This window comes from Oratosquilla oratoria, chromosome 9 (assembly GCF_046742065.1).
Source record: "Oratosquilla oratoria isolate Oo_2021 chromosome 9, ASM4674206v1, whole genome shotgun sequence".
NCBI lineage: Eukaryota > Metazoa > Arthropoda > Malacostraca > Stomatopoda > Squillidae > Oratosquilla > Oratosquilla oratoria.
In genome coordinates, this window is record NC_134785.1 from 61,727,148 (window position 1) to 61,777,801 (window position 50,654).

A 50,654-nucleotide genomic window follows, 5' to 3' on the forward strand; every position below is an offset into this window, starting at 1 on the left:
TGGTCAGGGGCGACGATAACAACAATTTTTAATACTTCCGACTCAGCAATGTGGTACTACCTCGTCACTAGGCACGAGGGCACCCACCTACATCCTGGTAGAAGAGCGGAATCTATACTCCACTGGATCCGCCTTGGATACCATTGTGGATGGCAAGTATTAAACTCGGGGAGAGACAATCACGTGTGCTGCAAACTTTGTGGGGACAGCGATGCAACAGCCGCTACACCGCTACATGCCAGAGTGCAGAGCCACTGTCATTCTCCCGTCATTCACTTCGGCAGGAGTGGTGTGGTACTTTACTATCTCCCCTTCCGAGGCAACTCTCAGCTTCCCGAAGGCACGACCTACCCCTTGGCGCCACCTAAGGTCGAGGGGTACCCTCCCTTCCTGATGTCCTCTGGACACCATGATTCCTAACAGAGTTTCATAAGGTGGACACCACCCTCTGATTTCATGAAGGAACTGTTCCGGACCGCCACTAATATTACCAATTAATATACGTATCTGTGGTTACAACCTCAATTTAGGGGATTGTTAGCTGTAGGATTAGGATTAAGACTGAGATACAACAGTTAAGCATTTCCATGCTGTATGAAATCAGTATTCTAGGGTATTTAGTTAAGTGACTGAAAAAATCTAAAACCTGTCGAGGGTAATAATCTTCTCGATATAACGAATTGTAAAATTTAACTTTTTTTTATTTAGATAGGACCAGTCATTTTTGTTCATGTATACGAAAACATGATATAAAGCATTACATAAGGTAATGGACTCGACGCCCAAGGACAAAGTATAGTTGACTACCCTCTTGAAAGTATGGTTGAGTCCCCTCTTCAGAAATGTTGAATTGCAGATATATAATTTTCATTATTGATATTTTAATTTTGACACCTGGTGACTTCTCCGTCTTGAGTTTGGTGTACTGTCCATCTCTAATTTCTATCTTCGCAAGTGATCTATCAATCTCCCAGTATTCACAAGAGTTAGGTTCGAAGATCCTACGGAAATAGCGAAAAATCGCAGATAGTGGACGTGCCCCTTAAAAACGACTTAGAATATCTTTTCTAATAGAACAAACCTTGTTTTAACGCTTTTGAATCGTTTTATGATGCCCATAAATGTTGATACTCCATTTGTAAACAGTTACTTTGTAAATATGATAATACGTATTTTAATACAATTATAGTAAAATAGCCTTCTTTATTGACTGAATCGTGCTTTCATTAACGCCAAAATTGCATCCGACAGAAACATTACATCGTCCTTCTTTCAGTGTGTTCAGGGCCTTGACTTTCCCCTATAGTGTCATCACATTCTTCGCCAGCTTAGGCGTGATTGTAGAAGTGCTAGAAGATACAGGGCATCGTAGGGCGTCCGTAAAGAATCACAAACTTCACACACGTATACAAAGTAAACACTCATGGTAGAGACACGCGGGTAAGCGGCTTGGATGAGAGGACAGTGCAGTAGCCAAATCAGCACAAATGTTAAATGAATCTTGCGCCCTGATTGAGTATGCTCATCTTGCTAGCCAATAGTATGGCCAGAAACACTGATGCTGCAGATCCTGGCATCCTACGCTACTTTTTTATTGTTAATATTTAAATCTATATTGATTTATATACCGCATGTTGGAAATTGCTCGTTTTTTGATTAATACATATATCTATAAATTAGATCATTATTATTTTTAAGGCTTAAAAAATAAAGGTGTGTAGGCCTCGCGGGTAAGGAAACACAAATTGCCCTATGGTCCTCTCTCTTAGGTCCTAGCAATGGCCATCGGTAACTTCCTCTTCGCCCTGGCCAAGGGCACAGGGAGAGGACCCTGTAAGGATCGGGTTGAAGAAAATGAGGCCTGTCTTTGGGAAGACGGTTTCTGCAATGTCTGCGAAGTCCCCGCCGAACCCTACAGGATGCGGCACTCTGCCAGGTGCCGCGTCTATGTGGGGCACTTTGACCACCACTTCTGTGTACTTGCAGTGTGTCTAGGGGTTACAGTTACCCACACATCATGGATATGTCTTTTACAAGTTCGGCCCTCCACGGCCTCACCCGTCGGTGCCTCCATCATGCACATGGCCGTAAGAGTAAGATGGGGTGAACGGGGTATTTGGTTGTCGAACAACGTGTTCGACAACCAAATACCCCGTTCACACATCACTTTAAACACGTGTCTGTCGAACTGCGTTCGACGAACCGTTAGACCGTATAAAACCCCTCTAAGCGTCGCCCTCAGACCAATCATCTGGTGACAAGCGCTCCTCCTCCTCTCCGTCACACAAGGACTTATTTTCCGACACTCAACCACCTCACCCGTGTGATTTACTTCTGCATGTAAACCAAAAAAACCCTGATAGGGCCGATGGAACAGGAAGGTCCTCACTTTTCGGTTCCCCGACCTCTGCAATATTCTCCTCCAGAGGGAACTAGAAGACACTGAAGTAGTGCGCCAAACACAAGAGGCTGAACGTTGGAGCTTCAGGACAGAGGAGGAGTTTGAAATTGCATCAGGGGGAAGGCAAAACTGGGGAACCGGCCTACACCGGTTCAAGCAAGGACCTGTCGCATCCCAAGGAGTGCCAAACAAGTCCAGAGAGTGCTATCGAAGAGGAGGTTTGATACCCTAGTGGAAGTCCTGGGTGTGGGTGGGGTTTTGGGGTATTCCTCTAAAGTGTCAGCCGAATCATCGAGTTTATTGCATTTGATCATTGCCAATTGGCAGCTGTGTTCAGTTTCATTGTTTCAGCTCACCCATTCTAGGACGATACTTTTACAAGCTTTGATGGTATATGTAATTTGATTTGAAAATATAACTGACTCATAGTGTATTAAAGTTACTTTAAATATAGTTTATGTCTCCCATTAAATTGTTAGCTAGCTACCTCAGTTGGTAGAGCGTTACAATTCTCACATGCAACTCTCGATTAGGTGCAGTTTCGATCCCTGTGCGAGCTACAAACTTTTTCATACGAGCACCACCTCTCCATGTCAGAGTTTTCCTTTTTACGGGGCCGCTCACCTCAGGAGAAGGACGAGAACATAACAGTAACGTCGTTCTTTCCCACCTATTGATTTCACTACAAATCATCGATATCGTCTCTTTAGCTACACCGTCACAAAACAAATATTGATTAAAAGTCTTGGCCTACCGTACATTCCTAACGCCTGGCTTATCGCTTCTTCCCTGTATATTGGAATGTCCGTCACCAGTCATGGCTAAAGATTCACTAAATGAACTGAGGTCATAACCACATATGATCATATTGATTACTAATAATAGCTTGAGTACTCTAAACATGCCACAACATTGTTCTCTGGAATTCCAGTAAGGCTGAAGATCCATTGAAACCTTGCAGAGCTCTCTTGCCGGTGCAAGAAGTTCAGCAAGTGTTGGACTGACGTCCTTAAGTAGACGTTATCCGTTGTCTTTCCCGATTGGATGATCTTAATAACACTCCTTGTGCTTGTGTGAATCAGGACTATGCCGTGCCAAGCAGAAAAAGCGTAACATAGGGCCTTGGGTATGGCAACAAACTTCACCTGTAGAGTGGAGTTGCCGTCACTCATTTTCCATGGCGCAGTCACCCCATCTCCGATTACAAATGCCGCGCCACATCTTCGTGTGATGGGGTCCACTGAGCCGTCAGTATAGTACGATAAGCTCGCTATAGGTGGGTGAGGGGTGGTGATGGGCCGTATGGCCTCAAGGACCATAATAGTGCTACGTCGCAGTGAGCTTTCCTCCTGGTGAGGTGGAAGAGTTGGAAGTTGGGACAGGGAGATTGCCACAGGTGAAGAGGGTATAGTCTGGATGAGGTTTGTCCAGAGGTCGACTACGAACCAGTTTCCAGAGTTCGAAGGCGCTGAACACACTCAAAACATGGGCCTTCCACGAGTGATCAGTGGGGTCGCCCTCGACGTCTAGGGAACTAAGAAGGGAGACCATGACTTCACTCTCCCTTGGGCCGGTAAGAAATCGCACGAGAAGATACAAGATGGACGGGAGTTATTCCCGACAGTTTTCTCCACATGAAAAACGCACATATGAACGCACGCATTGATTCACTGTTTCGACATGCCAGGCTCACAAAGGGTGACATAGATACGGAGGGGCTTGCGGGGTGGTTGAAATGGTAAAGATCGTACGAAAGAGATGAGGAAGGCAAATGCTATACAGTATACTATTTTAGATATAAAATAGCATTGTAATTGTTTACATGCTGTGATTTTTATTCAGAATAAATTTCATAGGAAAGACTAGATGTCGAGAACGATAAAAAGTGTAAGTACATACACACTAGGAAAAATTACACGTTATACCTCGCAAATGAAGGTGTGTTCGTGTGTATGTATGCGTGCACGTGTGTTTTGTATTAGCATGTATTCACATAGGTATACTATACACCCATGTTAAATTGTTAACTGTAAGTATGACGCTACATTTATATTGCTCGTTAGCTCAGTCGGTAGAGCGTTGTGTCTTTAATTGCCCTTGGCAATTCCGCAAAGGTCGCAGGTTCGAGTCCTGCACGAGCTAATTTTATTTTTCTTGAGATGGCTATCCCGTCTTTCCTTTATTTTTGGAGTGGAACTTCTTAACAAGGAGGACCCTGTTGTAAGGTCAGGGATTTGAATGGGTATTATTTTCCATTTTTTTTTTAAAGGTGTACGAGACTTATAACGCATAGTAATGAGGAGCTCACATCTCACACTCCACTCCTCCATTACGTCATGAGGTCATGTTCGTATGTATGAACCGATTAGGAACCTTAAATTTAGGTGGAGAAAATTTCCCAAACTCCAGTTCAGGATTCTAGTAGAGGAACATCTTTAGGATTTTAGAACAAATGTTTGTTCCAGCACAAAACCACCTTAACTTCAATTTGGAAGTGGTAGGCGGGATCTTCGTCAAGGGATGCAAACACAATCATGGGCACCCGGTGGATTTAACGTGAGGGGTAGTCATTCTAAGGTAGACCCATTTGGCAAGTAGGTATAAGTGTCTTGGCGAAAGAAAGTGTAAATCATGGAGATGTTGCATATTGTAGCTTGCCAATTTATGTATAGTGATTCTAAGGCAGACCCATTTGACAGGGACAAAAATGGGACAGGGAATTTCTAACATAAATGCAATTACACTATCAACAATATATAGCAGTTTTCCAACGTACGCGCATGTGTACACGTATAAAATCTCTGATTCGTGGAATATGGAAGAAGAAAATTAAAGTCCAAGAGGAAAAAAGAAATGAAGGCTTTAAGTACCGTCGAGGTGCATAGGCCTTGCGGGTAAGGAAGCACAAAGTGCCCTTGGGTATTCTTTTTCGTGGCTCATGTCCTGGCACTGACCATCGGTAACTTCCTCCTTGTCCTTGCCAAGGACATGGGGAGAGGACCCTGGAAGTATTGGGCTGACGAAGAGGCCTAGATTCAGAAAGATGGTGTTTGCAGTGTCTGCGAAGTCCCAGCCGATCCCTACAGGACACCAGCACTGTACTAGGTGCTGCATCTGTATGGGGCATTTTGACCGCCACTTGCGCGTATTCACATTGTGTCTAGGGGTTACAGCTACCCACACATTATGGGTATATCCTTTTCAAGCTCGGCTCTCCATGGCCTCACCGTCGGGGTCTCCATCATCCACAAGGCTGTAAGAGTAAGCGTCGCCCTCGGATCAATCATCAGGCGACAAGCGCTCCTCCTTCTCTCCGTCACTCAAGGACTTCTTTTGTTGTTTCCAACACTCAACCACCTCACCCGCCTGCAAACTAAAGAACCCTGTTAGGACCGATAGCGCAAGAGGGTCCTCACTTTTCGGTCCCCCGACCTCTACAATATTCTTCTGCAGAGGGAACTAGAAGACACTGAAGTAGTGCGCCAAGTACAAGAGGCTGAACGTTGGAGTTTCAGTTACAATTCACAAATGCAACTTTCGTAAAGGTCGCAGGTTCGAGCCCTGTGCGAGCTACAACCTTTTTCATACGAGCTCCATCTCTCCATGTCAGAGTTTTTCTTTTTACGAGGCCGCTCACCTCAGGAGAAGGACGATAACATAACAGTAACGTCGTTCTTTCCCACCTATTGAATTCACTACAAATCATCGATATCGTCTCTTCAGCTATAACCGTCACAAAACAAATATTGATTAAAAGTCTTTGCCTACGGTACATTCCTAACGCCTGGTTTCTCGCTTCCTCCCTGTATATTGGAATGTCCGTCAGCGGTCATGGCTAAAGATTCACTAAATGAACTGAGGTCATAACCACATATGCACATATTGATTACTAATAAGAGCTTGAGTACTCTAAACACGACACAACATTGTTCTCTGGAATCCCAATATGGCTGAAGATCCGATGAAACCATGCAGAACTCTCTTGCCGGTGCAAGAAGTTCAGCAAGTGTTGGACTGACGTCCTTAAGTAGACGTTATCCGTTGTCTTTCCCGATTGGATGATCTTAATAACACTCCTTGTGCTTGTGTGAATCATGACTATCCCGTGCCAAGCAGAAAAAGCGTAACATAGGGCCCTGGGTATGGCAACAAGCTTCACCTGTAGAGTGGAGTTGCCGTCACTCATTTTCCATGGCGCAGTCACCCCATCTCCGATTACAAAAGCCGCGCCACATCTTCGTGTGATGGGGTCCACTGAGCCGTCAGTATACTACCATAAGCTCGCTATAGGTAGGTGGGGGGTGGTGATGGGCCGTATGGCCTCAAGGATCATGGGCCACAATAGTGCTACGTCGCAGTGAGCTTTCCTCCTGGTGAGGTGGAAGAGTTGGAAGTTGGGACAGGGAGATTGCCACAGGTGAAGAGGGTATAGTCTGGATGAGGTTTGTCCAGAGGTCGACTACGAACCAGTTTCCAGAGTTTCAAGGCGCTGAATACACTCAACACATGGGCCTTCCACGAGTGATCAGTGGGGTCACCCTCGACGTCTAGGGAACTAAGAAGGGAGGCCATGACTTCACTCTCCCTTGGGCCGGTAAGAAATCGCACGAGAAGATACAAGATGGACGGGAGTTATTCCCGACAGTTTTCTCCACATGAAGAACGCACATATGAACGCACGCATTGATTCACTGTTTCGACATGCCAGGCTCACAAAGGGTGATATAATACGGAGGGGCTCGCGGGGTGGTTGAAGTGGTAAAGATCGTATGAAAGAGATGAGGAAGGCAAATGCTATACAGTATACTATTTTAGATATGAAATAGCATTGTAATTGTTTATATGCTGTGATTTTTATTCAGAATAAATTCCATAGGAAAGACTAGATGTCGAGAACGATAAAAGAAGTGTAAGTACATACACACTAGGAAAAATTACACGTTATACCTCGCAAATGAAGGTGTGTTCGTGTGTACGTATGCGTGTGCGTGTGTATGCGTGTGCGTGTGTTTTGTATTAGCATGTATTCACATAGGTATACTATACACCCATGTTAAATTCTTAAGTGTAAGAATGACGCCACATCAATATAGCTCGTTAGCTCAGTCGGTAGAGCGTTGTGTCTTTAATTGCCCTTGGCAATTCCGCAAAGGTCGCAGGTTCGAGTCCTGCACGAGCTAATTTTATTTTTCTTGATATGGCTATTCCGTCTTTCCTTTATTTTTGGAGTGGAATTTCTTCTTAACAAGGAGGACCCTGTTGCAAGGTCAGGGATTTGAATGGGTATTATTTTCCATTTTTTTTTTAAAGGTGTACGAAACTTATAACGCATAGTAATGAGGAGCTTACATCTCACACTCCACTCCTCCATTACGTCATGAGGTCATGTTCGTATGTGTGAACCGATTAGGAACCTTAAATTTAGGTGGAGAAAATTTCCCAAACTACAGTTCAGGATTCTAGTAGAGGAACATCTTTAGGATTTTAGAACAAATGTTTGTTCCAGCACAAAACCACCTTAACTTCAATTTGGAAGTGGTAGGCGGGATCACTGTACTAGGTGCCGCGTCTGTGTGGGGCACTTTGACCGCCACTTGTGCGTATTCACATTGTGTCTAGGGGTTACAGCTACCCACACATCATGGGTATATCCTTTTCAAGCTCGGCTCTCCATGGCCTCACCGTCGGTGTCTCCATCATCCACAAGGCTGTAAGAGTAAACGTAGCCCTCGGATCAATCATCAGGCGACAAGCGCTCCTCCTTCTCTTCTCCGTCACCCGAGGACTTCTTTTGTTGTTTCCGGCACTCAACTACCTCACCTGCCTGTAAACCAAAGAACCCTGTTAGGACCGATAGCGCAGGAAGGTCCTCACTTTTCGGTCCCCCGACCTCTACAATATTCTTTTGCAGAGGGAACTAGAAGACACTGAAGTAGTGCGCCAAACACAAGAGGCTGAAAGTTGGAGCTTCAGCATAGAGGAGGGGTTTGAAATTGGGAAGGCAAGACTGAGGAACCGGCCTCCACCAGTTCAAGAAGGTCCTGTCGCATCCCAAAGAATACCAAACGAGTCCAAACATTGCTATCGAAGAGGAAGTTTGATACCCTAGTGGAAGTCCTGGGTATGGGTGGGGTTATGGAGTATTCGCCTATAGTGTCAGCCGAATCATCGAGTTTAGTACATTTGTTCGTTGACAACAGGCAGCTGTGTTCGGTTTCATTGTTTCCGATCACCCATTCTAGGATGATACTTTTACAAGCATTACCTTTGATGGTATATGTCATCAATCTAATTTGAAAATATAAGTCACCCATAGTGTATTGAAGTTACTTTAAATTTAGCTTCTTTTTCTCACTACGTTGTGAGCTCGTTAGCTCAGTTGGTAGAGCGTTACAATTCACACACGCAACTTTCGTAAAGGTCGCAGGTTCGATCCCTGTGCGAGCTACAACCTTTTTTAATACGAGCCCCACCTTTCCATGTCATTTTTTCTTTTTACGAGGCCGCCCATTTCAGGAGGAGAACACGACATTAACCTCGTTCTTACCCACCTATTGATTTCACTACAAATCATCGATATCGTCTCTTCAGCTACAACAGTCACAAAACAAATATTGATTAAAAGTCTCTGCCTATGGTACATTCCTAACGTCTGGATTATCGCTTCCTCCCTATATATTGGAATGTCCATCACCAGTCATGGCTAAAAATTCACAAAATGAACTGAGGTCGCAACCACATATACACATATAATAGCGTGAGTACTCTAAACACGCCACAACATTGTTCTCTGCAATCCTAGTGTGGCTGAGGATACGTTAAAACCATGCAGAACTCTCTTGCCGGTGCAAGAAGTTCAGCGAGTGTTGGACTGACGTCCTTAAGTAGATGTTATCCGTTGTCTTTCCCGATTGGATGATCTTAGTAACACTCCTTGTGCCTGTGTGAATCATGACTACCCCGTGCCAAGGAGAAAAACGTAATATAGGGCCCTGGGTATGGCAACATGCTTCGTCTGTAGAGTGAAGTTGCCGTCACTTATTCTCCATGGCTCGGTCACCCCATCGGCGGTTATAAAAACCGCGACACATCCTCGTGTGATGTGGTCCACTGAGCCGTCAGTATAGTACGACAAGGTCGTTAGAGGCGGGTGTGGGGTGGTGATGGGCTGTATGGCTGATAGCGCAGGAAGGTTTTCACTTTTCGGTCCCCGACCTCTACAATATTCTCCTCCAAAGGGAACTAGAAGACATTGAAGTAGCGCGCCAAGCACAAGAGTTTAAACATTGGGTATCAGAGGGAAGACAAGGTAAGGACCGCCTCCACCGGTTCAAGCAAGGACCTGTCGCATCCCATAGAGTGCCACGCCAGAGTGCCACCGAAGAGGAAGTTTGATACCCTAGGGGAAGTTTGGGGGGTGTGGGTCATGGGGGATTCCCCTAAACTGTCAGCCTTATCATCGAGTTTATTACATTTGTTCGTTGACAATAGGCTGCTGTGTTCCGTTTTATTGTTTCAGATCATCATTTCTGGAACGATACTTTTAGTCATTAGATTTTAATATCAGTCTAATTTAAAAGATATAACTCATCCATAGTGTAGTTAAGTAACAGTCAATATAATTGATTTTTTTTCAATTATGTATTTGCTCGCTAGCTCAGTCGTAGAGCGTTAGGTATCCCATAAGCAAGTTTTGTCAAAAGTTGTAGGTTCGAGTCCTGTGTGGGGAAATGTTCCTTTTTCATACAAGTCCCATCTCCCCATGTCAGGTGTCCTCTTTATGAGGCCGCCCTCCTCAGGGTAGGGAAGAGGACGTGGCAGCAACGTTCTTCTTTTCCACCATTTACACCTCAAACTATTAACATCGTCTCTTTAACTACAACCTTCACAGAATAAATAGTGTTCAAAAGTCTTTGCCTACATTCCTAACGCCTGATTCATCGCTTCCTACCTAGGTGTTGCAATACCCGTCACCAATCATCACAAAAGAAAATGGAAGTGAACATTGCATATGAAAGAAAACGAGGTTGGAAGTGGATGACTATATGACGATGAAAACACTCAGGAGAAGCCTAGGATTTTAATATTAGAAATATTGACAAAATGTTTAATGTAAAAAATCAAGTTCACCCTGTGAAGCCAAGCGTCTCACTCATCAAGACTTTGACATCAATGTCAATAACACTCGCTGAGTCTGTATCACAACTGCCTTTTGCCCAGCAAAGAGGGCGTGATCCAAGGCCTAGGAGATGCCATCAGGCTCCGTCTGTTAAGTGGATCTGCCATCACTCACTCTCCATATCGAAGTTACTCTATCGGCAGTCACAAAAGCCGCTCAACACCCTCCTGTGAGAGGATCCACAGAGTCGTTAGTGTAGTACGACGATCTGACTGGAGGGGTGGTGGACCTTACGGCCTGGAGGACTATGGGTCGTAATCGTGCAGGGAAAGAAGTGTCGCTTTGTGGATTAAGAAAACTAACGCTCTGTAACCGGTGGTAGAGAATGTAAAGCCTTTTCGTGATTTCTTGGTTTGTTGTACTGAAGAGATATTTACAGTATGAGGACAAAGTCGCTCATATATATATGTGAATATGCCTGTCTTTGCATATTTGGTGTAGGTTAACAGTTAGATCACAGGTTTGGGATTTATACAGTATTATCTATGTGCTCGTACCTTCCAATTGATGTATTTAGTATTAGTGAATGCATCATGAAATGGTGTATGGTTTGCAGTTATAATTATGTAGTTTGGTATGTATAAGGAAATGGTTCTCTAAATGTCTTTCTAGGATACTTGGTAATGAGTTGTTACGGCTTGTAATGCTAAAATAATGCTGATGAACAGTTATGGTGCATTGATCCCTTCATAGCATGATGTTTGTTTGACCAGTTGTCATAACATGCACATTTCCACAAAGATGATCTTCTTTATCTTATCGGTGGAGACTTGACTAGACATGGTTCTGACACTGTGATATTGACAGGGTCCTCCTTATAAAGAATAAAATCCACAAAATAAATAGATGAATAAATAAATATATAAACAAATAAAATAAAATAAAGGAAAGACGGGAGAGCCATGCCAGGAAAAATAAATCTAGCTCGCACAGGACTCGAACCTGCGACCTTTGCGATATTGCCAATGGCAATGAGAATGCACAACGCTCTGCCGACTGAGCTAACGAGCTATGAGACTTTTCCGCAATACTTACGGTTATAAATAAGTAAAATTTAAAATAGGTGTATAGAATACGTGAATACATATACGCGAACACACATTCTTTTGCGAAGCATAAAGTGTAATTTTTCCTAGTGTGTATGTACTTTCACTTATTTTATTGTTCCTGAGACCTATTTTTTCTTATGAAATGTACTCTGGATAAAAATCACAGCAGACAAATAATAACAACAACGCTATTTTATATCTAAACGAATATACTGTGCAGCTTTTGCATTCTTCTCTTTCGTACATTCTTTACCACTTCAACCACCCCGCGAGCCCCTCCGTATCTATGTTATCCCGTGTGAGCCTGACATATCAAAAGTGAATCAGTGCGTGCGTTCGTATGTGCGTTCTTTATGTGGAACGAACTGTGACGGGAATAACTTCCGACCACCTTATCTCTTCTCGTCCGATTTGTGACCGGCCCAAGAGAGAATGAATTCCAGGCCTCCTTTCTGAGTGCCCTGGACGTCGAAGACGACCCCACCGGTCACCCCTGCAAGACCCATGCGTTGGGAACTGGTTTGTAGTCGACCTTTGGACAGACCTCATCCAGACTGAACCCCCTTCCCCTTGTGGCAGTCTCCCTGTCCCAACTTACAACTCTTCCACCTCACCAGGAGGAAAGGTGACTGCGACGTAGCATCGTTATGGATCATGGTCCTTGAGGCTATAACGTCCATCACCCCCCAAGTCTTCTAGCGAGCTTATCGTATTATACTGACGGCTCAGCGGACCCCATCACACGAGGATGTGGCGCGGCATTTGTAACCGCAGATGAGGTGACTGCGCCATGGAAAATGAGTGACGGCAACTCCGCTTTACAGACGAAGCATGTTGCCATCTCCAGGGCTCTGTAATACGCTATCTCAGCTGGGCAGGTCGTAGTCGTGATTTATACAGGCACAAGGAGTGTTATTAAGATCATCCAATCGAGGAAGACAACGGATAACGTCTACTCAAGAACGTCAGTCCAACACTCGCTGAACCTCATGCACAGGGTAGAGAGTTCTACAAAGTTCCTCTGGATCTCCAGTCATATTGGGATTCCAGAGAATACTGTTGTGGTGTGCCTAGAGTAGTCAAGCTATTATTACCAATTGATATATGTATATATTGTTACGACCTCAGTTAATTTATTAACTTTTTTAAGCTCAGAATTGAGAACTAAGATTGCGACGCAACAAAAACCTATTCAGTACGAGTCAAATTCTCACGCACAGCATCGGCTGCCACATGTACGATGCATCACACTGATCGCATTATAAAATATACAGTCACTGTTATATTACTCGTTCTCTTTTACTCTGAGTAATAATAAACACAGAGAACGTGATCAAACCAGTTTTCAGTATCCGGGGGTAACTCATGCGCATCTACAAAAATATATATATAATCAAAACGCTGACACTGGCATCTTCATGTATCCACTCGCTTCATGTCGCCTACATAGTCGTCATCGAACCAAAGTGATGGCGTATACAAGCTGTATGATGTCAGTATTCTAGAGTGTCTAGTATACGCAAGCAAACTAAGAGATATTGAAAACATTTCTAAAACCTTGCCGAGGGAACAATCTGCTCGATAAAATGAATCATGAAAATTTACTTTTTCCGTTTAGGAGTGGCATATCCTTTTGTTTATATATACAAACATATGATGTAATGCATTAAGGAAGGTAACTGACTCGGCGTCATAGAACCTAGCATGGTTGACTTCACTCTAGAGGAGTGTTGAGTTTCCGATATATAATCTTCATTATTAATCTTTTAATTTTGACACCCGTGTTGATTGTTAATTCTGTTGCATTGCCCATCTCTGATTCCCGTCCATGTGGATAATTTATTATATATACATACATATACATACATATATATATATATATATATATATATATATATATATATACATATATATACATATATATATATATATATATATATATGTATATATATAATATATGTAAATGTGTGTGTATGTGCATTTGTATGTGTCTGTGTGTGTGTGTGTGTATGTGTATGTGTGTGTGTGTGTGTGTGTAAGGCGACATGGGGAGAGGACCCTAGAAGTATCGGGTTGACGAAGAGGCCTAGCTTCAGAAAGATGGTGTTTGCAGTGTCTGCCAAGTCCCGGCCGAACCCTACAGGACACCGGCGCTATGCCAGGTGCCGCGTCTGTGTGGGGCACTTTGACCGCCACATGTGCGTATTCACTCATATTGTGTCTAGGGGTTACAGCTACCCACTCATCATGTTTGGGTCTCCACGGCCTCACTTTCGGTGTCTCCATCATCCACAAGGCTGTAAGAGTAAGCGTCGCCCTCGGATCAATCATCAGGCGACAAGCGCTCCTTCTCTCCGTCACCCAAGGACTTCTTTTGTTGTTTCCAACAATCAACCACCTCACCAGCCTGTAAACCAGAGAACCCTGTTATGACCGCTAGCGCGTGAGGGTTCTCACTTTTCGGTCCCCCCTCTACAATATTCTTCTGCAGAGGGAACTAGAAGACACTGAAGTAGTGCGCGAAACACAAGATGCTGAACGTTGGAGCTTGAGCACAGAGGAGGAGTTTGAAATTGTATCAGAGGGAAGGCAAGACTGGGGAACCGGCCTCCACCGGTTCAAGAAGGTCCTGTCGCATCCCAACGAGTCCAAACATTGCTATCGAAGAGGAAGTTTGATACCCTAGTGGAAGTCCTGGGTGTGGGTGGGGTTATGGGGTATTCGCCTAAAGTGTCAGCCGAATCATCGAGTTTAGTACATTTGTTCGTTGCCAATGGGACCTTTCGCAGTCAGGCTCGTAGATTCCTATTAACGCTAGAATTTTCAATTGTCTCGGATTTCACGAGGCAAAGGGGTGACTTAGTTAATTTGGAAACCGATATTAAAAAAAAAAAAAAAAACGCCATAAATTGCTGCATAAATGTATTTAAGATTAAAAACATGACTCACAATGTTATAATTTTTACTTACTGGTGTGTGATAAGGCTTTGTTAATTTGATTATAAGGTAAAACTAAAAATAACTAATTATTTATACTGAAGTAACTATGAGCAGTAAAAATAAGAGAATATTGATTTCGGTTTGTGCATTTTATCTGAGAGTGTTGAAAAATAATGGATATCACTGTCACGTCCTGTATATGAAGATAATCAGTGAGATAAAAAATAACAACAGTGGTGGCGGACGTACGAAGTTAACGACATTTTTGTAAAGAATAGCCTCTTAGATCTGCTGGGAGCTATTTTCAAACAAATATGACTAATTTTACGTGTGCCGCGGCAAACTGCACGTCAGACTAAAACAATAGATAACTTAAGACAAAGTTTATCGTACCGAAAAAAATTAAGTCTTCGATGCAAAATTATATTTTCGATACATTACATAGTTTTGCCTATTGCTTGGTGCATTCAAATGAAAGTATATATCAGTGTACGTCCATTGAAGTCAGTAGAAAATGACAAATTGCTTGGCTTGATACAATTATTGGCTGTTTTACGAATATCATCTGTGATTATAAATAGTGGCTCAAACAATGCTATATGCCGTTTGCAATCATGAAATTGACTTAAATTTCAGACACAATAATGTACAACGATACACCTCTGTAAGCTTATATAACTTGCCCAAAAAAGTATTTATTTTCCGGCAAGAATTACAAAATCTGGCGGTGTCTGGTATCAATTTGCTCACTGCGAAAGGTCCCATTGGCAGCTGTGTTCGGTTTTATTGTTTCAGATCACCCATTCTAGGACGATACTTTTACAAGCATTACCTTTGTTGGTATATGTCATCAATCTAATTTGAAAATATAAGTCACCCATAGTGTATTGAAGTTACTTTAAATATAGTTTATTTCTCCCCCTAAACTGTTAGGTCGCTAGCTCAGTTGGTAGAGCGTTACAATTCACACATGCAACTTTCATAAAGGTCACAGGTTCGAGCCCTGTGCGAGCTACAACCTTTTTCATACGAGCTCCACCTCTCCATGTCAGAGTTTTCCTTTCTACGAGGCCGCTCACCTCAGGAGAAGGACGAGAACATAACAGTAACGTCGTTCTTTCCCACCTATTGATTTCACTACAAATCATCGATATCGTCTCTTCAGCTACAACCGTCACAAAACAAATATTGATTAAAAGTCTGTGCCTATGGTACATTCCTAACGTCTGGCTTATCGCTTCCTCCCCATATATTGGAATGTCGGTCACCAGTCATGGCTAAAGATTCATTAAATGAACTGAGGTTGTAACCACATTTACGCATATTAATTAGTAATAATAGCTTGACTACTCTAAACAAGCCATAACATTGTTCTTTGGAATCCTAAAGTGACTGGAGATCCAGAGTAAGTTTACAGAACTCTGTTGCCGATGCAAGAGGTTCAACGAATGTTGGAGTGACGTCCTTAAGTAGATGTTATCCGTATCCATTGTCTTCCCCAATTGGATGACCTCAATAACACTCCTTGTGCTTGTGTGAATCATGACTACCCCGTGCCAAGTAGAGAAAGGGTAATATAAGGCCGTGGGGATGGCAACAATCCTCGTCTGTAGAGTAGAGTAGCTGTTACCCATTTTCCATGGAGCTGTCAACCCACCTGCGGTTATTAAAACCTCGCCACATCTTCGTTTAATGGGGTCCACTGAGCCGTCAGTATAGTCCGACAAGCTGGCTATAGGTGGCTGGGGGGTGGTAATGGGCCGTATGGCCTCAAGGACCATCGGTCACAATGGTGCCACGTCGCAGGCAGCGTTCCTCCTGGTGAGGTGGAAGAGTTGGAAGTTGGGACAGGGGGATTGACAGGGGGGGAAAGGGTATAGTCTGCATGAGGTTTGTCCAGAGGTCGACTACGAACCAGTTTCCAGTGTTTGAAGGCGCTGATCACAGTCAACACATGGGCCTTCCACGAGTGACCGGTAGGATCGCCCTCGACGTCCAGGGAACTAAGAAGGGAGGCCATGACTTCACTCTCCCTTGGGTCGGTAAGAAATCGGACGAGAAGACACAAGATGAACGGGAGCTATTCCTGACATAGCTTTCTGTACATGAAGAACGCACATATGAACGCACGCATTGATTCACTGTTCCGACATGCCAGGCTCACAAGAGTTGACATAGATACGGAGGGGCTCGCGGGGTGGTTGAGGTGGTAAAGATCGTACAAAAGAGACGGGGAAGGCAAATGCTATACAGTATATTCTCTGAGAAATAAAATAGCGTTGTTATTGTTTATCTGCTGTGACTTTTATTCAGAATAGATTTCATAGGAAATACTAGGTGTCAAAAACGATAAAAGAAGTGTAAATACATACACACTAAGAAAAAGTACACGTTATGCCTCGGAAAGGAATGTGTGTTCGTGTGTGTGTATGTGTGCGCGTGTGTTTTGTAATTGTGTGTGTTCACATGGGTATACTATATATCTATAATATATTTTATTTATAAATGTAAGTATGACCAATACAATCAAGAGCTCGTTAGCTCAGTCGGTAGAGCGTTGTATATTTCTATTTGCCATTGGCAAATTCAAATTCGCATAGGACACAGGTTCGATTCCTGTACGAGCTAGATTTATTTTCCTTGACATGGCTATTCCGTCTTTTTTTTTGTGTGTGGAAGTTCTTCTTAACAAGGAGGACCCTGTTGTAAGGACAGGGATTTGATTGGGTATTATTTTCTATTTTTTTAAGGTGTACGAGACTTATAACGCGTAGTAGTGAGGAGCTTACATTTAACATTCCACTCCTCCATTACGTCATGAGGTCATGTTCGTATGTATGAACAGATGAGGAACCTTAAATTTAGGTGAAGGAGAAAATCTCTCAAACTCCAGTTCAGGATTCTAGTAGAGGAACATCTTTAGGATTTTAGAACAAATGTATGTTCCACCACAAAACGAGGTAGCGAAACCTTAACTTAAATTTGGAAGTGGTAGGCGGGACCTTCGTCAAGGGATGCTAACACAATCATGGGCACCCGGTGGATTTAACGTGAGGGGTAGTCATTCTAAGGCAGACCCATTTGGCAAGTAGGTATAAGTGTCTTGGCGAAAGAAAGTGTAAATCATGGACATGTTGCATACTGTATTGTAGCTTGCCAATTTACGTATAGCGATTCTAAGGCAGACACATTTGGCAGGGACAAAAATGGGATAGGAAATTTCTAACATACATACAATTACACTATCAACAATATAAAACTGTTTTCCAACGTACGTGCATGTGTACATATATACAATCTCTGATTCGTGGAACACGGAAGAAGAAAATTAAAGTCCAAGAAGAAAAAAGAATGAAGGTTTTAAGTACCGTCGAGGTGCATAGGCCTTGCGGGTAAGGAAGCACAAAGTGCCCTAGGGTCCTCTTTCTCGTGGCTCATGTCCTGGTGCTGACCATCGGTAACTTCCTCCTTGTTCTTGCCAAGGACATGGGGAGAGGACCCTGGGCGTATCGAGTTGACGAAGAGGCCTAGCTTCATAAAGATGGAGTTTGCAGTGTCTGCGAAGTCCCGGCCGAACCCTACAGGACACTGGCACTGTGCCAGGTGCCGCGTCTATGTGTGGCACTTTGACCGCCACTTGTGCGTATTCACTCACATTGTGTGTAGGGGTTACAGCTACTCACACATCGTGTTCGCGTCTCCACGGCCTCACTGTCGGTGTCTCCATCATCCACAAGGCTGTAAGAGTAAGCGTAGCCCTCGGATCAATCATCAGGCGACAAGCGCTCCTCCTTCTCTCCGTCACCCAAGGACTTCTTTTTGTGTTTCCGGCACTCAAACACCTCACCCGCTTGCAAACCAAAGAACCCTGTTACGACCGATAGCGCAGGAAGGTCGTCACTTTTCGGTCCCCCGACCTCTACAATATTCTCCTCTAGAGGGAACTAGAAGACACTGAAGTAGTGCGCCAAGTACAAGAGACTGAACGTTGGAGCTTGAGCACAGAGGAGGAGTTTGAAATTGTATCAGAGGGAAGGCAAGACTGGGGAACCGGCCTCCACCAGTTCAAGAAGGTCCTGTCGCATCACAAAGAGTGCCAAACGAGTCTAAAGAGTGCTATCGAAGAGGAAGTTTGATACCCTAGTGGAAGTTCTGGGTATGGGTGGGGTTATGGAGTATTCGCCTAAAGTGTTAGCCGAATCATCGAGTTTATTAAGTTTGTTCGTTGCCAATTAGCAGCTGTGTTCGGTTTCATTGTTTCAGATCACCCATTCTAGGACAATACTTTTACAAGCATTACCTTTATTGGTATATGTAATCAATCTAATTTGAAAATATAACTTACCCATAGTGTATTTAAGTTTCTCTAAATATTGTTTATTTCTCCCCCTTATGTATCAGCTCGCTAGCTCAGTTGGTAGAGCGTTACAATTCACACATGCATCTTTCGTAAAGGTCGCACGTGCGAGCTACAAACTTTTTAATACGAGCTCCACCTCTCCATGTCAGAGTTTTCCTTTTTACGAGTCCCCTCACCTCAGGAGAAGGACAAGAACACAACAGTAACGTCGTTCTTTCCCTCCTATTGATTTCACTTCAAATCATCGATATCGTCTCTCTAGCTACAACCGTCACAAAACAAATATTGATTAAAAGTCTCTGCCTACGGTGCATTCCTAACGCCTGGCTTATCGCTTCATCCCTATAGGAATGTCTGTCACCAGTCATGGCTAAAGATTCACTAAATGAACTGAGGTCATAACCACATATGCGCATATTGATTACTAACAATAGCTTGAGTACTCTAAAGACGCCACAACATTGTTCCCTGGAATCTCAGTATGGCTGAAGATCCGTTGAAACCATGCAGAACTCTCTTGTCGGTGCAAGAAGTTCAGCAAGTGTTGGACTGGCGTCCTTAAGTAGACGTTATCCGTTGTCTTCCCCGATTGGATAATCTATAACACTCCTTGTGCTTGTGTGAATCATGACTACCCCGTGCCAAGCAGAAAAAGCGTAATATAGGGTCTTGGGTATGGCAACAAGCTTCGCCTGTAGAGTGGAGTTGCCGTCACTCATTTTCCATGGCGCAGTCACCCCATCTCCGATTACAAAAGCCGCGTCACATCTTCGTGTGATGGGGTCCACTGAGCCGTCAGTATAGTACGATAAGCTCGCTATAGGTGGGTGGGGGGTGGTGATGGGCCGTATGACATCAAGGACCATGGGCCACAATAGTGCCACGTCGCAGTGAGCTTTCCTCCTGGTGAGGTGGAAGAGTTGGAAGTTGGGACAGGGAGATTGCCACGGGGGAAGAGGGTATAGTCTGGATGAGGTTTGTCCAGAGGTCGACTACGAACCAGTTTCCAGAGTTCGAAGGCGCTGAACACACTCAAAACATGGGCCTTCCACGAGTGATCAGTGGGGTCGCCCTCGACGTCTAGGGAACTAAGAAGGGAGGCCATGACTTCACTCTCCCTTGGGCCGGTAAGAAATCTCACGAGAAGATACAAGATGGACGGGAGTTATTCCCGACAGATTTCTCCACATGAAGAACGCACATATGAACGCACGCAGTGATTCACTGTTTCGACATGCCAGGCTCACAAAGGGTAACATAGATACGGAGGGGCTTGCGGGGTGGTTGAAGTGGTAAAGATTGTACGAAAGAGATGAGGAAGGCAAATGCTATACAGTATATTATCTGAGAAATAAAATAGCATTGTAATTGTTTATCTGCTGTGATTTTTATTCAGAATAAATTTCATAGGAAAGACTAGATGTCGAGAACGATAAAAGAAGTGTAAGTACATACACACTAGGAAAAATTACACGTTATACCTCGCAAATGAAGGTATGTTCGTGTGTATGTATGCGTGCGCGTGTGTTTTGTATTAGCATGTATTCACATAGGTATACTATACACCCATGTTAAATTCTTAAGTGTAAGTATGACGCTACATCTATATTGCTCGTTAGCTCAGTCGGTAGAGCGTTGTGTCTTTAATTGCCCTTGGCAATTCTGCAAAGGTCGCAGGTTCGAGTCCTGCACGAGCTAATTTTATTTTTCTTAAGATAGCTATCCCGTCTTTCCTTTATTTTTGGAGTGGAATTTCTTGTTAACAAGGAGGACTCTGTTGTAAGGTCAGGGATTTGAATGGGTATTATTTTCCTTTTTTTTTTAAAGGTGTACGAGACTTATAACGCATAGTAATGAGGAGCTTACATCTCACACTCCACTCCTCCATTACGTCATGAGGTCATGTTCGTATGTATGAACCGATTAGGATCCTTAAATTTAGGTGAAGGAGAAAATTTCCCAAACTCCAGTTCAGGATTCTAGTAGAGGAACATCTTTAGGATTTTAGAACAAATGTTTGTTCCACCACAAAACCACCTTAACTTCAATTTGGAAGTGGTAGGCGGGATCTTCGTCAAGGGATGCAAACACAATCATGGGCACCCGGTGGATTTAACGTGAGGGGTAGTCATTCTAAGGCAGACCCATTTGGCAAGTAGGTATAAGTGTCTTGGCGAAAGAAAGTGTAAATCATGGACATGTTGCATATTGTAGCTTGCCAATTTATGTATAGTGATTCTAAGGCAGACCCATTTGACAGGGACAAAAATGGGACAGGGAATTTCTAACATACATACAATTACACTATCAACAATATAAAGCAGTTTTCCAACGTACGCGCATGTGTACACGTATACAATCTCTGATTCGTGGAATATAGAAGAAGAAAATTAAAGTCCAAGAAGAAAAAAGAATGAAGGTTTTAAGTACCGTCGAGGTGCATAGGCCTCGTAGATAAGGAAGCACAAAGTGCCCTAGGGTCCTCTTTCTCGTGGCTCATGTCCTGGCGCTGACCATCGGTAACTTCCTCCTTGTCCTTGCCAAGGACATGGGTAGAGGACCCTGGAAGTATCGGGCTGACGAAGAGGCCTAGCTTCAGAAAGATGGTGTTTGCAGTGTCTGCGAAGTCCCGGCCGAACCCTACAGGACACCGGCACTGTACCAGGTGCCGCGTCTGTGTGGGGCACTTTGACCGCCACTTGTGCGTATTCACATTGTGTCTAGGGGTTACAGCTACCCACACATTATGGGTATATCCTTTTCAAGGTCGGCTCTCCATGGCCTCACTGTCGGTGTCTCCATCATCCACAAGGCTGTAAGAGTAAGCGTAGCCCTCGGATCAATCATCAGGCGACAAGCGCTCCTCCTTCTCTTCTCCGTCACCCGAGGACTTCTTTTGTTGTTTCCGGCACTCAACCACCTCACCCGCCTGCAAACTAAAGAACCCTGTTACGACCGATAGCGCAGGAATGTCCTCACTTTTCGGTCCCGCGACCTCTACAATATTCTCCTCCAAAGGGAACTAGAAGACATTGAAGTAGCGCGCCAAGCACAAGGGGCTGAACGTTGGGGCTCCAACACGAAGGAGTTTGAAATCGTATCAGAGGGAAGACAAGGTAAGAACCGGCCTCCACCGGTTCAAGCAAGGACCTGTGGCATCCCATAGAGTGCCACGCCAGAGTACCACCGAAGAGGAAGTTTGATAGCCTAGGGGAAGTCCTGGGTGTGGGTGGGGTCATGGGGGATCCCCTAAAGTGTCAGCCTTATCATCGAGTCTATTACATTTGTTCGTTGTCAATAGGCTGCTGTGTTCCGTTTTATTGTTTCAGATCATCATTTCTGGGACGATACTTTTAGTCATTAGATTTTAATTACATCTGTTATCAATCTAATTTAAAAAATATAACTCATCCATAGTGTAGTTAAGTAACACTGAATATAATCAATTTTTCGTTAAAATATATTTGGTCGCTAGCTCAGTCGTAGAGCGTTAGGTATCCCAAAAGCAAGTTTCGTTAAAAGTTGCAGGTTCGAGTCCTGTGTGGGGAAATGTTCCTTTTTTATACAAGTCCCACCTCCCCATGTCAGGTGTCCTCTTTACGAGGCCGCCCTCCTCAGGGGAGGAAAGAGGACGTGACAGCAACGGTCTTCTTTCCCACCATTTACTCTTCAAACTATTGACATCGTCTCTTTAACTATAACCGTCACAGAGTAAATAGTATTCAAAAGTCTTTGCCTACATTCCTAACGCCTGATTCATCGCTTCCTCCCTAGGTGTTGCAATATCCGTCACCAATCATCACAAAAGAAAATGGAAAAGAACATTGCTTATGAAAGAAAACGAGGTTGGAAGTGGATGACTATATGACGATGAAAACACTCAGGAGATGCCTAGGATTTTAATATCAGAAATATTGACAAAATGCTTAATGTAAAAAATCAAGTTCACCCTATGAATCCAAGCGTCTCACTTATCAAGACTTTGACATCAATGTCAATAACACTCACTGAGACTGTATCACGACTGCCCTTTGCCCAGCAAAGAGGGCGTGATCCAAGGCCTAGAAAATGCCATCAGGCTCCGTCTGTTAAGTGGATCTGCCATCACTCACTCTCCATATCGAAGTTACTCTATCGGCAGTCACAAAAGCCGCTCAACACCCTCCTGTGAGAGGGTCCACAGAGTCGTCAGTGTAGTACGACGATCTGACTGGAGGGGTGGTGGACCTTACGGCCTGGAGGACTATGGGTCGTAATCGTGCAGGGAAAGAAGTGTCGCTTTGTGGAATAAGAAAACTAACGCTCTGTAACCGGTGGTAGAGAATGTAAAGCCTTTTCGTGATTTCTTGGTTTGTTGTGCTGAAGAGATATTTACAGCATGAGGATGCAATCCCCTTCGAGGAGAGTTCCCAGATACTCCCTCTACGGGAGAGTTCTCTTTCTGTGGCTACAAAGTCGCTCATATATATATGTGAATATGCCTGTCCTTGCATATTTGGTGTACGTTAACAGTTAGGTCATAGGTTTGGGATTTATACAGTATTATTTGTGTGCTCGTTACCTTCCAATTGATGTATTTAGTATTAGTGAATGTATCATGAAATGGTGTATGGTTTGCAGTTATAATTATGTAGTTTGGTATGTATAAGGAAATGGTTCTCCAAATGTCTTTCAAGAATACTTGGTAACGAGTTGTTACGGCTTGTAATGCTAAAATAGTGGTGATGAACACCTATGGCGCATTGATCCCTTCATAGCATGATGTTTGTTTGGCCAGTTGTCATAACATGCACATTTCCACAAAGATGATCTTCTTTATCTTATCGGTGGAGACTTGACTAGACATGGTTCTGACACTGTGATATTGACAGGGTCCTCCTTATAAAGAATAAATTCCAGAAAATAAATAAATAGATGAATAAATAAATATATAAATAAATAAAATAAAATAAAGGAAAGACGGGAGAGCCATGTCAGGAAAAATAAATCTAGCTCGTACAGGACTCGAACCTGCGACCTTTGCGATATTGCCAATGGCAATGAGAATGCACAACGCTCTACCGACTGAGCTAACAAGCTATGTAACAATATGTCAATACTTACGGTTATATATAAGTAAAATTTAAAATAGGTGTATAGAATACGTGTATACATACACACGAACACACATTCTTTTGCGAAGCATAAGGTGTAATTTTTCCTAGTGTGTATGTACTTTCACGTATTTTATTGTTCTCGAGACCCATTTTTTCCTATGAAATCTACTCTGGATAGAAATCACAGCAGACAAATAATAACAACAACGCTATTTTATATCTAAACGAATATACTGTGCAGTTTTTGCATTCTTCTCTTTCGCACGTTCTTTACCACTTCAACCACCCCGCGAGCCCCTCCGTATCCAAGTCATCCCGTGTGAGCCTGACATATCAACAGTGAATCAGTGCGTGCGTTAGTATGTGCGTTCTTTATGCTGAACGAACTGTGACGGGAATAACTTCCGACCACCTCTCTTCTCGTCTGATTTCTGACCGGCCCAAGAGAGAATGAATTCAAGGCCTCCTTTCTGAGTGCCCTGGACGTCGAGGACTACCCCACCGGTCACCCCTGCAAGACCCATGCGTTGGGAACTGGTTTGTAGTCGACCTTTGGACAGACCTCATCCAGACTGAACCCCCTTCCCCCTGTGGCAATCTCCGTGTCCCAACTTACAACTCTTCCACCTCACCAGGAGGAAAGGTGACTGCGACGTAGCACCGTTATGGATCATGGTCCTTGAGGCTATAACGTCCATCAGCCCCCAAGTCTTCTAGCGAGCTTATCGTATTATACTGACGGCTCAGCGGACCCCATCACACGAGGATGTGGCGCGGCATTTGTAACCGCAGATGAGGTGACCGCGCCATGGAAAATGAGTGACGGCAACTCCGCTTTACAGACGAAGCATGTTGCCATCTCCAGGGCTCTGTAATACGCTATCTCAGCTGGGCAGGTCGTAGTCGTGATTTATACAGGAACAAGGAGTGTTATTAAGATCATCCAATAGAGGAAGACAACGGATAACGTCTACTTAAGAACGTCAGTCCAACACTCGCTGAACCTCTTGCACAGAGAAGAGAGTTCTACAAAGTTCCTCTGGATCTCCAGTCATATTGGGATTCCAGAGAATACTGTTGTGGTGTGCCTAGATTAGTCAAGCTATTATTACCAATTGATATATGTATATATTGTTACGACCTCAGTTAATTTATTAACTTTTTTAAGCTCAGAATTGAGAACTAAGATTGCGACGCAACAATAACCTATTCAGTACGAGTCAAATTCTCACGCACAGCATCGGCTGCCACATGTACGATGCATCACACTGATCGCATTATAAAATATAAAGTCACTGTTATATTACTCGTTCTCTTTTACTCTGAGTAATAATAAACACAGAGAACGTGATCAAACCAGTTTTCAGTATCCGGGGGTAACTCATGCGCATCTACAAAAATATATATATAATCAAAACGCTGACACTGGCATCTTCATGTATCCACTCGCTTCATGTCGCCTACATAGTCGTCATCGAACCAAAGTGATGGCGTATACAAGCTGTATGAAGTCAGTATTCTAGAGTGTCTAGTATACGCAAGCAAACTAAGAGATATTGAAAACATTTCTAAAACCTTGCCTAGGGAACAATCTGCTCGATAAAATGAATCATGAAAATTTACTTTTTCCGTTTAGGAGTGGCATATCCTTTTGTTTATATATACAAACATATGATGTAATGCATTAAGGAAGGTAACTGACTCGGCGTCATAGAACCTAGCATGGTTGACTTCACTCTAGAGGAGTGTTGAGTTTCCGATATATAATCTTCATTATTAATCTTTTAATTTTGACACCCGTGTTGATTGTTAATTCTGTTGCATTGCCTATCTCTGATTACCGTCCATGTGGATGATTTATTATATATACATACATATACATACATATATATATATATATATATATATATATATATATATATACATATATATATATATATGTATATATATAATATATGTAAATGTGTGTGTATGTGCATTTGTATGTGTGTGTGTGTATGTGTATGTGTGTGTGTGTGTGTGTGTGTGTGTGTGTGTAAGGCGACATGGGGAGAGGACCCTGGAAGTATCGGGTTGACGAAGAGGCCTAGCTTCAGAAAGATGGTGTTTGCAGTGTCTGCGAAGTCCCGGCCGATCCCTACAGGACACCGGCGCTATGCCAGGTGCCGCGTCTGTGTGGGGCACTTTGACCGCCACATGTGCGTATTCACTCATATTGTGTCTAGGGGTTACAGCTACCCACTCATCATGTTTGGGTCTCCACGGCCTCACTGTCGGTGTCTCCATCATCCACAAGGCTGTAAGAGTAAGCGTCGCCCTCGGATCAACCATCAGGCGACAAGCGCTCCTTCTCTCCGTCACCCAAGGACTTCTTTTGGTGTTTCCAACACTCAACCACCTCACCAGCCTGTAAACCAAAGAACCCTGTTATGACCGATAGCGCGTGAGGGTCCTCACTTTTCGGTCCCCCCTCTACAATATTCTTCTGCAGAGGGAACTAGAAGACACTGAAGTAGTGCGCGAAACACAAGATGCTGAACGTTGGAGCTTGAGCACAGAGGAGGAGTTTGAAATTGTATCAGAGGGAAGGCAAGACTGGGGAACCGGCCTCCACCGGTTCAAGAAGGTCCTGTCGCATCCCAACGAGTCCAAACATTGCTATCGAAGAGGAAGTTTGATACCCTAGTGGAAGTCCTGGGTGTGGGTGGGGTTATGGGGTATTCGCCTAAAGTGTCAGCCGAATCATCGAGTTTAGTACATTTGTTCGATGCCAATGGGACCTTTCGCAGTCAGGCTCGTAGATTCCTATTAACGCTAGAATTGTCAATTGTCTCGGATTTCACGAGGCAAAGGGGTGACTTAGTTAATTTGGAAACCGATATTAAAAAAACAAAAAAAAAAAAGCCATAAATTGCTGCATAAATGTATTTAAGATTAAAAACATGACTCACAATGTGTGAAAAGGCTTTGTTAATTTGATTATAAGGTAAAACTAAAAATAACTAATTATTTATACTGAAGTAACTATGAGCAGTAAAAATAAGAGAATATTGATTTCGGTTTGTGCATTTTATCTGAGAGTGTTGAAAAATAATGGATATCACTGTCACGTCCTGTATATGAAGATAATCAGCGAGATAAAAAATAACAACAGTGGTGGCGGACGTACGAAGTTAACGATATTTTTGTAAAGAATAGCCTCTTAGATCTGCTGGGAGCTATTTTCAAACAAATATGACTAATTTTACGTGTGCCGCGGCAAACTGCACGTCAGACTAAAAAAATATATAACTTAAGACAAAGTACCGAAAAAAATTAAGTCTTCGATGCAAAATTATATTTTCGATACATTACATGGATTTTCCTATTGCTTGGTGCATTCAAATGAAAGTATATATCAGTATACGTCCATTGAAGTCAGTAGAAAATGACAAATTGCTTGGCTTGATACAATTATAGGCTGTTTTACGAATATCATCTGTGATTATAAATAGTGGCTCAAACAATGCTATATGCCGTTTGCAATCATGAAATTGACTTAAATTTCAGACACAATAATGTACAACGATACACCTCTGTAAGCTTATATAACTTGCCCAAAAAAGTATTTATTTTCCGGCAAGAATTACAAAATCTGGCGGTGTCTGGTATCAATTTGCTCACTGCGAAAGGTCCCATTGGCAGCTGTGTTCGGTTTTATTGTTTCAGATCACCCATTCTAGGACGATACTTTTACAAGCATTACCTTTGTTGGTATATGTCATCAATCTAATTTGAAAATATAAGTCACCCATAGTGTATTGAAGTTACTTTAAATATAGTTTATTTCTCCCCCTAAACTGTTAGGTCGCTAGCTCAGTTGGTAGAGCGTTACAATTCACACATGCAACTTTCATAAAGGTCACAGGTTCGAGCCCTGTGCGAGCTACAACCTTTTTCATACGAGCTCCACTTCTCCATGTCAGAGTTTTCCTTTCTACGAGGCCGCTCACCTCAGGAGAAGGACGAGAACATAACAGTAACGTCGTTCTTTCCCACCTATTGATTTCACTACAAATCATCGATATCGTCTCTTCAGCTACAACCGTCACAAAACAAATATTGATTAAAAGTCTGTGCCTATGGTACATTCCTAACGTCTGGATTATCGCTTCCTCCCCATATATTGGAATGTCGGTCACCAGTCATGGCTAAAGACTGAGGTTGTAACCACATTTACTCATATTAATTAGTAATAATAGCTTGACTACTCTAAACAAGCCATAACATTGTTCTTTGGAATCCTAAAGTGACTGGAGATCCAGAGTAAGTTTACAGAACTCTGTTGCCGATGCAAGAGGTTCAACGAATGTTGGAGTGACGTCCTTAAGTAGATGTTATCCGTATCCATTGTCTTCACCAATTGGATGACCTCAATAACACTCCTTGTGCTTGTGTGAATCATGACTACCCCGTGCCAAGTAGAGAAAGGGTAATATAAGGCCGTGGGGATGGCAACAAACCTCGTCTGTAGAGTGGAGTAGCTGTTACCCATTTTCCATGGAGCTGTCAACCCACCTGCGGTTATTAAAACCGCGCCACATCTTCGTTTAATGGGGTCCACTGAGCCGTCAGTATAGTCCGACAAGCTCGCTTTAGGTGGGTGGGGGGATGGTAATGGGCCGTATGACCTCAAAGACCATGGGTCACAATGGTGCCACGTCGCAGTCAGCCTTCCTCCTGGTGAGGTGGAAGAGTTGGATGATGGGACAGGGGGATTGCCACGGGGGAAAAGGGTATAATCTGGATGAGGTTTGTCCAGAGGTCGACTACGAACCAGTTTCCAGAGTTCGAAGGCGCTGATCACAGTCAACGCATGGGCATTCCACGAGTGACCGGTAGGATCGCCCTCGACATCCAGGGAACTAAGAAGGGAGGCCATGACTTCACTCTCCCTTGGGCCGGTAAGAAATCGGACGAGAAGACACAAGGTGAACGGGAGTTATTCCCGATATAGCTTTCTCTACATGAAGAACGCACAAATGAACGCACGCATTGGTTCACTGTTCCGACATGCCAGGCTCACAAGGGTTGACATAGATACGGAGGGGCTCGCGGTGTGGTTTAGGTGGTAAAGAACGTACAAAAGAGACGGGGAAGGCAAATGCTATACAGTATATTCTCTGAGAAATAAAATAGCGTTGTTATTGTTTATCTGCTGTGACTTTTATTCAGAATAGATTTCATAGGAAATACTAGGTGTCAAAAACGATAAAAGAAGTGTAAATACATACACACTAAGAAAAAGTACACGTTATGCGTCGGAAAGGAATGTGTGTTCGTGTGTGTGTATGTGTGCGCGTGTGTTTTGTAATTGTGTGTGTTCACATGGGTATACTATATATCTATAATATATTTTATTTATAAATGTAAGTATTACCAATACAATCAAGAGCTCGTTAGCTCAGTCGGTAGAGCGTTGTATATTTCTATTTGCCATTGGCAAATTCAAATTCGCATAGGACACAGGTTCGATCCCTGTACGAGCTAGATTTATTTTCCTTGACATGGCTATTCTGTCTTTTTTTTGTGTGTGTGGAAGTTCTTCTTAACAAGGAGGACCCTGTTGTAAGGACAGGGATTTGATTGGGTATTATTTTCTATTTTTTGTAAGGTGTACGAGACTTATAACGTGTAGTAATGAGGAGCTTACATTTAACATTCCACTCCTCCATTACGTCATGAGGTCATGTTCGTATGTATGAACAGATGAGGAACCTTAAATTTAGGTGAAGGAGAAAATCTCTCAAACTCCAGTTCAGGATTCTAGTAGAGGAACATCTTTAGGATTTTAGAACAAATGTATGTTCCACCACAAAACGAGGTAGCGAAACCTTAACTTAAATTTGGAAGTGGTAGGCGGGACCTTCGTCAAGGGATGCTAACACAATCATGGGCACCCGGTGGATTTAACGCGAGGGGTAGTCATTCTAAGGCAGACCCATTTGGCAAGTAGGTATAAGTGTCTTGGCGAAAGAAAGTGTAAATCATGGACATGTTGCATATTGTAGCTTGCCAATTTACGTATAGCGATTCTAAGGCAGACCCATTTGGCAGGGACAAAAATGGGATAGGGAATTTCTAACATACATACAATTACAGTATCAACAATATAAAACTGTTTTCCAATGTACGTGCATGTGTACATATATACAATCTCTGATTCGTGGAACACGGAAGAAGAAAATTAAAGTCCAAGAAGAAAAAAGAATGAAGGTTTTAAGTACCGTCGAGGTGCATAGGCCTTGCGGGTAAGGAAGCACAAAGTGCCCTAGGGTCCTCTTTCTCGTGCCTCATGTCCTGGTGCTGACCATCGGTAACTTCCTCCTTGTTCTTGCCAAGGACATGGGGAGAGGACCCTGGGCGTATCGAGTTGACGAAGAGGCCTAGCTTCATAAAGATGGAGTTTGCAGTGTCTGCGAAGTCCCGGCCGAACCCTACAGGACACTGGCACTGTGCCAGGTGCCGCGTCTATGTGTGGCACTTTGACCGCCACTTGTGCGTATTCACTCACATTGTGTGTAGGGGTTACAGCTACTCACACATCGTGTTCGCGTCTCCACGGCCTCACTGTCGGTGTCTCCATCATGCACAAGGCTGTAAGAGTAAGCGTAGCCCTCGGATCAATCATCAGGCGACAAGCGCTCCTCCTTCTCTCCGTCACCCAAGGACTTCTTTTGGTGTTTCCGGCACTCAAACACCTCACCCGCTTGCAAACCAAAGAACCCTGTTACGACCGATAGCGCAGGAAGGTCGTCACTTTTCGGTCCCCCGACCTCTACAATATTCTCCTCCAGAGGGAACTAGAAGACACTGAAGTAGTGCGCCAAGTACAAGAGACTGAACGTTGGAGCTTGAGCACAGAGGAGGAGTTTGAAATTGTATCAGAGGGAAGGCAAGACTGGGGAACCGGCCTCCACCAGTTCAAGAAGGTCCTGTCGCATCACAAAGAGTGCCAAACGAGTCTAAAGAGTGCTATCGAAGAGGAAGTTTGATACCCTAGTGGAAGTTCTGGGTATGGGTGGGGTTATGGAGTATTCGCCTAAAGTGTTAGCCGAATCATCGAGTTTATTAAGTTTGTTCGTTGCCAATTAGCAGCTGTGTTCGGTTTCATTGTTTCAGATCACCCATTCTAGGACAATACTTTTACAAGCATTACCTTTATTGGTATATGTAATCAATCTAATTTGAAAATATAACTTACCCATAGTGTATTTAAGTTTCTCTAAATATTGTTTATTTCTCCCCCTTATGTATCAGCTCGCTAGCTCAGTTGGTAGAGCGTTACAATTCACACATGCATCTTTCGTAAAGGTCGCACGTGCGAGCTACAAACTTTTTAATACGAGCTCCACCTCTCCATGTCAGAGTTTTCCTTTTTACGAGTCCCCTCACCTCAGGAGAAGGACAAGAACACAACAGTAACGTCGTTCTTTCCCTCCTATTGATTTCACTTCAAATCATCGATATCGTCTCTCTAGCTACAACCGTCACAAAACAAATATTGATTAAAAGTCTCTGCCTACGGTGCATTCCTAACGCCTGGCTTATCGCTTCATCCCTATAGGAATGTCTGTCACCAGTCATGGCTAAAGATTCACTAAATGAACTGAGGTCATAACCACATATGCGCATATTGATTACTAACAATAGCTTGAGTACTCTAAAGACGCCACAACATTGTTCCCTGGAATCTCAGTATGGCTGAAGATCCGTTGAAACCATGCAGAACTCTCTTGTCGGTGCAAGAAGTTCAGCAAGTGTTGGACTGGCGTCCTTAAGTAGACGTTATCCGTTGTCTTCCCCGATTGGATGATCTATAACACTCCTTGTGCTTGTGTGAATCATGACTACCCCGTGCCAAGCAGAAAAACCGTAATATAGGGTCTTGGGTATGGCAACAAGCTTCGCCTGTAGAGTGGAGTTGCCGTCACTCATTTTCCATGGCGCAGTCACCCCATCTCCGATTACAAAAGCCGCGTCACATCTTCGTGTGATGGGGTCCACTGAGCCGTCAGTATAGTACGATAAGCTCGCTATAGGTGGGTGGGTGGGGGGTGGTGATGGGCCGTATGACATCAAGGACCATGGGCCACAATAGTGCTACGTCGCAGTGAGCTTTCCTCCTGGTGAGGTGGAAGAGTTGGAAGTTGGGACAGGGAGATTGCCACGGGGGAAGAGGGTATAGTCTGGATGAGGTTTGTCCAGAGGTCGACTACGAACCAGTTTCCAGAGTTCGAAGGCGCTGAACACACTCAAAACATGGGCCTTCCAGGACTGATCAGTGGGGTCGCCCTCGACGTCTAGGGAACTAAGAAGGGAGGCCATGACTTCACTCTCCCTTGTTGCCGGTAAGAAATCTTACGAGAAGATACAAGATGGACGGGAGTTATTCCCGACAGATTTCTCCACATGAAGAACGCACATATGAACGCACGCAGTGATTCACTGTTTCGAAGTGGTAAAGATTGTACGAAAGAGACGAGGAAGGCAAATGCTATACAGTATATTATCTGAGAAATAAAATAGCATTGTAATTGTTTATCTGCTGTGATTTTTATTCAGAATAAATTCCATACGAAAGACTAGATGTCGAGAACGATAAAAGAAGTGTAAGTACATACACACTAGGAAAAATTACACGTTATACCTCGCAAATGAAGGTGTGTTCGTGTGTATGTATGCGTGCGCGTGTGTTTTGTATTAGCATGTATTCACATAGGTATACTATACACCCATGTTTAATTCTTAACCGTAAGTATGACGCTACATCAATATAGCTCGTTAGCTCAGTCGGTAGAGCGTTGTGTCTTTAATTGCCTTTGGCAATTCCGCAAAGGTCGCAGGTTCGAGTCCTGCACGAGCTAATTTTATTTTTCTTGAGATAGCTATCCCGTCTTTCCTTTATTTTTGGAGTGGAATTTCTTGTTAACAAGGAGGACCCTGTTGTAAGGTCAGGGATTTGAATGGGTATTATTTTCCATTTTTTTTAAGGTGTACGAGACTTATAACGCATAGTATTGAGGAGCTTACATATCACACTCCACTCCTCCATTACGTCATGAGGTCATGTTCGTATGTATGAACCGATTAGGAACCTTAAATTTAGGTGAAGGAGAAAATTTCCCAAACTCCAGTTCAGGATTCTAGTAGAGGAACATCTTTAGGATTTTAGAACAAATGTTTGTTCCAGCACAAAACCACCTTAACTTAAATTTGGAAGTGGTAGGCGGGATCTTCGTCAAGGGATGCAAACACAATCATGGGCACCCGGTGGATTTAACGTGAGGGGTAGTCATTCTAAGGCAGACCCATTTGGCAAGTAGGTATAAGTGTCTTGGCGAAAGAAAGTGTAAATCATGGACATGTTGCATATTGTAGCTTGCCAATTTATGTATAGTGATTCTAAGGCAGACCCATTTGACAGGGACAAAAATGGGACAGGGAATTTCTAACATACATACAATTACACTATCAACAATATAAAGCAGTTTTCCAACGTACGCGCATGTGTACACGTATACAATCTCTGATTCGTGGAATATAGAAGAAGAAAATTAAAGTCCAAGAAGATAAAAGAATGAAGGTTTTAAGTACCGTCGAGGTGCATAGGCCTCGCGGGTAAGGAAGCACAAAGTGCTCTAGGGTCTTCTTTCTCGTGGCTCATGTCCTGGTGCTGACCATCGGTAACTTCCTCCTTGTCCTTGCCAAGGACATGGGTAGAGGACCCTGGAAGTATCGGGCTGACGAAGAGGCCTAGCTTCAGAAAGATGGTGTTTGCAGTGTCTGCGAAGTCCCGGCCGAACCCTACAGGACACCGGCACTGTACCAGGTGCCGCGTCTGTGTGGGGCACTTTGACCGCCACTTGTGCGTATTCACATTGTGTCTAGGGGTTACAGCTACCCACACATTATGGGTATATCCTTTTCAAGTTCGGCTCTCCATGGCCTCACTGTCGGTGTCTCCATCATGCACAAGGCTGTAAGAGTAAGCGTAGCCCTCGGATCAATCATCAGGCGACAAGCGCTCCTCCTTCTCTTCTCCGTCACCCGAGGACTTCTTTTGTTGTTTCCGGCACTCAACCACCTCACCCGCCTGCAAACTAAAGAACCCTGTTACGACCGATAGCGCAGGAATGTCCTCACTTTTCGGTCCCGCGACCTCTACAATATTCTCCTCCAAAGGGAACTAGAAGACATTGAAGTAGCCCGCCAAGCACAAGGGGCTGAACGTTGGGGCTCCAACACGAAGGAGTTTGAAATCGTATCAGAGGGAAGACAAGGTAAGAACCGGCCTCCACCGGTTCAAGCAAGGACCTGTGGCATCCCATAGAGTGCCACGCCAGAGTACCACCGAAGAGGAAGTTTGATAGCCTAGGGGAAGTCGTGGGTGTGGGTGGGGTCATGGGGGATCCCCTAAAGTGTCAGCCTTATCATCGAGTCTATTACATTTGTTCGTTGTCAATAGGCTGCTGTGTTCCGTTTTATTGTTTCAGATCATCATTTCTGGGACGATACTTTTAGTCATTAGATTTTAATTACATCTGTTATCAATCTAATTTAAAAAATATAACTCATCCATAGTGTAGTTAAGTAACACTGAATACAATTAATTTTTCGTTAAAATATATTTGGTCGCTAGCTCAGTCGTAGAGCGTTAGGTATCCCAAAAGCAAGTTTCGTTAAAAGTTGCAGGTTCGAGTCCTGTGTGGGGAAATGTTCCTTTTTTATACAAGTCCCACCTCCCCATGTCAGGTGTCCTCTTTACGAGGCCGCCCTCCTCAGGGGAGGAAAGAGGACGCGACAGCAACGGTCTTCTTTCCCACCATTTACACTTCAAACTATTGACATCGTCTCTTTAACTATAACCGTCACAGAGTAAATAGTATTCAAAAGTCTTTGCCTACATTCCTAACGCCTGATTCATCGCTTCCTCCCTAGGTGTTGCAATATCCGTCACCAATCATCACAAAAGAAAATGGAAAAGAACATTGCTTATGAAAGAAAACGAGGTTGGAAGTGGATGACTATATGACGATGAAAACACTCAGGAGATGCCTAGGATTTTAATATTAGAAATATTGACAAAATGCTTAATGTAAAAAATCAAGTTCACCCTATGAATCCAAGCGTCTCACTTATCAAGACTTTGACATCAATGTCAATAACACTCACTGAGACTGTATCACGACTGCCCTTTGCCCAGCAAAGAGGGCGTGATCCAAGGCCTAGAAAATGCCATCAGGCTCCGTCTGTTAAGTGGATCTGCCATCACTCACTCTCCATATCGAAGTTACTCTATCGGCAGTCACAAAAGCCGCTCAACACCCTCCTGTGAGAGGGTCCACAGAGTCGTCAGTGTAGTACGACGATCTGACTGGAGGGGTGGTGGACCTTACGGCCTGGAGGACTATGGGTCGTAATCGTGCAGGGAAAGAAGTGTCGCTTTGTGGAATAAGAAAACTAACGCTCTGTAACCGGTGGTAGAGAATGTAAAGCCTTTTCGTGATTTCTTGGTTTGTTGTGCTGAAGAGATATTTACAGCATGAGGATGTAATCCCCTTCGAGGAGAGTTCCCAGATACTCCCTCTACGGGAGAGTTCTCTTTCTGTGGCTACAAAGTCGCTCATATATATATGTGAATATGCCTGTCTTTGCATATTTGGTGTACGTTAACAGTTAGATCATAGGTTTGGGATTTATACAGTATTATTTGTGTGCTCGTTACCTTCCAATTGATGTATTTAGTATTAGTGAATGCATCATGAAATGGTGTATGGTTTGCAGTTATAATTATGTAGTTTGGTATGTATAAGGAAATGGTTCTCCAAATGTCTTTCAAGAATACTTGGTAACGAGTTGTTACGGCTTGTAATGCTAAAATAGTGGTGATGAACACCTATGGCGCATTGATCCCTTCATAGCATGATGTTTGTTTGGCCAGTTGTCATAACATGCACATTTCCACAAAGATGATCTTCTTTATCTTATCGGTGGAGACTTGACTAGACATGGTTCTGACACTGTGATATTGACAGGGTCCTCCTTATAAAGAATAAATTCCAGAAAATAAATAAATAGATGAATAAATAAATATATAAATAAATAAAATAAAATAAAGGAAAGACGGGAGAGCCATGTCAGGAAAAATAAATCTAGCTCGTACAGGACTCGAACCTGCGACCTTTGCGATATTGCCAATGGCAATGAGAATGCACAACGCTCTACCGACTGAGCTAACAAGCTATGTAACAATATGTCAATACTTACGGTTATATATAAGTAAAATTTAAAATAGGTGTATAGAATACGTGTATACATACACACGAACACACATTCTTTTGCGAAGCATAAGGTGTAATTTTTCCTAGTGTGTATGTACTTTCACGTATTTTATTGTTCTCGAGACCCATTTTTTCCTATGAAATCTACTCTGGATAGAAATCACAGCAGACAAATAATAACAACAACGCTATTTTATATCTAAACGAATATACTGTGCAGTTTTTGCATTCTTCTCTTTCGCACGTTCTTTACCACTTCAACCACCCCGCGAGCCCCTCCGTATCCAAGTCATCCCGTGTGAGCCTGACATATCAACAGTGAATCAGTGCGTGCGTTAGTATGTGCGTTCTTTATGCTGAACGAACTGTGACGGGAATAACTTCCGACCACCTCTCTTCTCGTCTGATTTCTGACCGGCCCAAGAGAGAATGAATTCAAGGCCTCCTTTCTGAGTGCCCTGGACGTCGAGGACTACCCCACCGGTCACCCCTGCAAGACCCATGCGTTGGGAACTGGTTTGTAGTCGACCTTTGGACAGACCTCATCCAGACTGAACCCCCTTCCCCCTGTGGCAGTCTCCCTGTCCCAACTTACAACTCTTCCACCTCACCAGGAGGAGAGCTGACTGCGACGTAGCACCGTTATGGATTATGGTCCTTGAGGCTATAACGTCCATCACCCCGAGTCTTCTAGCGAGCTTATCGTATAATACTGACGGCTCAGCGGACCCCATCACACGAGGATGTGGCGCGGCATTTGTAACCGCAGATGAGGTGACTGCGCCATGGAAAATGAGTGACGGCAACTCCGCTTTACAGACGAAGCATGTTGCCATCTCCAGGGCTCTGTAATACGCTATCTCTGCTGGGCAGGTCGTAGTCGTGATTTATACAGGCACAAGGAGTGTTATCAAGATCATCCAATCGAGGAAGACAACGGATAACGTCTACTTAAGAACGTCAGTCCAACACTCGCTGAACCTCTTGCACAGAGAAGAGAGTTCTACAAAGTTCCTCTGGATCTCCAGTCATATTGGGATTCCAGAGAATACTGTTGTGGTGTGCCTAGATTAGTCAAGCTATTATTACCAATTGATATATGTATATATTGCTACGACCTCAGTTAATTTATTAACTTTTTTAAGCTCAGAATTGAGAACTAAGATTGCGACGCAACAATAACCTATTCAGTACGAGTCAAATTTTCACGCACAGCATCGGCTGCCACATGTACGATGCATCACACTGATCGCATTATAAAATATAAAGTCACTGTTATATTACTCGTTCTCTTTTACTCTGAGTAATAATAAACACAGAGAACGTGATCAAACCAGTTTTCAGTATCCGGGGGTAACTCATGCAGATCTACAAAAATATATATATAATCAAAACGCTGACACTGGCATCTTCATGTATCCACTCGCTTCATGTCGCCTACATAGGCGTCATCTTACCAAAGTGATAGCGTATACAAGCTGTATGAAGTCAGTATTCTAGAATCTCTAGTATACGCAAGCAAACTAAGAGATATTGAAAACATTTCTAAAACCTTGCCTAGGGAACAATGTTCTCGATAAAATGAATCATGAAAATTTACTTTTCCCGTTTAGGAGTGGCATATCCTTTTGTTTATATATATACAAACATATTATATAATGCATTAAGGAAGGTAACTGACTCGGCGTCATAGAACCTAGCATGGTTGACTTCACTCTAGAGGAGTGTTGAGTTTCCGATATATAATCTTCATTATTAATCTTTTAATTTTGACACCTGTTGACTTTTCCGTGTTGATTGTTAATTCTGTTGCATTGCCTATCTCTGATTACCGTCCATGTGGATAATTTATTATATATACATACATATACATACATACATATACATATATATATATATATGTATATATATATATATATATATATATATATATATATATGTGTGTGTGTGTATATATAATATATGTAAATGTGTGTGTATGTGCATTTGTATGTGTGTGTGTGTGTGTGTGTGTGTGTGTGTGTGTGTGTGTGTGTGTGTGTGTGTGTGTGTGTGTGTGTGTGTGTGTGTGTGTGTATGTAAGGCGACAAGAAAACACGAAGACAACTTTGAACAACAGTTTTCAAGTAGTTATAATTTAGTTACGCGTGTTCATTTTAATCTATATTTGTTCATTTATTATACCTGATTTTTTTTCTTCGGGAAGTAGGCTTCTGTAGTGTCTGCGAAGTCCCCGTTGAAACCTTACAGGATAAGGCACTATGCTAGGTGCCGCGTCCGTGTGGAGCAATTTGATCACCACTTGTGTGTACTCGCAGTGTGTCTATGGGTGGCAGCTTCCCACGGCCTCACCGCTGGTGCCACCATCATGCACCTGGCCGTAGGAGGAGGAATCGCTCTTGGATGAAATAATCTGAAGCCTTGCGCTCCTCCTCCTCTCCGTCGCACCAGAGATTCTCTTAGCGTTTCCGATACTCATCCACCTTAGCCACGTGAGTTACTTCTGCCTGCAAACTAGAGAACCTAGTTAGGGCCCATGATGCAGGAAAGTACTGACCAATCGGTCCCCCGACCTCCATCACCAATCGGTCCCCCGACCTCTATCACCAATCGGTCCCCCGACCTCTACAAGACTTGGGAGCCGGCCTCCACCATTGTCATTCCCGATTGGATTACCTCAATAATAAGCTCGCTATAGGTGGGTGGGGTTGGTGGTGATGGACTGCATGGCCTCAATGACCATGGACCACAATGGTGCCACGTCGCAGTCAACTTTCCTCTTGTTGAGGTGGAAAAGTTGGAAGTTGGGATAGGGAGATTGACACAGAGGAAGAGGGTATAGTCTGGATGAGGTATGTCCAGAGGTTGACTACGAACAAGTTTCCAGAGTTCGAAGGCGCTGATCACAGTCAACGCATGGGCCTTCCACGAGTGACCGGTAGGATCGCCCTCGACGTCCAAGGCACTCAGAAGGGAGGCCATGACTTCACTCTCCCTTGGGCCGGTCAGAAATCGGACGAGAAGATACAAGATGGACGGGAGTTATTCCTGACACTGTTTTCTCCACATAAAGAACGCACATATGAACTCACGCATTGATTCACTGTTCCGACATGCCAGTCTCATACGGGAGGACATGGATACGGAGGGGCTGCTCGCGGGGTGGTTGAGGAGGTACAGAACGTACGAAAAAGACGAGGAAGGCAAATGCTATACAATATATTCTTTTAGATATAAAATAGCGTTGTTATTGTTTATCTGCTGTGATTTTTATTCAAAATAGATTTCATAGGAAAGACTAGGTGTCGAGAACGATAAAAGAAGTGTATGTACATACACAATAGGAACAAGTATACGTTATGCTTCGTAAAAGAATGTGTATTTGTGTGTGTGTATGCGTGCGGGAGTGTTTCGTTTTTGCATGTATTCACACAGGCATACTATACACCTATGTTAATTTTTATTTTTAAATGTAAGTATTACGTTTCAGTAATACAGCTTGTTAGCTCAGTCGGTAGAGCGTTGTGCATTCTTGATTGCCATTGTCACTCTCGCAAAGGTCACAGGTTGGATTTCTGTACGAGCTAAATATTTTTTTCTTGTCATGGATATCCCGTCTTTCCTTTATTTTGGTGTGGAATTTCTTCTTTACAAGGAGGACCCTGTTGTAAAGTCAGGGATTTAATTGGGTATTATTTTCCATTTTTTTAGGGTGTACGTGACTTATAACGCGTAGTAATGAGAAGCTTACATCTCTCACTCCACCTCTCCATTATGTCATGAGGACATGTTCATAGGTATGAACCAATTAGTAACCTTAAATTTAGGTGAAGGAGAAAAATTCCCACCCTCCAGTTCAGTATTCCAGTAGAGGAACATTTTTAGGATTTTAGAATACATGAATGTTCCACCACAAAATGAGGTATGGAAACCTTAAATTATGAAGTGGTAGGCGGGACCTTCATCAAGGGATGCAAACACAATCATGGGCAGCTGGTGGGTATAATGCGAAGGGTAGTCATTCTAAGGGAGACCCATTTGGCAGGTGGGTGCAAGTGTCTTGGTGAAAGAAAGTGTAAATCATGGACATGTTGCATATTGTAGCTTGCCAAAAATGGGATAGGAAATTTCTAACATACATACAATTGCACTATCAACAATATAAAGCAGTTTTCCAACGTACGTGCATGTGTACACGTATACAATCTCTGATTCGTAGAATATGGAAGAAGAAAATTAAAGTCCAAGAAGAAAAGAGAAATTAAATCTTTAAGTACCGTCGAGGTGCATAGGCCTCGTAGATAACGAAGCACAAAGTGCCCTAGGGTCCTCTTTCTCGTGGCTCATGTCCTGGCGCTGACCATCAGCAGCTTCCTCCTTGTCCTTGCCAAGGACATGGGGAGAGAACCCTGGAAGTATTGGGTTGACGAAGAGGCCTAGCTTCAGAAAGATGATGTTTGCAGTGTCTGCGAAGTCCCAGCCGAGCCCTACAGTACACCGACACTGTACTAGGTGCTGCGTCTGTGTGGGGCATTTTGACCGCCACATGTGCGTACTCACATTGTGTCCAGGGGTTACAGCTACCCACACATCATGGGTATATCCTTTTCAAGTTCGGCTCTCCATGGCCTCACCGTCGGTGTCTCCATCATCCACAAGGCTATAAGAGTAAGCGTCGTCCTCGGATCAATCATCAAGCGACAAGCGCTCCTCCTCTTCTCCGTCACCCGAGGACTTCTTTTGTTGTTTCCGGCACTCAATCACCTCACCCGCCTGCAAACTAAAGAACCCTGTTACGACCGATAGCGCAGAAAGGTCCTCACTTCTCGGTCCCCCGACCTCTACAATATTCTTCTGCAGAGGGAACTAGAAGACACTGAAGTAGTGCGCCAAACACAAGATTTTGAACGTTGGAGGAGGAGTTTGAAATTGGATCAGAGGGAAGGCAAGACTGGGGAACCGGCCTCCACCGGTTCAAGAAGGTCCTTTCGCATCCCAAAGAGTGCCAAACGAGTCCAAACATTGCTATCGAAGAGGAAGTTTGATACCCTAGTGGAAGTCCTGGGTATGGGTGGGTTTATGGGGTATTCGCCTAAAGTGTCAGCCGAATCATCGAGTTTAGTACATTTGTTTGTTGCCAATTGGCAGGTGTGTTCGGTTTCATTGTTTCCGATCACCCATTCTAGGATGATACTTTTACAAGCATTACCTTTGATGGTATATGTCATCAATCTAATTTGAAAATATAAGTCACCCATAGTGTATTGAAGTTACAAAAAATATAGTATATTTCTCCCCTAGGTTGTTAGCTCGCTAGCTCAGTTGATAGAGCGTTACAATTCTCACATGCAACTCTCGTAAAGGTCGCAGGTTCGAACCCTGTGCGAGCTACAAACTTTTTCATACGAGCTCCACCACTCCATGTCAGAGTTTTCCTTTTTACGAGGCCGCTCACCTTAGGAGAAGGACGAGAACATAACAGTAACGTCGTTCTTTCCCACCTATTGATTTCACTACAAATCATCGATATCGTCTCTTTAGCTACAACAGTCACAAAACAAATATTGATTAAAAGTCTTTGCCTACGGTACATTCCTAACGCCTGGCTTATCGCTTCCTCCCTGTATATTGGAATGTCCGTCAGCGGTCATGGCTAAAGATTCACTAAATGAACTGAGGTCATAACCACATATGCGCATATTGATTACTGATAATAGCTTGAGTACTTTAAACACGCCACCACATTGTTCTATGGAATCCCAGTATGGCTGAAGATCCGTTGAAACCATGCAGAACTCTCTTGCCGGTGCAAGAAGTTCAGCAAGTGTTGGACTGACGTCCTTAAGTAGACATTATCCGTTGTCTTTCCCAATTGGATGATCGACATGCCAGGCTCACAAAGGGTGACATAGATACGGAGGGGCTTGCGGGGTGGTTGAAGTGGTAAAGATTGTACGAAAGAGATGAGGAAGGCAAATGCTATACAGTATATTATCTGAGAAATAAAATAGCATTGTAATTGTTTATCTGCCGTGATTTTTATTCAGAATAAATTTCATAGGAAAGACTAGATGTCGAGAACGATAAAAGAAGTGTAAGTACATACACACTAGGAAAAATTACACGTTATACCTCGCAAATGAAGGTGTGTTCGTGTGTATGTATGCGTGCGCGTGTGTTTTGTATTAGAATGTATTCACATAGGTATACCCATGTTTAATTCTTAACTGTAAGTATGACGCTACATCAATATAGCTCGTTAGCTCAGTCGGTAGAGCGTTGTGTCTTTAATTGCCTTTGGCAATTCCGCAAAGGTCGCAGGTTCGAGTCCTGCACGAGCTAATTTTATTTTTCTTGAGATGGCTATCCCGTCTTTCCTTTATTTTTGGAGTGGAATTTCTTGTTAACAAGGAGGACCCTGTTGCAAGGTCAGGGATTTGAATGGGTATTATTTTCCATTTTTTTTTAAAGGTGTACGAGACTTATAACGTGTAGTAATGAGGAGCTTACATATCACACTCCACTCCTCCATTACGTCATGAGGTCATGTTCGTATGTATGAACCGATTAGGAACCTTAAATTTAGGTGAAGGAGAAAATTTCCCAAACTCCAGCTCATGATTCTAGTAGAGGAACATCTTTAGGATTTTAGAACAAATGTTTGTTCCAGCACAAAACCACCTTAACTTAAATTTGGAAGTGGTAGGCGGGATCTTCGTCAAGGGATGCAAACACAATCATGAGCACCCGGTGGATTTAACGTGAGGGGTAGTCATTCTAAGGCAGACCCATTTGGCAAGTAGGTATAAGTGTCTTGGCGAAAGAAAGTGTAAATCATGGAGATGTTGCATATTGTAGCTTGCCAATTTATGTATAGTGATTCTAAGGCAGACCCATTTGGCAGGGACAAAAATGGGACAGGAAATTTCTAACATACATACAATTACACTATCAACAATATAAAGCAGATTTCCAACGTACGCGCATGTGTACACATATACAATTTTTGATTCGTGGAATATGGAAGAAGAAAATGAAAGTCAAAGAAGAAAAAAGAATGAAGGTTTTAAGTACCGTTGAGGTGCATAGGCCTCGCGGGTAAGGAAGCACAAAGTGCTCTAGGGTCTTCTTTCTCGTGGCTCATGTCCTGGTGCTGACCATCGGTAACTTCCTTTTCCTCCTTGTCCTTGCCAAGGACATGGGTAGAGGACCCTGGAAGTATCGGGTTGACGAAGAGGCCTAGCTTCAGAAAGATGGTGTTTGCAGTGTCTGCTTAGTCCCGGCCGAACCCTACAGGACACCGGCACTGTACTAGGTGCCGCGTCTGTGTGGGGCACTTTGACCGCCACTTGTGCGTATTCACATTGTGTCTAGGGTTACAGCTACCCACACATTATGGGTATATCCTTTTCAAGTTCGGCTCTCCATGGCCTCACTGTCGGTGTCTCCATCATCCACAAGGCTGTAAGAGTAAACGTAGCCCTCGGATCAATCATCAGGCGACAAGCGCTCCTCCTTCTCTTCTCCGTCACCCAAGGACTTCTTTTGTTGTTTCCGGCACTCAACTACCTCACCCGCCTGTAAACCAAAGAACCCTATTAGGACCGATAGTGCAGGAAGGTCCTCACATTTTCGGTCCCGCGACCTCTACAATATTCTCCTCCAAAGGGAACTAGAAGACATTGAAGTAGCGCGCCAAGCACAAGGGGCTGAACGTTGGGGCTCCAACACGAAGGAGTTTGAAATCGTATCAGAGGGAAGACAAGGTAAGAACCGGCCTCCACCGGTTCAAGCAAGGACCTGTGGCATCCCATAGAGTGCCACGCCAGAGTACCACCGAAGAGGAAGTTTGATAGCCTAGGGGAAGTCCTGGGTGTGGGTGGGGTCATGGGGGATCCCCTAAAGTGTCAGCCTTATCATCGAGTCTATTACATTTGTTCGTTGTCAATAGGCTGCTGTGTTCCGTTTTATTGTTTCAGATCATCATTTCTGGGACGATACTTTTAGTCATTAGATTTTAATTACATCTGTTATCAATCTAATTTAAAAAATATAACTCATCCATAGTGTAGTTAAATAACACTGAATATAATTAATTTTTCGTTAAAATATATTTGGTCGCTAGCTCAGTCGTAGAGCATTAGGTATCCCAAAAGCAAGTTTCGTTAAAAGTTGCAGGTTCGAGTCCTGTGTGGGGAAATGTTCCTTTTTTTATACAAGTCCCACCTCCCCATGTCAGGTGTCCTCTTTACGAGGCCGCCCTCCTCAGGGGAGGAAAGAGGACGCGACAGCAACGGTCTTCTTTCCCACCATTTACACTTCAAACTATTGACATCGTCTCTTTAACTATAACCGTCACAGAGTAAATAGTATTCAAAAGTCTTTGCCTACATTCCTAACGCCTGATTCATCGCTTCCTCCCTAGGTGTTGCAATATCCGTCACCAATCATCACAAAAGAAAATGGAAAAGAACATTGCTTATGAAAGAAAACGAGGTTGGAAGTGGATGACTATATGACGATGAAAACACTCAGGAGATGCCTAGGATTTTAATATCAGAAATATTGACAAAATGCTTAATGTAAAAAATCAAGTTCACCCTGTGAATCCAAGCGTCTCACTTATCAAGACTTTGACATCAATGTCAATAACACTCACTGAGACTGTATCACGACTGCCCTTTGCCCAGCAAAGAGGGCGTGATCCAAGGCCTAGAAAATGCCATCAGGCTCCGTCTGTTAAGTGGATCTGCCATCACTCACTCTCCATATCGAAGTTACTCTATCGGCAGTCACGAAAGCCGCTCAACACCCTCCTGTGAGAGGGTCCACAGAGTCGTCAGTGTAGTACGACGATCTGACTGGAGGGGTGGTGGATCTTACGGCCTGGAGGACTATGGGTCGTAATCGTGCAGGGAAAGAAGTGTCGCTTTGTGGAATAAGAAAACTAACGCTCTGTAACCGGTGGTAGAGAATGTAAAGCCTTTTCGTGATTTCTTGGTTTGTTGTGCTGAAGAGATATTTACAGTATGAGGATGTGATCTCCTTCGAGAAGAGTTCCCAGATACTCCCTCTACGGGAGAGTTTTCTTTCTGTGGCGACAAAGTCGCTCATATATATATGTGAATATGCCTGTCTTTGCATATTTGGTGTAGGTTAACAGTTAGATCATAGGTTTGGGATTTATACAGTATTATCTGTGTGCTCGTTACCTTTCAATTGATCTATATAGTATTAGTGAATGTATCATGAAATGATGTATGGTTTGCAGTTATAATTATGTAGTTTGGTATGTATAAGGAAATGGTTCTCTAAATTTCTTTCTAGGATACTTGGTAATGAGTTGTTACGGCTTGTAATGCCAAAATAATGCTGATGAACACTTATGGCGCATTGATCCCTTCATAGCATGATGTTTGTTTGGCCAGTTGTCATAACATGCACATTTCCACAAAGATGATCTTCTTTATCTTATCGGTGGAGACTTGACTAGACATGGTTCTGACACTGTGATATTGACAGGGTCCTCCTTATAAAGAATAAAATCCACAAAATAAATAGATGAATAAATAAATATATAAATAAATAAAATAAAATAAAATAAAGGAAAGACGGGAGAGCCATGTCAGGAAAAATAGATCTAGCTCGTACAGGACTCGAACCTGCGACCTTTGCGAAATTGCCAATGGCAATGAGAAAGCACAACGCTCTGCCGACTGAGCTAACGAGCTATGAGACAATGTGGCAATACTTACGGTTATATATAAGTACAATCTAAAATAGGTGTATAGAATACGTGAATACATATACACGAACACACATTCTTTTGAGAAGCATAAAGCGTAATTTTTCCTAGTGTGTATGTACTTTCACTTATTTTATTGTTCCTGAGACCTATTTTTTCTTATGAAATCTACTTTGGATAAAAATCACAGCAGACAAATAATAACAACAACGCTATTTTATATCTAAACGAATATACTGTGCAGTTTTTGCATTCTTCTCTTTCGTACGTTCTTTACCACTTCAACCACCCCGCGAGCCCCTCCGTATCCAAGTCATCCCGTATGAGCCTGACATATCAACAGTGAATCAGTGCGTGCGTTCGTATGTGCGTTCTTTATGTGGAACGAACTGTGACGGGAATAACTTCCGACCACCTTATTTCTTCTCGTCCGATTTGTGACCGGCCCAAGAGAGAATGAATTGAAGGCCTCCTTTCTGAGTGCCCTGGACGTCGAGGACGCAGATGAGGTGACCGCGCCATGGAAAATGAGTGACGGCAACTCCGCTTTACAGACGAAGCATGTTGCCATCTCCAGGGCTCTGTAATACGCTATCTCTGCTGGGCAGGTCGTAGTCGTGATTTATACAGGCACAAGGAGTGTTATTAAGATCATCCAATCGGGGAAGACAACGGATAACGTCTACTTAAGTGCTAACACAGATCTACGTTCATAACAAATATGTTGAGTGGTAGGAATCACCAACTTGATGTAATGTTTCTAATACTGTCACTGAAAACAAGATAATCACCTCAGGTATTTGTATTCTATTGAGATAAGTTTGACCCCTCATGTAGCTGAACGTGGACGAATTTATTTTCACGAAATATGAAAGACTAATGTATATCTATGGTAAAGGAGTCAAGCCAGTCTAGTCACCTGGCAAAAGATGCAACAACTAGATAGGATAAAACCAATGTTTCCTTGAACGTTTACCAAAACTGCCGTATGCAGGCCTTCACAGATACCGTTTTTGTGAATACATGTTGCAAGATGATTGAAGGAAATATTCAATCCATTAGATGTCCAGCGTGCACACGCACTCATGCACGGATTTTACCTACATCACACCAGATCATGACCTCTGCAGAGAACTCTCGCGGGACCACCTCTTGTGTCGGACCTCACCGTGGTCATTTCGGCCGAGCGCGGAAGGATTCCTGTGTACGGAATTGCCAACTGCAAGTCGTCATACGACCGGTATAATTTTAATATATATTCCATGCTTGTGTAGATTTATAACCTATGCGTGAATACGGAGTGTCCATAGTCAGTTCATGTACTGTACATAGAAGTAAACAGTATATAATAGAGAATAAATTATATATATATATATATATATATATATATATATATATATATATATACATATGTATATATAAATATATATATATATATATCATAACTATTAATTTTCTTTCTAATGTTTTCAATTCTCCTTACTATAGTTCTGGCTTTGGGAGGATGAGCATAAACGAGCTGTCCAAAGTTATCCATTTTAATAACACACATGTTGACGTTTCGACTTCAAGGAGTCATTCTCAAAGTAATAAATTACAAATAAACACAACACAATCGAACAGGCACAGAACAACTACATTTTCACAGAATGAAGAAAACGCGTTTCCACATACCTTATAAACAAGTTCTAAGGTGGCATGGAAAGGCTTACATTAGTGTGTGGGCCGTCGACCTGACCCGAACTGATCTTCTTAGAGGTGGGGGAGGGGGAGTCGGGGCAGTGGGCAATGCGAAAGGGGTGGACACAATCCCACTGTTGGTGGGATTAGTTCTTACATGTCTTGAAGAACTATTGAATAAGGAAATGGCAGTTACCATATTAGACTGAATATTAATGGTAGGAGCCCATTCCCTATTATACATAGGCTCTAACATTTTTAATTCTCTAACATAATTACATTGTGTAACTACTTCTGTGTTGTTAACAATGGTTGCTCTATCAAGGGTAGACTGATGCTTATGCTGAAAATTATTTCTAATCGCTCCCTGTTCGAGATGGAGCGTTAGGCGACGGCTGAGACTACAAGTCGTAAACTCAATGTATGCATACTAGTAGAGCACACAGTCTCCATAATTATAGTTAGACTTGTACACAACATTAGTTTTCGACAGTCCTAGACTTGCCAGACAATCATTTTTCAGCACTAAGGAGCAAATGCGAGGGATCTTATAAAAAATCACCATTCGTAAGACATGGTTGTCATCCACCGATTTATAATTTCTAAAGACGATGTCTTTAATACGTTTTTCATCTTCCCGGTACGAACTGCTATAAATATTTTGGTAGGAAACTGTGATTTTGTTTTGCTGACGCAAAGAGTAATCAGAGGCACGACAGTCTAGCAAGTATTTAGTAATTTGATCAAAGTCTGTGTCAGAATAACCATTGTTAACTAACATCTGACGTATGTGATGAAGTTCGGCATGCAGCAGATGCCAAGAAGAACAAACCTTAATTTCCCGCCTCCCGTATGTCTTGATTACCCCTCTCTTGTAATCTTGTGTGCATTCACCCTTACCATCCATGCATTTACCCGTGTTGGTGGGCTTGCGGTAAATGGAGGTAATAAAAACATCTGAAGAACCATCTACCATTACATCGAGGAATGGGAGTCTGTTGTTTTTAATCCAGAAACAACTTGAAGGTTAGATCTGAGTTCCTGGAGTAACTGTAGGTAATCTACACTCACACACACACACACACACACACACACACACACACACACACACACAAAATGTAATCAACATACCTACGATACAAAATTGGTTTGGTATGGAGGTCTTTTATAGCTTCTTCTTCAACATGGGCCATGAAAGCCTGTAAAAACTCACAAAGAAGGTAACCCTTCAAGGCCCATTATTTCTCAAATTCCCACCTAAACGCTTAAACCAAATTCTCGCCCCTTACATCCCCACCACTTATTCAAATCCATAGATAAATTCATTGGCATTTTAAGAATCAATAGGCCTACTGGCATCATGGCTTCGCTGGATGCGGATAGCTTCTTCTTTAATGTCCCCCTCTTCAGAACTATTGGTATTATTCTTAACTTTGTTTACCGCCACTCAGTGCTCCCTCCCCCTAAACTGCCTGAGTACATTTGAAAGATATGCTCCTGGGGTTGCTATGGGATCACCTTTAGAGGTTCTCTTTGCCCAGGCTTTCATAGCCTATGTTGAAGAAGCTATAAAAACCTCCATACCAAACCAATTTTGTATCGTAGGTATGTCGATTAAATTTTTGTATGTGTAGATGACCTTTCTCTGCCTCATCTTGTCTACAAAATCCCTAGCTCTGTCTTTCAGTCACTTCTTTCTGTTGGAGCCATTGTGGAGTCTATCTTGAATGTCCTCTGCCTCCATCATCAGTTCCTCCACTTTTCCTTTCCTCCACTGCTCCATCCTCCTTTGTAAGGCCTGGTCATTCTCAGAGTGTTTTGGTTTTCTGTGAGTCCTCTGACATGTAAGGTGTGGAAGAACAGCCAGCGTTTTGAATACTCTCGGAGCATAGGGAGATGTTCTTATTAGGTAGGTCATTTCCTCTATTAGGTTTTTGGTTGCATTGCATTTAGGTGGGGTGAAGAGGTTTCCTAGGGAGAAGGCAAGTATCTTGCTGTAGGCGTCGTCCAGTAACCCAACAACCATGGGCTGTTGTCAAATTTGCCTGAAGCTCCCCTCCCCTCTCCGGCCCTGCGACTCTTGATGACGTGCGCTTTCGTCCTCCGACCTCGACATTGTGAGATTACTTCCCTCTTCTGAGTCTCCCTCACTCAATAGACCACCACCCACGTTCATTTCCATCACATTCGTCTCATCCTCCACAGTCTTCACATCTTCTCCCAGTTGACCGCTCCTCTCCTCCGTAAGTTGTTACTCGCTCCGATTTCTGCGTTTCTCTCCTTTTTTCCAGTTCGTGGACCTTCTTCCACCTTTGACGCATGCGCAATATCTGCAATTTTGCTGCACAGACACGCAAAGACACCATGGTTTTCTGGCCACCTCGGGTGGTATTCCTAGTTCTTGGGTTTCATAAATTAACGATGCTAACACCATCAAACCCCACTTGTGCCAGCCCTCTGTGATATTATAATTCCATACATTTGACATTTTCTGTTCGTCACCTGGTTTGCCAGTACTCAATTCTCAAATGATAGTTCACAACTTTTTTCTCATGTTTGTCTGATAGAACACGCGAGAGAAAGAGAAATAAATAAAAAGCATTTGTATAAGAGGGGTGAGAGAGGGAGGTGCCCGGGATTGAAATTCCACAGATACTATGAGAGGGGCAGCTAGAGAAAGAGAGCCAGAGCGTGAGGAGTTTTTGAAAAAGACTTCTATCCTCGCGGAATTGTGTGGTGATAGCAGCCAGGATCTGTCTTCAACAGACAAATTTCATTGACCCCGCTCTTGCCAATGACTAAGGTCGACTACCCTTTACATTTTACATGATTCAACTTTAATGAAGCCTAATACAGTTCTTTTATCTTACTTTCTACTACA

General features: G+C 43.1%; 5 non-coding genes across 5 annotated transcripts; 4 read left to right on the forward strand and 1 right to left on the reverse strand.

Annotated features, from left to right (window-relative positions):
• Positions 1-4,454: 4,454 nt before the first annotated feature.
• On the forward strand, positions 4,455-4,544 carry TRNAK-UUU (transfer RNA lysine (anticodon UUU)). The gene is given in 2 exon segments: positions 4,455-4,491; positions 4,508-4,544. It is a non-coding gene; the product is annotated as a tRNA-Lys (tRNA).
• A 2,948-nt stretch (positions 4,545-7,492) lies between these two features.
• TRNAK-UUU (transfer RNA lysine (anticodon UUU)) lies at positions 7,493-7,581 on the forward strand. Its single transcript is given in 2 exon segments — positions 7,493-7,529; positions 7,546-7,581. It is a non-coding gene; the product is annotated as a tRNA-Lys (tRNA).
• A 25,261-nt stretch (positions 7,582-32,842) lies between these two features.
• Positions 32,843-32,931, forward strand: TRNAK-UUU (transfer RNA lysine (anticodon UUU)). The gene is given in 2 exon segments: positions 32,843-32,879; positions 32,896-32,931. It is a non-coding gene; the product is annotated as a tRNA-Lys (tRNA).
• A 9,670-nt stretch (positions 32,932-42,601) lies between these two features.
• TRNAK-UUU (transfer RNA lysine (anticodon UUU)) lies at positions 42,602-42,690 on the forward strand. The gene is given in 2 exon segments: positions 42,602-42,638; positions 42,655-42,690. It is a non-coding gene; the product is annotated as a tRNA-Lys (tRNA).
• Positions 42,691-45,989: 3,299 nt separating this feature from the next.
• Positions 45,990-46,079, reverse strand: TRNAE-UUC (transfer RNA glutamic acid (anticodon UUC)). Its single transcript is given in 2 exon segments — positions 45,990-46,025; positions 46,043-46,079. It is a non-coding gene; the product is annotated as a tRNA-Glu (tRNA).
• Positions 46,080-50,654: the final 4,575 nt, after the last annotated feature.